Source organism: Myxine glutinosa, chromosome 8 (genome assembly GCF_964187855.1).
Source record: "Myxine glutinosa chromosome 8, kmMyxGlut1.1, whole genome shotgun sequence".
Taxonomy (NCBI): Eukaryota; Metazoa; Chordata; class Myxini; order Myxiniformes; family Myxinidae; genus Myxine; species Myxine glutinosa.
This window is the reverse complement of record NC_136268.1, coordinates 167,515,765-167,587,853: the sequence shown is the minus strand read 5'-3', so window position 1 is coordinate 167,587,853 and position 72,089 is coordinate 167,515,765.

The following is a 72,089-nucleotide window of genomic DNA, read 5'->3' as shown; positions in this document are numbered from 1 at the left end:
TTGAATTGGTATCATTGAATTGGTATCATTGAATTGGGATCATTGAATTGGTATCATTGAATTGGTATCATCGAATTGGTATCATTGAATTGGGATCATTGAATTGGTATCATTGAATTGGTATCATTGAATTGGGATCATTGAATTGGTATCATCGAATTGGTGTCATTGAATTGGTATCATTGAATTGGTATCATTGAATTGGGATCATTGAATTGGTATCATTGAATTGGTATCATCGAATTGGTATCATTGAATTGGGATCATTGAATTGGTATCATTGAATTGGTATCATTGAATTGGGATCATTGAATTGGGATCATTGAATTGGCATCATCGAATTGGTATCATCGAATTGGGATAATTGAATTGGGATAATTGCATTGGGATAATTGCATTGGGATCATTGAATTGGTATCATCGAATTGGTATCATCGAATTGGTATCATTGAATTGGGATAATTGAATTGGGATAATTGCATTGGGATCATTGAATTGGTATCATCGAATTGGTATCATCGAATTGGTATCATTGAATTGGGATAATTGCATTGGGATCATTGAATTGGTATCATCGAATTGGTATCATCGAATTGGTATCATTGAATTGGGATCATTGAATTGGTGTCATTGAATTGGGATCATTGAATAGGGATCATTGAATTGGAATCATTGAATTGGTATCATTGAATTGGTATCATTGAATTGGGATAATTGCATTGGGATCATTGAATTGGTGTCATTGAATTGGGATAATTGCATTGGTATCATCGAATTGGTATCATTGAATTGGGATCATTGAATAGGGATCATTGAATTGGAATCATTGAATTGGTATCATTGAATTGGTATCATTGAATTGGGATAATTGCATTGGGATCATTGAATTGGGATCATTGAATTGGGATAATTGCATTGGTATCATCGAATTGGTATCATTGAATTGGGATCATTGAATTGGTGTCATTGAATTGGGATCATTGAATAGGGATCATTGAATTGGGATCATTCAATTGGGATAATTGAATTGGTATCATTGAATTGGAATCATTGAATTGGGATCATTGAATTGGGATCATTGAATTGGGATCATTGAATAGGGATCATTGAATTGGGATAATTGAATTGGGATCATTGAATAGGGATCATTGAATTGGAATCATTGAATTGGGATCATTGAATTGGGATAATTGCATTGGGATCATTGAATTGGGATAATTGCATTGGGATCATTGAATTGGTATCATCGAATTGGTATCATTGAATTGGTGTCATTGAATTGGGATCATTGAATTGGGATCATTGAATTGGTATCATTGAATTGGGATCATTGAGTTGGGATCATTGAATAGGGATCATTGAATTGGAATCATTGAATTGGGATAATTGCATTGGGATCATTGAATTGGGATCATTGAATAGGGATCATTGAATTGGAATCATTGAATTGGGATCATTGAATTGGGATAATTGCATTGGGATCATTGAATTGGGATAATTGCATTGGGATCATTGAATTGGGATCATCGAATTGGTATCATTGAATTGGTGTCTTTGAATGGGGATCATTGAATTGGTGTCATTGAATTGGGATCATTGAATAGGGATCATTGAATTGGTATCATCGAATTGGTATCATTGAATTGGTGTCATTGAATAGGGATCATTGAATTGGTATCATCGAATTGGTATCATTGAATTGGTGTCATTGAATAGGGATCATTGAATTGGGATCATTGAATATGGATCATTGAATTGGTATCATCGAATTGGTATCATTGAATTGGTGTCATTGAATTGGGATCATTGAATTGGGATCTATGCATTGGGATCATTGAATTGGTATCATTGAATGGGGATCATTGAATTGGGATCATTGAATTGAGATCATTGAATTGGGATCATTGAATTGGGATCATTGAAGTTGTATCATTGAATTGGTATCATTGAATTGGGATCATTGAATTGGTATCATTGAATTGGGATCATTGAATTCGGATCATTGAAGTAGGATCATTGAATTGGTATCATTGAATTGGGATCATTGAATTGGGATCATTGAATTAGGATCATTTAATTGGTATCATTGAATTGGGATCATTGAATTAGGATCATTGAATTGGGATCATTGCATTGGGATCATTGAATTGGGATCAATGCAATGGGATCATTGAAGTGGGATAATTGCATTGGGATCATTTAATTGGTGTCATTGAATTGGTATCATTGAATTGGTGTCATTGAATTGGGATAATTGCATTGGGATCATTGAATAGGGATCATTGAATTGGGATCATTGAATGGGGATCATTGAATTGGGATCATTGAATGGGTATCATTGAATTGGTATCATTGAATTGGGATAATTGCATTGGGATCATTGAATAGGGATCATTGAATTGGGATCATTGAATGGGGATCATTGAATTGGGATAATTGCATTGGGATCATTGAATAGGGATCATTTCATTGGTAACATTGAATTGGGATCATTGAATTGGTATCATCGAATTGGGATCATTGAATTGGTATCATTGAATTGGTATCATTGAATTGGTATCATTGAATTGGTATCATTGAATTGGTATCATTGAATTGGTATCATTGAATTGGGATCATTGAATTGGTATCATTGAATTGGTATCATTGAATTGGTATCATTGAATTGGTATCATTGAATTGGTATCATCGAATTGGTATCATTGAATTGGGATCATTGAATTGGTATCATTGAATTGGTATCATTGAATTGGTATCATCGAATTGGTATCATTGAATTGGTATCATTGAATTGGTATCATCGAATTGGTATCATTGAATTGGTATCATTGAATTGGTATCATTGAATTGGGATCATTGAATTGGTATCATTGAATTGGTATCATCGAATTGGTATCATTGAATTGGTATCATCGAATTGGTATCATTGAATTGGGATCATTGAATTGGTATCATTGAATTGGTATCATTGAATTGGGATCATTGAATTGGTATCATCGAATTGGTATCATTGAATTGGTATCATTGAATTGGTATCATTGAATTGGTATCATTGAATTGGTATCATCGAATTGGTATCATTGAATTGGGATCATTGAATTGGTATCATTGAATTGGTATCATTGAATTGGTATCATCGAATTGGTATCATTGAATTGGTGTCATTGAATTGGTATCATCGAATTGGTATCATTGAATTGGTATCATTGAATTGGCATCATTGAATTGGGATCATTGAATTGGTATCATTGAATTGGTATCATTGAATTGGTATCATTGAATTGGTATCATTGAATTGGTATCATCGAATTGGTATCATTGAATTGGGATCATTGAATTGGTATCATTGAATTGGTGTCATTGAATTGGTATCATTGAATTGGTATCATTGAATTGGGATCATTGAATTGGTATCATTGAATTGGTATCATCGAATTGGTATCATTGAATTGGGATCATTGAATTGGTATCATTGAATTGGTATCATTGAATTGGGATCATTGAATTGGTATCATCGAATTGGTATCATTGAATTGGTATCATCGAATTGGTATCATTGAATTGGTATCATCGAATTGGTATCATTGAATTGGGATCATTGAATTGGTATCATTGAATTGGTATCATTGAATTGGGATCATTGAATTGGTATCATTGAATTGGTATCATTGAATTGGTATCATTGAATTGGTATCATTGAATTGGGATCATTGAATTGGTGTCATTGAATTGGGATCATTGAATTGGTATCATTGAATTGGGATCATTGAATTGGGATCATTGAATTGGTGTCATTGAATTGGGATCATTGAATTGGGATCATTGAATTGGTATCATTGAATTGGGATCATTGAATTGGGATCATTGAATTGGTGTCATTGAATTGGGATCATTGAATTGGTATCATTGAATTGGGATCATTGAATTGGTATCATTGAATTGGTATCATTGAATTGGGATCATTGAATTGGGATCATTGAATTGGTGTCATTGAATTGGGATCATTGAATTGGTATCATTGAATTGGGATCATTGAATTGGTGTCATTGAATTGGAATCATTGAATTGGGATCATTGAATTGGGATCATTGAATTGGTGTCATTGAATTGGTATCATTGAATTGGGATCATTGAATTGGGATCATTGAATTGGTGTCATTGAATTGGTATCATTGAATTGGGATCATTGAATTGGGATCATTGAATTGCTATCATTGAATTGGGATCATTGAATTGCTGTCATTGAATTGGGATCATTGAATTGGTATCATTGAATTGGGATCATTGAATTGGGATCATTGAATTGGTATCATTGAATTGGTGTCATTGAATTGGGATCTATGCATTGGGATCATTGAATAGGGATCATTGAATTGGGATCATTGAATGGGGATCATTGAATTGGTATCATTGAATTGGTATCATTGAATTGGTATCATTGAATTCGGATCATTGAAGTAGGATCATTGAATTGGTATCATTGAATTCGGATCATTGAAGTAGGATCATTGAATTGGTATCATTGAATTCGGTTCATTGAAGTAGGATCATTGAATCGGGATCATTGAATTGGGATCATTGAATTGGTGTCATTGAATTGGGATCATTGAATTGGTATCATTGAATTGGGATCATTGAATTGGTATCATTGAATTGGGATCATTGAATTGGTGTCATTGAATTGGGATCATTGAATTGGTATCATTGAATTGGGATCATTGAATTGGTGTCATTGAATTGGGATCATTGAATTGGGATCATTGAATTGGGATCATTGAATTGGGATCATTGAATTGGGATCATTGAATTGGGATCATTGAATTGGTGTCATTGAATTGGGATCATTGAATTGGTATCATTGAATTGGGATCATTGAATTGGTGTCATTGAATTGGGATTATTGAATTGGGATCATTGAATTGGGATCATTGAATTGGGATCATTGAATTGGGATCATTGAAGTGGTGTCATTGAATTGGGATCATTGAATTGGTATCATTGAATTGGTGTCATTGAATTGGTATCATTGAATTGGGATCATTGAATTGGTGTCATTGAATTGGGATCATTGAATTGGTATCATTGAATTGGGATCATTGAATTGGTATCATTGAATTGGGATCATTGAATTGGTATCATTGAATTGGTATCATCGAATTGGTATCATTGAATTGGGATCATTGAATTGGTATCATTGAATTGGTATCATTGAATTGGTATCATTGAATTGGGATCATTGAATTGCTATCATTGAATTGGGATCATTGAATTTGTGTCATTGAATTGGGATCATTGAATTGGGATCATTGAATTGGTGTCATTGAATAGGGATCATTGAATTGGGATCATTGAATGGGGATCATTGAATTGGTATCATTGAATTGGTATCATTGAATTGGTATCATTGAATAGGGATCATTGAATTGGGATCATTGAATAGGGATCATTGAATTGGGATCATTGAATGGGGATCATTGAATTGGTATCATTGAATTGGTATCATTGAATTGGTATCATTGAAGTAGGATCATTGAATTGGTATCATTGAATTCGGATCATTGAAGTAGGATCATTGAATTGGTATCATTGAATTCGGATCATTGAAGTAGGATCATTGAATTGGGATCATTGAAGTAGGATCATTGAATTGGTATCATTGAATTGGGATCATTGAAGTAGGATCATTGAATCGGGATCATTGAAGTAGGATCATTGAATTGGTATCATTGAAGTAGGATCATTGAATTGGTATCATTGAATTCGGATCATTGAAGTAGGATCATTGAATTGGTATCATTGAATTCGGATCATTGAAGTAGGATCATTGAATTGGGATCATTGAAGTAGGATCATTGAATTGGGATCATTGAAGTAGGATCATTGAATCGGGATCATTGAAGTAGGATCATTGAATTGGTATCATTGAATTGGGATCATTGAAGTAGGATCATTGAATTGGTATCATTGAATTGGTATCATTGAATTCGGATCATTGAAGTAGGATCATTGAATTGGTATCATTGAATTCGGATCATTGAAGTAGGATCATTGAATTGGTATCATTGAATTGGGATCATTGAAGTAGGATCATTGAATCGGGATCATTGAATTGGGAGCATTGTATTGGGATCATTTAATTGGTATCATTGAATTGGGATCATTGAATTGAGATCATTGAATTGGGATCATTGAATTGGGATCATTGAATTTGTATCATTGAATTGGTATCATTGAATTGGGATCATTGAATGGGGATCATTGCATTGGGATGATTGCACTGGGATCATTGAATGGGGATCATTGAATTGGGATCATTGAATTGGGATCATTGAATTGAGATCATTGAATTGGGATCATTGAATTGGTATCATTGAATTGGGATCATTGAATTGGTATCATTGAATTGGGATCATTGAATTGAGATCATTGAATTGGGATCATTGAATTGGGATCATTGAATTTGTATCATTGAATTGGTATCATTGAATTGGTATCATTGAATTGGGATCATTGAATTGAGATCATTGAATTGGGATCATTGCATTAGGCTCATTGAATTGGGATCATTGCATTGGGATCATTTAATTGAGATCATTGAATGGGGATCATTGAATTGAGATAATTGCATTGGGATCATTGAATTGGGATCATTGCATTGGGATCATTGAATTGGTATCATTGAATTGGTATCATTGAATTGGGATCATTGAATTGGGATCATTGAATTGAGATCATTGAATTGGGATCATTGAATTTGTATCATTGAATTGGTATCATTGAATTGGGATCATTGAATTGGGATCATTGAATTGGGATCATTGATTTGGGATCATTGAATTGGGATCATTGAATTTGTATCATTGAATTGGGATCATTGAATTGGGATCATTGAATTGAGATCATTGAATTGGGATCATTGAATTGGTATCATTGAATTGGGATCATTGAATTGAGATCATTGAATTGGGATCATTGAATTGGGATCATTGAATTGTTATCATTGAATTGGGATCATTGAATTGGGATCATTGAATTTGTATCATTGAATTGGGATCATTGAATTGAGATCATTGAATTGGGATCAATGAATTGGGATCATTGAATTTGTATCATTGAATTGGTATCATTGAATTGGGATCATTGAATTGTTATCATTGAATTGGGATCATTGAATTGGGATCATTGAATGGGGATCATTGAATTGGTATCATTGAATTGGGATCATTGAATTGGGATCATTGAATGGGGATCATTGAATTGCTATCATTGAATGGGGATCATTGAATGGGGATCATTGAATTGGGATCATTGAATTGGTATCATTGAATGGGGATCATTGAATTGGTATCATTGAATTGGGATCATTGAATGGGGATCATTGAATGGGGATCATTGAATGGGGATCATTGAATTTGGATCATTGAATCGGGATCATTGCATTAGGATCATTGCATTGGGATCATTACATTGGGATCATTGAATTGGGATCATTGGATTGGGATCACTGAATTGGGATCACTGAATTGGGATCACTGAATTGGGATCACTGAATTGGGATCATTGAATTGGGATCACTGAATTGGGAACATTGAATTTGTATCATTGAATTGGTATCATTGAATTGGGATCATTGAATTGGGATCATTGAATTTGTATCATTGAATTGGTATCATTGAATTGGGATCATTGAATTGGGATCATTGAATTGGGATCTTTGAATTGGGATCATTGAATTGGTATCATCGAATTGGGATCATTGAATTGGTATCATTGAATTGGTATCATTGAATTGGTATCATTGAATTGGTATCATTGAATTGGTATCATTGAATTGGTATCATTGAATTGGGATCATTGAATTGGTATCATTGAATTGGTATCATTGAATTGGTATCATTGAATTGGTATCATTGAATTGGTATCATCGAATTGGTATCATTGAATTTGGATCATTGAATTGGTATCATTGAATTGGTATCATTGAATTGGTATCATCGAATTGGTATCATTGAATTGGTATCATTGAATTGGTATCATCGAATTGGTATCATTGAATTGGTATCATTGAATTGGTATCATTGAATTGGGATCATTGAATTGGTATCATTGAATTGGTATCATCGAATTGGTATCATTGAATTGGTATCATCGAATTGGTATCATTGAATTGGGATCATTGAATTGGTATCATCGAATTGGTATCATTGAATTGGTATCATTGAATTGGTATCATTGAATTGGTATCATCGAATTGGTATCATTGAATTGGTGTCATTGAATTGGTATCATCGAATTGGTATCATTGAATTGGTATCATTGAATTGGCATCATTGAATTGGGATCATTGAATTGGTATCATCGAATTGGTATCATTGAATTGGTGTCATTGAATTGGGATCATTGAATTGGGATCTATGCATTGGGATCATTGAATTGGTATCATTGAATGGGGATCATTGAATTGGGATCATTGAATTGAGATCATTGAATTGGGATCATTGAATTGGGATCATTGAAGTTGTATCATTGAATTGGTATCATTGAATTGGGATCATTGAATTGGTATCATTGAATTGGGATCATTGAATTCGGATCATTGAAGTAGGATCATTGAATTGGTATCATTGAATTGGGATCATTGAATTGGGATCATTGAATTAGGATCATTTAATTGGTATCATTGAATTGGGATCATTGAATTAGGATCATTGAATTGGGATCATTGCATTGGGATCATTGAATTGGGATCAATGCAATGGGATCATTGAAGTGGGATAATTGCATTGGGATCATTTAATTGGTGTCATTGAATTGGTATCATTGAATTGGTGTCATTGAATTGGGATAATTGCATTGGGATCATTGAATAGGGATCATTGAATTGGGATCATTGAATGGGGATCATTGAATTGGGATCATTGAATGGGTATCATTGAATTGGTATCATTGAATTGGGATAATTGCATTGGGATCATTGAATAGGGATCATTGAATTGGGATCATTGAATGGGGATCATTGAATTGGGATAATTGCATTGGGATCATTGAATAGGGATCATTTCATTGGTAACATTGAATTGGGATCATTGAATTGGTATCATCGAATTGGGATCATTGAATTGGTATCATTGAATTGGTATCATTGAATTGGTATCATTGAATTGGTATCATTGAATTGGTATCATTGAATTGGTATCATTGAATTGGGATCATTGAATTGGTATCATTGAATTGGTATCATTGAATTGGTATCATTGAATTGGTATCATTGAATTGGTATCATCGAATTGGTATCATTGAATTGGGATCATTGAATTGGTATCATTGAATTGGTATCATTGAATTGGTATCATCGAATTGGTATCATTGAATTGGTATCATTGAATTGGTATCATCGAATTGGTATCATTGAATTGGTATCATTGAATTGGTATCATTGAATTGGGATCATTGAATTGGTATCATTGAATTGGTATCATCGAATTGGTATCATTGAATTGGTATCATCGAATTGGTATCATTGAATTGGGATCATTGAATTGGTATCATTGAATTGGTATCATTGAATTGGGATCATTGAATTGGTATCATCGAATTGGTATCATTGAATTGGTATCATTGAATTGGTATCATTGAATTGGTATCATTGAATTGGTATCATCGAATTGGTATCATTGAATTGGGATCATTGAATTGGTATCATTGAATTGGTATCATTGAATTGGTATCATCGAATTGGTATCATTGAATTGGTGTCATTGAATTGGTATCATCGAATTGGTATCATTGAATTGGTATCATTGAATTGGCATCATTGAATTGGGATCATTGAATTGGTATCATTGAATTGGTATCATTGAATTGGTATCATTGAATTGGTATCATTGAATTGGTATCATCGAATTGGTATCATTGAATTGGGATCATTGAATTGGTATCATTGAATTGGTGTCATTGAATTGGTATCATTGAATTGGTATCATTGAATTGGGATCATTGAATTGGTATCATTGAATTGGTATCATCGAATTGGTATCATTGAATTGGGATCATTGAATTGGTATCATTGAATTGGTATCATTGAATTGGGATCATTGAATTGGTATCATCGAATTGGTATCATTGAATTGGTATCATCGAATTGGTATCATTGAATTGGTATCATCGAATTGGTATCATTGAATTGGGATCATTGAATTGGTATCATTGAATTGGTATCATTGAATTGGGATCATTGAATTGGTATCATTGAATTGGTATCATTGAATTGGTATCATTGAATTGGTATCATTGAATTGGGATCATTGAATTGGTGTCATTGAATTGGGATCATTGAATTGGTATCATTGAATTGGGATCATTGAATTGGGATCATTGAATTGGTGTCATTGAATTGGGATCATTGAATTGGGATCATTGAATTGGTATCATTGAATTGGGATCATTGAATTGGGATCATTGAATTGGTGTCATTGAATTGGGATCATTGAATTGGTATCATTGAATTGGGATCATTGAATTGGTATCATTGAATTGGTATCATTGAATTGGGATCATTGAATTGGGATCATTGAATTGGTGTCATTGAATTGGGATCATTGAATTGGTATCATTGAATTGGGATCATTGAATTGGTGTCATTGAATTGGAATCATTGAATTGGGATCATTGAATTGGGATCATTGAATTGGTGTCATTGAATTGGTATCATTGAATTGGGATCATTGAATTGGGATCATTGAATTGGTGTCATTGAATTGGTATCATTGAATTGGGATCATTGAATTGGGATCATTGAATTGCTATCATTGAATTGGGATCATTGAATTGCTGTCATTGAATTGGGATCATTGAATTGGTATCATTGAATTGGGATCATTGAATTGGGATCATTGAATTGGTATCATTGAATTGGTGTCATTGAATTGGGATCTATGCATTGGGATCATTGAATAGGGATCATTGAATTGGGATCATTGAATGGGGATCATTGAATTGGTATCATTGAATTGGTATCATTGAATTGGTATCATTGAATTCGGATCATTGAAGTAGGATCATTGAATTGGTATCATTGAATTCGGATCATTGAAGTAGGATCATTGAATTTGTATCATTGAATTCGGTTCATTGAAGTAGGATCATTGAATCGGGATCATTGAATTGGGATCATTGAATTGGTGTCATTGAATTGGGATCATTGAATTGGTATCATTGAATTGGGATCATTGAATTGGTATCATTGAATTGGGATCATTGAATTGGTGTCATTGAATTGGGATCATTGAATTGGTATCATTGAATTGGGATCATTGAATTGGTGTCATTGAATTGGGATCATTGAATTGGGATCATTGAATTGGGATCATTGAATTGGGATCATTGAATTGGGATCATTGAATTGGGATCATTGAATTGGTGTCATTGAATTGGGATCATTGAATTGGTATCATTGAATTGGGATCATTGAATTGGTGTCATTGAATTGGGATTATTGAATTGGGATCATTGAATTGGGATCATTGAATTGGGATCATTGAATTGGGATCATTGAAGTGGTGTCATTGAATTGGGATCATTGAATTGGTATCATTGAATTGGTGTCATTGAATTGGTATCATTGAATTGGGATCATTGAATTGGTGTCATTGAATTGGGATCATTGAATTGGTATCATTGAATTGGGATCATTGAATTGGTATCATTGAATTGGGATCATTGAATTGGTATCATTGAATTGGTATCATCGAATTGGTATCATTGAATTGGGATCATTGAATTGGTATCATTGAATTGGTATCATTGAATTGGTATCATTGAATTGGGATCATTGAATTGCTATCATTGAATTGGGATCATTGAATTTGTGTCATTGAATTGGGATCATTGAATTGGGATCATTGAATTGGTGTCATTGAATAGGGATCATTGAATTGGGATCATTGAATGGGGATCATTGAATTGGTATCATTGAATTGGTATCATTGAATTGGTATCATTGAATAGGGATCATTGAATTGGGATCATTGAATAGGGATCATTGAATTGGGATCATTGAATGGGGATCATTGAATTGGTATCATTGAATTGGTATCATTGAATTGGTATCATTGAAGTAGGATCATTGAATTGGTATCATTGAATTCGGATCATTGAAGTAGGATCATTGAATTGGTATCATTGAATTCGGATCATTGAAGTAGGATCATTGAATTGGGATCATTGAAGTAGGATCATTGAATTGGTATCATTGAATTGGGATCATTGAAGTAGGATCATTGAATCGGGATCATTGAAGTAGGATCATTGAATTGGTATCATTGAAGTAGGATCATTGAATTGGTATCATTGAATTCGGATCATTGAAGTAGGATCATTGAATTGGTATCATTGAATTCGGATCATTGAAGTAGGATCATTGAATTGGGATCATTGAAGTAGGATCATTGAATTGGGATCATTGAAGTAGGATCATTGAATCGGGATCATTGAAGTAGGATCATTGAATTGGTATCATTGAATTGGGATCATTGAAGTAGGATCATTGAATTGGTATCATTGAATTGGTATCATTGAATTCGGATCATTGAAGTAGGATCATTGAATTGGTATCATTGAATTCGGATCATTGAAGTAGGATCATTGAATTGGTATCATTGAATTGGGATCATTGAAGTAGGATCATTGAATCGGGATCATTGAATTGGGAGCATTGTATTGGGATCATTTAATTGGTATCATTGAATTGGGATCATTGAATTGAGATCATTGAATTGGGATCATTGAATTGGGATCATTGAATTTGTATCATTGAATTGGTATCATTGAATTGGGATCATTGAATGGGGATCATTGCATTGGGATGATTGCACTGGGATCATTGAATGGGGATCATTGAATTGGGATCATTGAATTGGGATCATTGAATTGAGATCATTGAATTGGGATCATTGAATTGGTATCATTGAATTGGGATCATTGAATTGGTATCATTGAATTGGGATCATTGAATTGAGATCATTGAATTGGGATCATTGAATTGGGATCATTGAATTTGTATCATTGAATTGGTATCATTGAATTGGTATCATTGAATTGGGATCATTGAATTGAGATCATTGAATTGGGATCATTGCATTAGGCTCATTGAATTGGGATCATTGCATTGGGATCATTTAATTGAGATCATTGAATGGGGATCATTGAATTGAGATAATTGCATTGGGATCATTGAATTGGGATCATTGCATTGGGATCATTGAATTGGTATCATTGAATTGGTATCATTGAATTGGGATCATTGAATTGGGATCATTGAATTGAGATCATTGAATTGGGATCATTGAATTTGTATCATTGAATTGGTATCATTGAATTGGGATCATTGAATTGGGATCATTGAATTGGGATCATTGATTTGGGATCATTGAATTGGGATCATTGAATTTGTATCATTGAATTGGGATCATTGAATTGGGATCATTGAATTGAGATCATTGAATTGGGATCATTGAATTGGTATCATTGAATTGGGATCATTGAATTGAGATCATTGAATTGGGATCATTGAATTGGGATCATTGAATTGTTATCATTGAATTGGGATCATTGAATTGGGATCATTGAATTTGTATCATTGAATTGGGATCATTGAATTGAGATCATTGAATTGGGATCAATGAATTGGGATCATTGAATTTGTATCATTGAATTGGTATCATTGAATTGGGATCATTGAATTGTTATCATTGAATTGGGATCATTGAATTGGGATCATTGAATGGGGATCATTGAATTGGTATCATTGAATTGGGATCATTGAATTGGGATCATTGAATGGGGATCATTGAATTGCTATCATTGAATGGGGATCATTGAATGGGGATCATTGAATTGGGATCATTGAATTGGTATCATTGAATGGGGATCATTGAATTGGTATCATTGAATTGGGATCATTGAATGGGGATCATTGAATGGGGATCATTGAATGGGGATCATTGAATTTGGATCATTGAATCGGGATCATTGCATTAGGATCATTGCATTGGGATCATTACATTGGGATCATTGAATTGGGATCATTGGATTGGGATCACTGAATTGGGATCACTGAATTGGGATCACTGAATTGGGATCACTGAATTGGGATCATTGAATTGGGATCACTGAATTGGGAACATTGAATTTGTATCATTGAATTGGTATCATTGAATTGGGATCATTGAATTGGGATCATTGAATTTGTATCATTGAATTGGTATCATTGAATTGGGATCATTGAATTGGGATCATTGAATTGGGATCTTTGAATTGGGATCATTGAATTGGTATCATCGAATTGGGATCATTGAATTGGTATCATTGAATTGGTATCATTGAATTGGTATCATTGAATTGGTATCATTGAATTGGTATCATTGAATTGGTATCATTGAATTGGGATCATTGAATTGGTATCATTGAATTGGTATCATTGAATTGGTATCATTGAATTGGTATCATTGAATTGGTATCATCGAATTGGTATCATTGAATTTGGATCATTGAATTGGTATCATTGAATTGGTATCATTGAATTGGTATCATCGAATTGGTATCATTGAATTGGTATCATTGAATTGGTATCATCGAATTGGTATCATTGAATTGGTATCATTGAATTGGTATCATTGAATTGGGATCATTGAATTGGTATCATTGAATTGGTATCATCGAATTGGTATCATTGAATTGGTATCATCGAATTGGTATCATTGAATTGGGATCATTGAATTGGTATCATCGAATTGGTATCATTGAATTGGTATCATTGAATTGGTATCATTGAATTGGTATCATCGAATTGGTATCATTGAATTGGTGTCATTGAATTGGTATCATCGAATTGGTATCATTGAATTGGTATCATTGAATTGGCATCATTGAATTGGGATCATTGAATTGGTATCATTGAATTGGTATCATTGAATTGGTATCATTGAATTGGTATCATTGAATTGGTATCATCGAATTGGTATCATTGAATTGGGATCATTGAATTGGTATCATTGAATTGGTATCATTGAATTGGTATCATCGAATTGGTGTCATTGAATTGGTATCATTGAATTGGTATCATTGAATTGGGATCATTGAATTGGTATCATTGAATTGGTATCATCGAATTGGTATCATTGAATTGGGATCATTGAATTGGTATCATTGAATTGGTATCATTGAATTGGGATCATTGAATTGGTATCATCGAATTGGTATCATTGAATTGGTATCATCGAATTGGTATCATTGAATTGGTATCATCGAATTGGTATCATTGAATTGGGATCATTGAATTGGTATCATTGAATTGGTATCATTGAATTGGGATCATTGAATTGGTATCATTGAATTGGTATCATTGAATTGGTATCATTGAATTGGTATCATTGAATTGGGATCATTGAATTGGTGTCATTGAATTGGGATCATTGAATTGGTATCATTGAATTGGGATCATTGAATTGGGATCATTGAATTGGTGTCATTGAATTGGGATCATTGAATTGGGATCATTGAATTGGTATCATTGAATTGGGATCATTGAATTGGGATCATTGAATTGGTGTCATTGAATTGGGATCATTGAATTGGTATCATTGAATTGGGATCATTGAATTGGTATCATTGAATTGGTATCATTGAATTGGGATCATTGAATTGGGATCATTGAATTGGTGTCATTGAATTGGGATCATTGAATTGGTATCATTGAATTGGGATCATTGAATTGGTGTCATTGAATTGGAATCATTGAATTGGTGTCATTGAATTGGTATCATTGAATTGGGATCATTGAATTGGGATCATTGAATTGGTGTCATTGAATTGGTATCATTGAATTGGGATCATTTTATTGGGATCTTTGAATTGCTATCATTGAATTGGGATCATTGAATTGCTGTCATTGAATTGGGATCATTGAATTGGTATCATTGAATTGGGATCATTGAATTGGGATCATTGAATTGGTATCATTGAATTGGTGTCATTGAATTGGGATCTATGCATTGGGATCATTGAATAGGGATCATTGAATTGGGATCATTGAATGGGGATCATTGAATTGGTATCATTGAATTGGTATCATTGAATTGGTATCATTGAATTCGGATCATTGAAGTAGGATCATTGAATTGGTATCATTGAATTCGGATCATTGAAGTAGGATCATTGAATTGGTATCATTGAATTCGGTTCATTGAAGTAGGATCATTGAATTGGTGTCATTGAATTGGGATCATTGAATTGGTATCATTGAATTGGTATCATTGAATTGGGATCATTGAATTGGTATCATCGAATTGGTGTCATTGAATTGGTATCATTGAATTGGTATCATTGAATTGGGATCATTGAATTGGTATCATTGAATTGGTATCATCGAATTGGTATCATTGAATTGGGATCATTGAATTGGTATCATTGAATTGGTATCATTGAATTGGGATCATTGAATTGGGATCATTGAATTGGCATCATCGAATTGGTATCATCGAATTGGGATAATTGAATTGGGATAATTGCATTGGGATAATTGCATTGGGATCATTGAATTGGTATCATCGAATTGGTATCATCGAATTGGTATCATTGAATTGGGATAATTGAATTGGGATAATTGCATTGGGATCATTCAATTGGTATCATCGAATTGGTATCATCGAATTGGTATCATTGAATTGGGATAATTGCATTGGGATCATTGAATTGGTATCATCGAATTGGTATCATTGAATTGGGATCATTGAATTGGTGTCATTGAATTGGGATCATTGAATAGGGATCATTGAATTGGAATCATTGAATTGGTATCATTGAATTGGTATCATTGAATTGGGATAATTGCATTGGGATCATTGAATTGGTGTCATTGAATTGGGATAATTGCATTGGTATCATCGAATTGGTATCATTGAATTGGGATCATTGAATAGGGATCATTGAATTGGAATCATTGAATTGGTATCATTGAATTGGTATCATTGAATTGGGATAATTGCATTGGGATCATTGAATTGGGATCATTGAATTGGGATAATTGCATTGGTATCATCGAATTGGTATCATTGAATTGGGATCATTGAATTGGTGTCATTGAATTGGGATCATTGAATAGGGATCATTGAATTGGGATCATTGAATTGGGATAATTGAATTGGTATCATTGAATTGGAATCATTGAATTGGGATCATTGAATTGGGATCATTGAATTGGGATCATTGAATAGGGATCATTGAATTGGGATAATTGAATTGGGATCATTGAATAGGGATCATTGAATTGGAATCATTGAATTGGGATCATTGAATTGGGATAATTGCATTGGGATCATTGAATTGGGATAATTGCATTGGGATCATTGAATTGGTATCATCGAGTTGGTATCATTGAATTGGTGTCATTGAATTGGGATCATTGAATTGGGATCATTGAATTGGTATCATTGAATTGGGATCATTGAATTGGGATCATTGAATAGGGATCATTGAATTGGAATCATTGAATTGGGATAATTGCATTGGGATCATTGAATTGGGATCATTGAATAGGGATCATTGAATTGGAATCATTGAATTGGGATCATTGAATTGGGATAATTGCATTGGGATCATTGAATTGGGATAATTGCATTGGGATCATTGAATTGGGATCATCGAATTGGTATCATTGAATTGGTGTCTTTGAATGGGGATCATTGAATTGGTGTCATTGAATTGGGATCATTGAATAGGGATCATTGAATTGGTATCATCGAATTGGTATCATTGAATTGGTGTCATTGAATAGGGATCATTGAATTGGTATCATCGAATTGGTATCATTGAATTGGTGTCATTGAATAGGGATCATTGAATTGGGATCATTGAATATGGATCATTGAATTGGTATCATCGAATTGGTATCATTGAATTGGTGTCATTGAATTGGGATCATTGAATTGGGATCTATGCATTGGGATCATTGAATTGGTATCATTGAATGGGGATCATTGAATTGGGATCATTGAATTGAGATCATTGAATTGGGATCATTGAATTGGGATCATTGAAGTTGTATCATTGAATTGGTATCATTGAATTGGGATCATTGAATTGGTATCATTGAATTGGGATCATTGAATTCGGATCATTGAAGTAGGATCATTGAATTGGTATCATTGAATTGGGATCATTGAATTGGGATCATTGAATTAGGATCATTTAATTGGTATCATTGAATTGGGATCATTGAATTAGGATCATTGAATTGGGATCATTGCATTGGGATCATTGAATTGGGATCAATGCAATGGGATCATTGAAGTGGGATAATTGCATTGGGATCATTTAATTGGTGTCATTGAATTGGTATCATTGAATTGGTGTCATTGAATTGGGATAATTGCATTGGGATCATTGAATAGGGATCATTGAATTGGGATCATTGAATGGGGATCATTGAATTGGGATCATTGAATGGGTATCATTGAATTGGTATCATTGAATTGGGATAATTGCATTGGGATCATTGAATAGGGATCATTGAATTGGGATCATTGAATGGGGATCATTGAATTGGGATAATTGCATTGGGATCATTGAATAGGGATCATTTCATTGGTAACATTGAATTGGGATCATTGAATTGGTATCATCGAATTGGGATCATTGAATTGGTATCATTGAATTGGTATCATTGAATTGGTATCATTGAATTGGTATCATTGAATTGGTATCATTGAATTGGTATCATTGAATTGGGATCATTGAATTGGTATCATTGAATTGGTATCATTGAATTGGTATCATTGAATTGGTATCATTGAATTGGTATCATCGAATTGGTATCATTGAATTGGGATCATTGAATTGGTATCATTGAATTGGTATCATTGAATTGGTATCATCGAATTGGTATCATTGAATTGGTATCATTGAATTGGTATCATCGAATTGGTATCATTGAATTGGTATCATTGAATTGGTATCATTGAATTGGGATCATTGAATTGGTATCATTGAATTGGTATCATCGAATTGGTATCATTGAATTGGTATCATCGAATTGGTATCATTGAATTGGGATCATTGAATTGGTATCATTGAATTGGTATCATTGAATTGGGATCATTGAATTGGTATCATCGAATTGGTATCATTGAATTGGTATCATTGAATTGGTATCATTGAATTGGTATCATTGAATTGGTATCATCGAATTGGTATCATTGAATTGGGATCATTGAATTGGTATCATTGAATTGGTATCATTGAATTGGTATCATCGAATTGGTATCATTGAATTGGTGTCATTGAATTGGTATCATCGAATTGGTATCATTGAATTGGTATCATTGAATTGGCATCATTGAATTGGGATCATTGAATTGGTATCATTGAATTGGTATCATTGAATTGGTATCATTGAATTGGTATCATTGAATTGGTATCATCGAATTGGTATCATTGAATTGGGATCATTGAATTGGTATCATTGAATTGGTATCATTGAATTGGTATCATCGAATTGGTGTCATTGAATTGGTATCATTGAATTGGTATCATTGAATTGGGATCATTGAATTGGTATCATTGAATTGGTATCATCGAATTGGTATCATTGAATTGGGATCATTGAATTGGTATCATTGAATTGGTATCATTGAATTGGGATCATTGAATTGGTATCATCGAATTGGTATCATTGAATTGGTATCATCGAATTGGTATCATTGAATTGGTATCATCGAATTGGTATCATTGAATTGGGATCATTGAATTGGTATCATTGAATTGGTATCATTGAATTGGGATCATTGAATTGGTATCATTGAATTGGTATCATTGAATTGGTATCATTGAATTGGTATCATTGAATTGGGATCATTGAATTGGTGTCATTGAATTGGGATCATTGAATTGGTATCATTGAATTGGGATCATTGAATTGGGATCATTGAATTGGTGTCATTGAATTGGGATCATTGAATTGGGATCATTGAATTGGTATCATTGAATTGGGATCATTGAATTGGGATCATTGAATTGGTGTCATTGAATTGGGATCATTGAATTGGTATCATTGAATTGGGATCATTGAATTGGTATCATTGAATTGGTATCATTGAATTGGGATCATTGAATTGGGATCATTGAATTGGTGTCATTGAATTGGGATCATTGAATTGGTATCATTGAATTGGGATCATTGAATTGGTGTCATTGAATTGGAATCATTGAATTGGGATCATTGAATTGGGATCATTGAATTGGTGTCATTGAATTGGTATCATTGAATTGGGATCATTGAATTGGGATCATTGAATTGGTGTCATTGAATTGGTATCATTGAATTGGGATCATTGAATTGGGATCATTGAATTGCTATCATTGAATTGGGATCATTGAATTGCTGTCATTGAATTGGGATCATTGAATTGGTATCATTGAATTGGGATCATTGAATTGGGATCATTGAATTGGGATCATTGAATTGGTATCATTGAATTGGTGTCATTGAATTGGGATCTATGCATTGGGATCATTGAATAGGGATCATTGAATTGGGATCATTGAATGGGGATCATTGAATTGGTATCATTGAATTGGTATCATTGAATTGGTATCATTGAATTCGGATCATTGAAGTAGGATCATTGAATTGGTATCATTGAATTCGGATCATTGAAGTAGGATCATTGAATTGGTATCATTGAATTCGGTTCATTGAAGTAGGATCATTGAATCGGGATCATTGAATTGGGATCATTGAATTGGTGTCATTGAATTGGGATCATTGAATTGGTATCATTGAATTGGGATCATTGAATTGGTATCATTGAATTGGGATCATTGAATTGGTGTCATTGAATTGGGATCATTGAATTGGTATCATTGAATTGGGATCATTGAATTGGTGTCATTGAATTGGGATCATTGAATTGAGATCATTGAATTGGGATCATTGCATTAGGCTCATTGAATTGGGATCATTGCATTGGGATCATTTAATTGAGATCATTGAATGGGGATCATTGAATTGAGATAATTGCATTGGGATCATTGAATTGGGATCATTGCATTGGGATCATTGAATTGGTATCATTGAATTGGTATCATTGAATTGGGATCATTGAATTGGGATCATTGAATTGAGATCATTGAATTGGGATCATTGAATTTGTATCATTGAATTGGTATCATTGAATTGGGATCATTGAATTGGGATCATTGAATTGGGATCATTGATTTGGGATCATTGAATTGGGATCATTGAATTTGTATCATTGAATTGGGATCATTGAATTGGGATCATTGAATTGAGATCATTGAATTGGGATCATTGAATTGGTATCATTGAATTGGGATCATTGAATTGAGATCATTGAATTGGGATCATTGAATTGGGATCATTGAATTGTTATCATTGAATTGGGATCATTGAATTGGGATCATTGAATTTGTATCATTGAATTGGGATCATTGAATTGAGATCATTGAATTGGGATCAATGAATTGGGATCATTGAATTTGTATCATTGAATTGGTATCATTGAATTGGGATCATTGAATTGTTATCATTGAATTGGGATCATTGAATTGGGATCATTGAATGGGGATCATTGAATTGGTATCATTGAATTGGGATCATTGAATTGGGATCATTGAATGGGGATCATTGAATTGCTATCATTGAATGGGGATCATTGAATGGGGATCATTGAATTGGGATCATTGAATTGGTATCATTGAATGGGGATCATTGAATTGGTATCATTGAATTGGGATCATTGAATGGGGATCATTGAATGGGGATCATTGAATGGGGATCATTGAATTTGGATCATTGAATCGGGATCATTGCATTAGGATCATTGCATTGGGATCATTACATTGGGATCATTGAATTGGGATCATTGGATTGGGATCACTGAATTGGGATCACTGAATTGGGATCACTGAATTGGGATCACTGAATTGGGATCATTGAATTGGGATCACTGAATTGGGAACATTGAATTTGTATCATTGAATTGGTATCATTGAATTGGGATCATTGAATTGGGATCATTGAATTTGTATCATTGAATTGGTATCATTGAATTGGGATCATTGAATTGGGATCATTGAATTGGGATCTTTGAATTGGGATCATTGAATTGGTATCATCGAATTGGGATCATTGAATTGGTATCATTGAATTGGTATCATTGAATTGGTATCATTGAATTGGTATCATTGAATTGGTATCATTGAATTGGTATCATTGAATTGGGATCATTGAATTGGTATCATTGAATTGGTATCATTGAATTGGTATCATTGAATTGGTATCATTGAATTGGTATCATCGAATTGGTATCATTGAATTTGGATCATTGAATTGGTATCATTGAATTGGTATCATTGAATTGGTATCATCGAATTGGTATCATTGAATTGGTATCATTGAATTGGTATCATCGAATTGGTATCATTGAATTGGTATCATTGAATTGGTATCATTGAATTGGGATCATTGAATTGGTATCATTGAATTGGTATCATCGAATTGGTATCATTGAATTGGTATCATCGAATTGGTATCATTGAATTGGGATCATTGAATTGGTATCATCGAATTGGTATCATTGAATTGGTATCATTGAATTGGTATCATTGAATTGGTATCATCGAATTGGTATCATTGAATTGGTGTCATTGAATTGGTATCATCGAATTGGTATCATTGAATTGGTATCATTGAATTGGCATCATTGAATTGGGATCATTGAATTGGTATCATTGAATTGGTATCATTGAATTGGTATCATTGAATTGGTATCATCGAATTGGTATCATTGAATTGGGATCATTGAATTGGTATCATTGAATTGGTATCATTGAATTGGTATCATCGAATTGGTGTCATTGAATTGGTATCATTGAATTGGTATCATTGAATTGGGATCATTGAATTGGTATCATTGAATTGGTATCATCGAATTGGTATCATTGAATTGGGATCATTGAATTGGTATCATTGAATTGGTATCATTGAATTGGGATCATTGAATTGGTATCATCGAATTGGTATCATTGAATTGGTATCATCGAATTGGTATCATTGAATTGGTATCATCGAATTGGTATCATTGAATTGGGATCATTGAATTGGTATCATTGAATTGGTATCATTGAATTGGGATCATTGAATTGGTATCATTGAATTGGTATCATTGAATTGGTATCATTGAATTGGTATCATTGAATTGGGATCATTGAATTGGTGTCATTGAATTGGGATCATTGAATTGGTATCATTGAATTGGGATCATTGAATTGGGATCATTGAATTGGTGTCATTGAATTGGGATCATTGAATTGGGATCATTGAATTGGTATCATTGAATTGGGATCATTGAATTGGGATCATTGAATTGGTGTCATTGAATTGGGATCATTGAATTGGTATCATTGAATTGGGATCATTGAATTGGTATCATTGAATTGGTATCATTGAATTGGGATCATTGAATTGGGATCATTGAATTGGTGTCATTGAATTGGGATCATTGAATTGGTATCATTGAATTGGGATCATTGAATTGGTGTCATTGAATTGGAATCATTGAATTGGTGTCATTGAATTGGTATCATTGAATTGGGATCATTGAATTGGGATCATTGAATTGGTGTCATTGAATTGGTATCATTGAATTGGGATCATTTTATTGGGATCTTTGAATTGCTATCATTGAATTGGGATCATTGAATTGCTGTCATTGAATTGGGATCATTGAATTGGTATCATTGAATTGGGATCATTGAATTGGGATCATTGAATTGGTATCATTGAATTGGTGTCATTGAATTGGGATCTATGCATTGGGATCATTGAATAGGGATCATTGAATTGGGATCATTGAATGGGGATCATTGAATTGGTATCATTGAATTGGTATCATTGAATTGGTATCATTGAATTCGGATCATTGAAGTAGGATCATTGAATTGGTATCATTGAATTCGGATCATTGAAGTAGGATCATTGAATTGGTATCATTGAATTCGGTTCATTGAAGTAGGATCATTGAATTGGTGTCATTGAATTGGGATCATTGAATTGGTATCATTGAATTGGTATCATTGAATTGGGATCATTGAATTGGTATCATCGAATTGGTGTCATTGAATTGGTATCATTGAATTGGTATCATTGAATTGGGATCATTGAATTGGTATCATTGAATTGGTATCATCGAATTGGTATCATTGAATTGGGATCATTGAATTGGTATCATTGAATTGGTATCATTGAATTGGGATCATTGAATTGGGATCATTGAATTGGCATCATCGAATTGGTATCATCGAATTGGGATAATTGAATTGGGATAATTGCATTGGGATAATTGCATTGGGATCATTGAATTGGTATCATCGAATTGGTATCATCGAATTGGTATCATTGAATTGGGATAATTGAATTGGGATAATTGCATTGGGATCATTCAATTGGTATCATCGAATTGGTATCATCGAATTGGTATCATTGAATTGGGATAATTGCATTGGGATCATTGAATTGGTATCATCGAATTGGTATCATTGAATTGGGATCATTGAATTGGTGTCATTGAATTGGGATCATTGAATAGGGATCATTGAATTGGAATCATTGAATTGGTATCATTGAATTGGTATCATTGAATTGGGATAATTGCATTGGGATCATTGAATTGGTGTCATTGAATTGGGATAATTGCATTGGTATCATCGAATTGGTATCATTGAATTGGGATCATTGAATAGGGATCATTGAATTGGAATCATTGAATTGGTATCATTGAATTGGTATCATTGAATTGGGATAATTGCATTGGGATCATTGAATTGGGATCATTGAATTGGGATAATTGCATTGGTATCATCGAATTGGTATCATTGAATTGGGATCATTGAATTGGTGTCATTGAATTGGGATCATTGAATAGGGATCATTGAATTGGGATCATTGAATTGGGATCATTGAATTGGGATCATTGAATTGGGATCATTGAATAGGGATCATTGAATTGGGATAATTGAATTGGGATCATTGAATAGGGATCATTGAATTGGAATCATTGAATTGGGATCATTGAATTGGGATAATTGCATTGGGATCATTGAATTGGGATAATTGCATTGGGATCATTGAATTGGTATCATCGAATTGGTATCATTGAATTGGTGTCATTGAATTGGGATCATTGAATTGGGATCATTGAATTGGTATCATTGAATTGGGATCATTGAATTGGGATCATTGAATAGGGATCATTGAATTGGAATCATTGAATTGGGATAATTGCATTGGGATCATTGAATTGGGATCATTGAATAGGGATCATTGAATTGGAATCATTGAATTGGGATCATTGAATTGGGATAATTGCATTGGGATCATTGAATTGGGATAATTGCATTGGGATCATTGAATTGGGATCATCGAATTGGTATCATTGAATTGGTGTCTTTGAATGGGGATCATTGAATTGGTGTCATTGAATTGGGATCATTGAATAGGGATCATTGAATTGGTATCATCGAATTGGTATCATTGAATTGGTGTCATTGAATAGGGATCATTGAATTGGTATCATCGAATTGGTATCATTGAATTGGTGTCATTGAATAGGGATCATTGAATTGGGATCATTGAATATGGATCATTGAATTGGTATCATCGAATTGGTATCATTGAATTGGTGTCATTGAATTGGGATCATTGAATTGGGATCTATGCATTGGGATCATTGAATTGGTATCATTGAATGGGGATCATTGAATTGGGATCATTGAATTGAGATCATTGAATTGGGATCATTGAATTGGGATCATTGAAGTTGTATCATTGAATTGGTATCATTGAATTGGGATCATTGAATTGGTATCATTGAATTGGGATCATTGAATTCGGATCATTGAAGTAGGATCATTGAATTGGTATCATTGAATTGGGATCATTGAATTGGGATCATTGAATTAGGATCATTTAATTGGTATCATTGAATTGGGATCATTGAATTAGGATCATTGCATTGGGATCATTGAATTGGGATCAATGCAATGGGATCATTGAAGTGGGATAATTGCATCGGGATCATTTAATTGGTGTCATTGAATTGGTATCATTGAATTGGTGTCATTGAATTGGGATAATTGCATTGGGATCATTGAATAGGGATCATTGAATTGGGATCATTGAATGGGGATCATTGAATTGGGATCATTGAATGGGTATCATTGAATTGGTATCATTGAATTGGGATAATTGCATTGGGATCATTGAATAGGGATCATTGAATTGGGATCATTGAATGGGGATCATTGAATTGGGATAATTGCATTGGGATCATTGAATAGGGATCATTTCATTGGTAACATTGAATTGGGATCATTGAATTGGTATCATCGAATTGGGATCATTGAATTGGTATCATTGAATTGGTATCATTGAATTGGTATCATTGAATTGGTATCATTGAATTGGTATCATTGAATTGGTATCATTGAATTGGGATCATTGAATTGGTATCATTGAATTGGTATCATTGAATTGGTATCATTGAATTGGTATCATTGAATTGGTATCATCGAATTGGTATCATTGAATTGGGATCATTGAATTGGTATCATTGAATTGGTATCATTGAATTGGTATCATCGAATTGGTATCATTGAATTGGTATCATTGAATTGGTATCATCGAATTGGTATCATTGAATTGGTATCATTGAATTGGTATCATTGAATTGGGATCATTGAATTGGTATCATTGAATTGGTATCATCGAATTGGTATCATTGAATTGGTATCATCGAATTGGTATCATTGAATTGGGATCATTGAATTGGTATCATTGAATTGGTATCATTGAATTGGGATCATTGAATTGGTATCATCGAATTGGTATCATTGAATTGGTATCATTGAATTGGTATCATTGAATTGGTATCATTGAATTGGTATCATCGAATTGGTATCATTGAATTGGGATCATTGAATTGGTATCATTGAATTGGTATCATTGAATTGGTATCATCGAATTGGTATCATTGAATTGGTGTCATTGAATTGGTATCATCGAATTGGTATCATTGAATTGGTATCATTGAATTGGCATCATTGAATTGGGATCATTGAATTGGTATCATTGAATTGGTATCATTGAATTGGTATCATTGAATTGGTATCATTGAATTGGTATCATCGAATTGGTATCATTGAATTGGGATCATTGAATTGGTATCATTGAATTGGTATCATTGAATTGGTATCATCGAATTGGTGTCATTGAATTGGTATCATTGAATTGGTATCATTGAATTGGGATCATTGAATTGGTATCATTGAATTGGTATCATCGAATTGGTATCATTGAATTGGGATCATTGAATTGGTATCATTGAATTGGTATCATTGAATTGGGATCATTGAATTGGTATCATCGAATTGGTATCATTGAATTGGTATCATCGAATTGGTATCATTGAATTGGTATCATCGAATTGGTATCATTGAATTGGGATCATTGAATTGGTATCATTGAATTGGTATCATTGAATTGGGATCATTGAATTGGTATCATTGAATTGGTATCATTGAATTGGTATCATTGAATTGGTATCATTGAATTGGGATCATTGAATTGGTGTCATTGAATTGGGATCATTGAATTGGTATCATTGAATTGGGATCATTGAATTGGGATCATTGAATTGGTGTCATTGAATTGGGATCATTGAATTGGGATCATTGAATTGGTATCATTGAATTGGGATCATTGAATTGGGATCATTGAATTGGTGTCATTGAATTGGGATCATTGAATTGGTATCATTGAATTGGGATCATTGAATTGGTATCATTGAATTGGTATCATTGAATTGGGATCATTGAATTGGGATCATTGAATTGGTGTCATTGAATTGGGATCATTGAATTGGTATCATTGAATTGGGATCATTGAATTGGTGTCATTGAATTGGAATCATTGAATTGGGATCATTGAATTGGGATCATTGAATTGGTGTCATTGAATTGGTATCATTGAATTGGGATCATTGAATTGGGATCATTGAATTGGTGTCATTGAATTGGTATCATTGAATTGGGATCATTGAATTGGGATCATTGAATTGCTATCATTGAATTGGGATCATTGAATTGCTGTCATTGAATTGGGATCATTGAATTGGTATCATTGAATTGGGATCATTGAATTGGGATCATTGAATTGGGATCATTGAATTGGTATCATTGAATTGGTGTCATTGAATTGGGATCTATGCATTGGGATCATTGAATAGGGATCATTGAATTGGGATCATTGAATGGGGATCATTGAATTGGTATCATTGAATTGGTATCATTGAATTGGTATCATTGAATTCGGATCATTGAAGTAGGATCATTGAATTGGTATCATTGAATTCGGATCATTGAAGTAGGATCATTGAATTGGTATCATTGAATTCGGTTCATTGAAGTAGGATCATTGAATCGGGATCATTGAATTGGGATCATTGAATTGGTGTCATTGAATTGGGATCATTGAATTGGTATCATTGAATTGGGATCATTGAATTGGTATCATTGAATTGGGATCATTGAATTGGTGTCATTGAATTGGGATCATTGAATTGGTATCATTGAATTGGGATCATTGAATTGGTGTCATTGAATTGGGATCATTGAATTGGGATCATTGAATTGGGATCATTGAATTGGGATCATTGAATTGGGATCATTGAATTGGGATCATTGAATTGGTGTCATTGAATTGGGATCATTGAATTGGTATCATTGAATTGGGATCATTGAATTGGTGTCATTGAATTGGGATTATTGAATTGGGATCATTGAATTGGGATCATTGAATTGGGATCATTGAATTGGGATCATTGAAGTGGTGTCATTGAATTGGGATCATTGAATTGGTATCATTGAATTGGTGTCATTGAATTGGTATCATTGAATTGGGATCATTGAATTGGTGTCATTGAATTGGGATCATTGAATTGGTATCATTGAATTGGGATCATTGAATTGGTATCATTGAATTGGGATCATTGAATTGGTATCATTGAATTGGTATCATCGAATTGGTATCATTGAATTGGGATCATTGAATTGGTATCATTGAATTGGTATCATTGAATTGGTATCATTGAATTGGGATCATTGAATTGCTATCATTGAATTGGGATCATTGAATTTGTGTCATTGAATTGGGATCATTGAATTGGGATCATTGAATTGGTGTCATTGAATAGGGATCATTGAATTGGGATCATTGAATGGGGATCATTGAATTGGTATCATTGAATTGGTATCATTGAATTGGTATCATTGAATAGGGATCATTGAATTGGGATCATTGAATAGGGATCATTGAATTGGGATCATTGAATGGGGATCATTGAATTGGTATCATTGAATTGGTATCATTGAATTGGTATCATTGAAGTAGGATCATTGAATTGGTATCATTGAATTCGGATCATTGAAGTAGGATCATTGAATTGGTATCATTGAATTCGGATCATTGAAGTAGGATCATTGAATTGGGATCATTGAAGTAGGATCATTGAATTGGTATCATTGAATTGGGATCATTGAAGTAGGATCATTGAATCGGGATCATTGAAGTAGGATCATTGAATTGGTATCATTGAAGTAGGATCATTGAATTGGTATCATTGAATTCGGATCATTGAAGTAGGATCATTGAATTGGTATCATTGAATTCGGATCATTGAAGTAGGATCATTGAATTGGGATCATTGAAGTAGGATCATTGAATTGGGATCATTGAAGTAGGATCATTGAATCGGGATCATTGAAGTAGGATCATTGAATTGGTATCATTGAATTGGGATCATTGAAGTAGGATCATTGAATTGGTATCATTGAATTGGTATCATTGAATTCGGATCATTGAAGTAGGATCATTGAATTGGTATCATTGAATTCGGATCATTGAAGTAGGATCATTGAATTGGTATCATTGAATTGGGATCATTGAAGTAGGATCATTGAATCGGGATCATTGAATTGGGAGCATTGTATTGGGATCATTTAATTGGTATCATTGAATTGGGATCATTGAATTGAGATCATTGAATTGGGATCATTGAATTGGGATCATTGAATTTGTATCATTGAATTGGTATCATTGAATTGGGATCATTGAATGGGGATCATTGCATTGGGATGATTGCACTGGGATCATTGAATTGGGATCATTGAAGTAGGATCATTGAATCGGGATCATTGAATTGGGAGCATTGTATTGGGATCATTTAATTGGTATCATTGAATTGGGATCATTGAATTGAGATCATTGAATTGGGATCATTGAATTGGGATCATTGAATTTGTATCATTGAATTGGTATCATTGAATTGGGATCATTGAATTGGGATCATTGAATTGAGATCATTGAATTGGGATCATTGAATTGGTATCATTGAATTGGGATCATTGAATTGGTATCATTGAATTGGGATCATTGAATTGAGATCATTGAATTGGGATCATTGAATTGGGATCATTGAATTTGTATCATTGAATTGGTATCATTGAATTGGTATCATTGAATTGGGATCATTGAATTGAGATCATTGAATTGGGATCATTGCATTAGGCTCATTGAATTGGGATCATTGCATTGGGATCATTTAATTGAGATCATTGAATGGGGATCATTGAATTGAGATAATTGCATTGGGATCATTGAATTGGGATCATTGCATTGGGATCATTGAATTGGTATCATTGAATTGGTATCATTGAATTGGGATCATTGAATTGGGATCATTGAATTGAGATCATTGAATTGGGATCATTGAATTTGTATCATTGAATTGGTATCATTGAATTGGGATCATTGAATTGGGATCATTGAATTGGGATCATTGATTTGGGATCATTGAATTGGGATCATTGAATTTGTATCATTGAATTGGGATCATTGAATTGGGATCATTGAATTGAGATCATTGAATTGGGATCATTGAATTGGTATCATTGAATTGGGATCATTGAATTGAGATCATTGAATTGGGATCATTGAATTGGGATCATTGAATTGTTATCATTGAATTGGGATCATTGAATTGGGATCATTGAATTTGTATCATTGAATTGGGATCATTGAATTGAGATCATTGAATTGGGATCAATGAATTGGGATCATTGAATTTGTATCATTGAATTGGTATCATTGAATTGGGATCATTGAATTGTTATCATTGAATTGGGATCATTGAATTGGGATCATTGAATGGGGATCATTGAATTGGTATCATTGAATTGGGATCATTGAATTGGGATCATTGAATGGGGATCATTGAATTGCTATCATTGAATGGGGATCATTGAATGGGGATCATTGAATTGGGATCATTGAATTGGTATCATTGAATGGGGATCATTGAATTGGTATCATTGAATTGGGATCATTGAATGGGGATCATTGAATGGGGATCATTGAATGGGGATCATTGAATTTGGATCATTGAATCGGGATCATTGCATTAGGATCATTGCATTGGGATCATTACATTGGGATCATTGAATTGGGATCATTGAATTGGGATCACTGAATTGGGATCACTGAATTGGGATCACTGAATTGGGATCACTGAATTGGGATCATTGAATTGGGATCACTGAATTGGGAACATTGAATTTGTATCATTGAATTGGTATCATTGAATTGGGATCATTGAATTGGGATCATTGAATTTGTATCATTGAATTGGTATCATTGAATTGGGATCATTGAATTGGGATCATTGAATTGGGATCTTTGAATTGGGATCATTGAATTGGTATCATCGAATTGGGATCATTGAATTGGTATCATTGAATTGGTATCATTGAATTGGTATCATTGAATTGGTATCATTGAATTGGTATCATTGAATTGGGATCATTGAATTGGTATCATTGAATTGGTATCATTGAATTGGTATCATTGAATTGGTATCATCGAATTGGTATCATTGAATTTGGATCATTGAATTGGTATCATTGAATTGGTATCATTGAATTGGTATCATCGAATTGGTATCATTGAATTGGTATCATTGAATTGGTATCATCGAATTGGTATCATTGAATTGGTATCATTGAATTGGTATCATTGAATTGGGATCATTGAATTGGTATCATTGAATTGGTATCATCGAATTGGTATCATTGAATTGGTATCATCGAATTGGTATCATTGAATTGGGATCATTGAATTGGTATCATCGAATTGGTATCATTGAATTGGTATCATTGAATTGGTATCATTGAATTGGTATCATCGAATTGGTATCATTGAATTGGTGTCATTGAATTGGTATCATCGAATTGGTATCATTGAATTGGTATCATTGAATTGGCATCATTGAATTGGGATCATTGAATTGGTATCATTGAATTGGTATCATTGAATTGGTATCATTGAATTGGTATCATCGAATTGGTATCATTGAATTGGGATCATTGAATTGGTATCATTGAATTGGTATCATTGAATTGGTATCATCGAATTGGTGTCATTGAATTGGTATCATTGAATTGGTATCATTGAATTGGGATCATTGAATTGGTATCATTGAATTGGTATCATTGAATTGGTATCATCGAATTGGTGTCATTGAATTGGGATCATTGAATTGGTATCATTGAATTGGTATCATCGAATTGGTATCATTGAATTGGGATCATTGAATTGGTATCATTGAATTGGTATCATTGAATTGGGATCATTGAATTGGTATCATCGAATTGGTATCATTGAATTGGTATCATCGAATTGGTATCATTGAATTGGTATCATCGAATTGGTATCATTGAATTGGGATCATTGAATTGGTATCATTGAATTGGTATCATTGAATTGGGATCATTGAATTGGTATCATTGAATTGGTATCATTGAATTGGTATCATTGAATTGGTATCATTGAATTGGGATCATTGAATTGGTGTCATTGAATTGGGATCATTGAATTGGTATCATTGAATTGGGATCATTGAATTGGGATCATTGAATTGGTGTCATTGAATTGGGATCATTGAATTGGGATCATTGAATTGGTATCATTGAATTGGGATCATTGAATTGGGATCATTGAATTGGTGTCATTGAATTGGGATCATTGAATTGGTATCATTGAATTGGGATCATTGAATTGGTATCATTGAATTGGTATCATTGAATTGGGATCATTGAATTGGGATCATTGAATTGGTGTCATTGAATTGGGATCATTGAATTGGTATCATTGAATTGGGATCATTGAATTGGTGTCATTGAATTGGAATCATTGAATTGGGATCATTGAATTGGGATCATTGAATTGGTGTCATTGAATTGGTATCAATGAATTGGGATCATTGAATTGGGATCATTGAATTGGTGTCATTGAATTGGTATCATTGAATTGGGATCATTGAATTGGGATCATTGAATTGCTATCATTGAATTGGGATCATTGAATTGCTGTCATTGAATTGGGATCATTGAATTGGTATCATTGAATTGGGATCATTGAATTGGGATCATTGAATTGGTATCATTGAATTGGTGTCATTGAATTGGGATCTATGCATTGGGATCATTGAATAGGGATCATTGAATTGGGATCATTGAATGGGGATCATTGAATTGGTATCATTGAATTGGTATCATTGAATTGGTATCATTGAATTCGGATCATTGAAGTAGGATCATTGAATTGGTATCATTGAATTCGGATCATTGAAGTAGGATCATTGAATTGGTATCATTGAATTCGGTTCATTGAAGTAGGATCATTGAATCGGGATCATTGAATTGGGATCATTGAATTGGTGTCATTGAATTGGGATCATTGAATTGGTATCATTGAATTGGGATCATTGAATTGGTATCATTGAATTGGGATCATTGAATTGGTGTCATTGAATTGGGATCATTGAATTGGTATCATTGAATTGGGATCATTGAATTGGTGTCATTGAATTGGGATCATTGAATTGGGATCATTGAATTGGGATCATTGAATTGGGATCATTGAATTGGGATCATTGAATTGGGATCATTGAATTGGTGTCATTGAATTGGGATCATTGAATTGGTATCATTGAATTGGGATCATTGAATTGGTGTCATTGAATTGGGATTATTGAATTGGGATCATTGAATTGGGATCATTGAATTGGGATCATTGAATTGGGATCATTGAAGTGGTGTCATTGAATTGGGATCATTGAATTGTTATCATTGAATTGGTGTCATTGAATTGGTATCATTGAATTGGGATCATTGAATTGGTGTCATTGAATTGGGATCATTGAATTGGTATCATTGAATTGGGATCATTGAATTGGTATCATTGAATTGGGATCATTGAATTGGTATCATTGAATTGGTATCATTGAATTGGTATCATCGAATTGGTATCATTGAATTGGGATCATTGAATTGGTATCATTGAATTGGTATCATTGAATTGGTATCATTGAATTGGTATCATTGAATTGGGATCATTGAATTGTTATCATTGAATTGGTGTCATTGAATTGGTATCATTGAATTGGGATCATTGAATTGGTGTCATTGAATTGGGATCATTGAATTGGTATCATTGAATTGGGATCATTGAATTGGTATCATCGAATTGGTATCATTGAATTGGGATCATTGAATTGGTATCATTGAATTGGTATCATTGAATTGGTATCATTGAATTGGGATCATTGAATTGCTATCATTGAATTGGGATCATTGAATTTGTGTCATTGAATTGGGATCATTGAATTGGGATCATTGAATTGGTGTCATTGAATAGGGATCATTGAATTGGGATCATTGAATGGGGATCATTGAATTGGTATCATTGAATTGGTATCATTGAATTGGTATCATTGAATAGGGATCATTGAATTGGGATCATTGAATAGGGATCATTGAATTGGGATCATTGAATGGGGATCATTGAATTGGTATCATTGAATTGGTATCATTGAATTGGTATCATTGAAGTAGGATCATTGAATTGGTATCATTGAATTCGGATCATTGAAGTAGGATCATTGAATTGGTATCATTGAATTCGGATCATTGAAGTAGGATCATTGAATTGGGATCATTGAAGTAGGATCATTGAATTGGTATCATTGAATTGGGATCATTGAAGTAGGATCATTGAATCGGGATCATTGAAGTAGGATCATTGAATTGGTATCATTGAAGTAGGATCATTGAATTGGTATCATTGAATTCGGATCATTGAAGTAGGATCATTGAATTGGTATCATTGAATTCGGATCATTGAAGTAGGATCATTGAATTGGGATCATTGAAGTAGGATCATTGAATTGGGATCATTGAAGTAGGATCATTGAATCGGGATCATTGAAGTAGGATCATTGAATTGGTATCATTGAATTGGGATCATTGAAGTAGGATCATTGAATTGGTATCATTGAATTGGTATCATTGAATTCGGATCATTGAAGTAGGATCATTGAATTGGTATCATTGAATTCGGATCATTGAAGTAGGATCATTGAATTGGTATCATTGAATTGGGATCATTGAAGTAGGATCATTGAATCGGGATCATTGAATTGGGAGCATTGTATTGGGATCATTTAATTGGTATCATTGAATTGGGATCATTGAATTGAGATCATTGAATTGGGATCATTGAATTGGGATCATTGAATTTGTATCATTGAATTGGTATCATTGAATTGGGATCATTGAATGGGGATCATTGCATTGGGATGATTGCACTGGGATCATTGAATGGGGATCATTGAATTGGGATCATTGAATTGGGATCATTGAATTGAGATCATTGAATTGGGATCATTGAATTGGTATCATTGAATTGGGATCATTGAATTGGTATCATTGAATTGGGATCATTGAATTGAGATCATTGAATTGGGATCATTGAATTGGGATCATTGAATTTGTATCATTGAATTGGTATCATTGAATTGGTATCATTGAATTGGGATCATTGAATTGAGATCATTGAATTGGGATCATTGCATTAGGCTCATTGAATTGGGATCATTGCATTGGGATCATTTAATTGAGATCATTGAATGGGGATCATTGAATTGAGATAATTGCATTGGGATCATTGAATTGGGATCATTGCATTGGGATCATTGAATTGGTATCATTGAATTGGTATCATTGAATTGGGATCATTGAATTGGGATCATTGAATTGAGATCATTGAATTGGGATCATTGAATTTGTATCATTGAATTGGTATCATTGAATTGGGATCATTGAATTGGGATCATTGAATTGGGATCATTGATTTGGGATCATTGAATTGGGATCATTGAATTTGTATCATTGAATTGGGATCATTGAATTGGGATCATTGAATTGAGATCATTGAATTGGGATCATTGAATTGGTATCATTGAATTGGGATCATTGAATTGAGATCATTGAATTGGGATCATTGAATTGGGATCATTGAATTGTTATCATTGAATTGGGATCATTGAATTGGGATCATTGAATTTGTATCATTGAATTGGTATCATTGAATTGGTATCATTGAATTGGGATCATTGAATTGAGATCATTGAATTGGGATCATTGCATTAGGCTCATTGAATTGGGATCATTGCATTGGGATCATTTAATTGAGATCATTGAATGGGGATCATTGAATTGAGATAATTGCATTGGGATCATTGAATTGGGATCATTGCATTGGGATCATTGAATTGGTATCATTGAATTGGTATCATTGAATTGGGATCATTGAATTGGGATCATTGAATTGAGATCATTGAATTGGGATCATTGAATTTGTATCATTGAATTGGTATCATTGAATTGGGATCATTGAATTGGGATCATTGAATTGGGATCATTGATTTGGGATCATTGAATTGGGATCATTGAATTTGTATCATTGAATTGGGATCATTGAATTGGGATCATTGAATTGAGATCATTGAATTGGGATCATTGAATTGGTATCATTGAATTGGGATCATTGAATTGAGATCATTGAATTGGGATCATTGAATTGGGATCATTGAATTGTTATCATTGAATTGGGATCATTGAATTGGGATCATTGAATTTGTATCATTGAATTGGGATCATTGAATTTGTATCATTGAATTGGTATCATTGAATTGGGATCATTGAATTGTTATCATTGAATTGGGATCATTGAATTGGGATCATTGAATGGGGATCATTGAATTGGTATCATTGAATTGGGATCATTGAATTGGGATCATTGAATGGGGATCATTGAATTGCTATCATTGAATGGGGATCATTGAATGGGGATCATTGAATTGGGATCATTGAATTGGTATCATTGAATGGGGATCATTGAATTGGTATCATTGAATTGGGATCATTGAATGGGGATCATTGAATGGGGATCATTGAATGGGGATCACTGAATTTGGATCATTGAATCGGGATCATTGCATTAGGATCATTGCATTGGGATCATTACATTGGGATCATTGAATTGGGATCATTGAATTGGGATCACTGAATTGGGATCACTGAATTGGGATCACTGAATTGGGATCACTGAATTGGGATCATTGAATTGGGATCACTGAATTGGGAACATTGAATTTGTATCATTGAATTGGTATCATTGAATTGGGATCATTGAATTGGGATCATTGAATTTGTATCATTGAATTGGTATCATTGAATTGGGATCATTGAATTGGGATCATTGAATTGGGATCTTTGAATTGGGATCATTGAATTTGTATCATTGAATTGGGATCATTGAATTGGGATCATTGAATTGAGATCATTGAATTGGGATCATTGAATTGGTATCATTGAATTGGGATCATTGAATTGGGATCATTGAATTGGGATCATTGAATTGTTATCATTGAATTGGTATCATTGAATTCGGTTCATTGAAGTAGGATCATTGAATCGGGATCATTGAATTGGGATCATTGAATTGGTGTCATTGAATTGGGATCATTGAATTGGTATCATTGAATTGGGATCATTGAATTGGTATCATTGAATTGGGATCATTGAATTGGTGTCATTGAATTGGGATCATTGAATTGGTATCATTGAATTGGGATCATTGAATTGGTGTCATTGAATTGGGATCATTGAATTGGGATCATTGAATTGGGATCATTGAATTGGGATCATTGAATTGGGATCATTGAATTGGGATCATTGAATTGGTGTCATTGAATTGGGATCATTGAATTGGTATCATTGAATTGGGATCATTGAATTGGTGTCATTGAATTGGGATTATTGAATTGGGATCATTGAATTGGGATCATTGAATTGGGATCATTGAATTGGGATCATTGAAGTGGTGTCATTGAATTGGGATCATTGAATTGTTATCATTGAATTGGTGTCATTGAATTGGTATCATTGAATTGGGATCATTGAATTGGTGTCATTGAATTGGGATCATTGAATTGGTATCATTGAATTGGGATCATTGAATTGGTATCATTGAATTGGGATCATTGAATTGGTATCATTGAATTGGTATCATTGAATTGGTATCATCGAATTGGTATCATTGAATTGGGATCATTGAATTGGTATCATTGAATTGGTATCATTGAATTGGTATCATTGAATTGGTATCATTGAATTGGGATCATTGAATTGTTATCATTGAATTGGTGTCATTGAATTGGTATCATTGAATTGGGATCATTGAATTGGTGTCATTGAATTGGGATCATTGAATTGGTATCATTGAATTGGGATCATTGAATTGGTATCATCGAATTGGTATCATTGAATTGGGATCATTGAATTGGTATCATTGAATTGGTATCATTGAATTGGTATCATTGAATTGGGATCATTGAATTGCTATCATTGAATTGGGATCATTGAATTTGTGTCATTGAATTGGGATCATTGAATTGGGATCATTGAATTGGTGTCATTGAATAGGGATCATTGAATTGGGATCATTGAATGGGGATCATTGAATTGGTATCATTGAATTGGTATCATTGAATTGGTATCATTGAATAGGGATCATTGAATTGGGATCATTGAATAGGGATCATTGAATTGGGATCATTGAATGGGGATCATTGAATTGGTATCATTGAATTGGTATCATTGAATTGGTATCATTGAAGTAGGATCATTGAATTGGTATCATTGAATTCGGATCATTGAAGTAGGATCATTGAATTGGTATCATTGAATTCGGATCATTGAAGTAGGATCATTGAATTGGGATCATTGAAGTAGGATCATTGAATTGGTATCATTGAATTGGGATCATTGAAGTAGGATCATTGAATCGGGATCATTGAAGTAGGATCATTGAATTGGTATCATTGAAGTAGGATCATTGAATTGGTATCATTGAATTCGGATCATTGAAGTAGGATCATTGAATTGGTATCATTGAATTCGGATCATTGAAGTAGGATCATTGAATTGGGATCATTGAAGTAGGATCATTGAATTGGGATCATTGAAGTAGGATCATTGAATCGGGATCATTGAAGTAGGATCATTGAATTGGTATCATTGAATTGGGATCATTGAAGTAGGATCATTGAATTGGTATCATTGAATTGGTATCATTGAATTCGGATCATTGAAGTAGGATCATTGAATTGGTATCATTGAATTCGGATCATTGAAGTAGGATCATTGAATTGGTATCATTGAATTGGGATCATTGAAGTAGGATCATTGAATCGGGATCATTGAATTGGGAGCATTGTATTGGGATCATTTAATTGGTATCATTGAATTGGGATCATTGAATTGAGATCATTGAATTGGGATCATTGAATTGGGATCATTGAATTTGTATCATTGAATTGGTATCATTGAATTGGGATCATTGAATGGGGATCATTGCATTGGGATGATTGCACTGGGATCATTGAATGGGGATCATTGAATTGGGATCATTGAATTGGGATCATTGAATTGAGATCATTGAATTGGGATCATTGAATTGGTATCATTGAATTGGGATCATTGAATTGGTATCATTGAATTGGGATCATTGAATTGAGATCATTGAATTGGGATCATTGAATTGGGATCATTGAATTTGTATCATTGAATTGGTATCATTGAATTGGTATCATTGAATTGGGATCATTGAATTGAGATCATTGAATTGGGATCATTGCATTAGGCTCATTGAATTGGGATCATTGCATTGGGATCATTTAATTGAGATCATTGAATGGGGATCATTGAATTGAGATAATTGCATTGGGATCATTGAATTGGGATCATTGCATTGGGATCATTGAATTGGTATCATTGAATTGGTATCATTGAATTGGGATCATTGAATTGGGATCATTGAATTGAGATCATTGAATTGGGATCATTGAATTTGTATCATTGAATTGGTATCATTGAATTGGGATCATTGAATTGGGATCATTGAATTGGGATCATTGATTTGGGATCATTGAATTGGGATCATTGAATTTGTATCATTGAATTGGGATCATTGAATTGGGATCATTGAATTGAGATCATTGAATTGGGATCATTGAATTGGTATCATTGAATTGGGATCATTGAATTGAGATCATTGAATTGGGATCATTGAATTGGGATCATTGAATTGTTATCATTGAATTGGGATCATTGAATTGGGATCATTGAATTTGTATCATTGAATTGGTATCATTGAATTGGTATCATTGAATTGGGATCATTGAATTGAGATCATTGAATTGGGATCATTGCATTAGGCTCATTGAATTGGGATCATTGCATTGGGATCATTTAATTGAGATCATTGAATGGGGATCATTGAATTGAGATAATTGCATTGGGATCATTGAATTGGGATCATTGCATTGGGATCATTGAATTGGTATCATTGAATTGGTATCATTGAATTGGGATCATTGAATTGGGATCATTGAATTGAGATCATTGAATTGGGATCATTGAATTTGTATCATTGAATTGGTATCATTGAATTGGGATCATTGAATTGGGATCATTGAATTGGGATCATTGATTTGGGATCATTGAATTGGGATCATTGAATTTGTATCATTGAATTGGGATCATTGAATTGGGATCATTGAATTGAGATCATTGAATTGGGATCATTGAATTGGTATCATTGAATTGGGATCATTGAATTGAGATCATTGAATTGGGATCATTGAATTGGGATCATTGAATTGTTATCATTGAATTGGGATCATTGAATTGGGATCATTGAATTTGTATCATTGAATTGGGATCATTGAATTTGTATCATTGAATTGGTATCATTGAATTGGGATCATTGAATTGTTATCATTGAATTGGGATCATTGAATTGGGATCATTGAATGGGGATCATTGAATTGGTATCATTGAATTGGGATCATTGAATTGGGATCATTGAATGGGGATCATTGAATTGCTATCATTGAATGGGGATCATTGAATGGGGATCATTGAATTGGGATCATTGAATTGGTATCATTGAATGGGGATCATTGAATTGGTATCATTGAATTGGGATCATTGAATGGGGATCATTGAATGGGGATCATTGAATGGGGATCACTGAATTTGGATCATTGAATCGGGATCATTGCATTAGGATCATTGCATTGGGATCATTACATTGGGATCATTGAATTGGGATCATTGAATTGGGATCACTGAATTGGGATCACTGAATTGGGATCACTGAATTGGGATCACTGAATTGGGATCATTGAATTGGGATCACTGAATTGGGAACATTGAATTTGTATCATTGAATTGGTATCATTGAATTGGGATCATTGAATTGGGATCATTGAATTTGTATCATTGAATTGGTATCATTGAATTGGGATCATTGAATTGGGATCATTGAATTGGGATCTTTGAATTGGGATCATTGAATTTGTATCATTGAATTGGGATCATTGAATTGGGATCATTGAATTGAGATCATTGAATTGGGATCATTGAATTGGTATCATTGAATTGGGATCATTGAATTGGGATCATTGAATTGGGATCATTGAATTGTTATCATTGAATTGGGATCATTGAATTGGGATCATTGAATTTGTATCATTGAATTGGGATCATTGAATTGAGATCATTGAATTGGGATCAATGAATTGGGATCATTGAATTTGTATCATTGAATTGTTATCATTGAATTGGGATCATTGAATTGGGATCATTGAATTTGTATCATTGAATTGAGATCATTGAATTGGGATCATTGAATTGGGATCATTGAATTGTTATCATTGAATTGGGATCATTGAATTGGGATCATTGAATTTGTATCATTAAATTGGGATCATTGAATTGAGATCATTGAATTGGGATCAATGAATTGGGATCATTGAATTTGTATCATTGAATTGGTATCATTGAATTGGGATCATTGAATTGTTATCATTGAATTGGGATCATTGAATTGGTATCATTGAATGGGGATCATTGAATTGGTATCATTGAATTGGGATCATTGAATTGGGATCATTGAATGGGGATCATTGAATTGGTATCATTGAATTGGGATCATTGAATTGGGGTCATTGAATGGGGATCATTGAATGGGGATCATTGAATTGGTATCATTGAATGGGGATCATTGAATGGGGATCATTGAATTGGGATCATTGAATTGGTATCATTGAATGGGGATCATTGAATTGGTATCATTGAATTGGGATCATTGAATGGGGATCATTGAATGGGGATCATTGAATGGGGATCATTGAATTTGGATCATTGAATCGGGATCATTGCATTAGGATCATTGCATTGGGATCATTACATTGGGATCATTGAATTGGGATCATTTAATTGGGATCACTGAATTGGGATCACTGAATTGGGATCATTGAATTGGGATCACTGAATTGGGAACATTGAATTGGGATCATTGGATTGGGATCATTGAATTGGGATCACTGAATTGGGATCACTGAATTGGAATCATTGAATTTGGATCACTGAATTGGGATCATTGAATTGGGATCAATGAATTGGGATCATTGAATCGGGATCATTGCATTAGGATCATTGCATTGGGATCATTACATTGGGATCATTGAATTGGGATCATTGATTTGGGATCATTGCATTGGGATCACTGCATTGGGATCATTGCATTGAGATCATTGATTTGGGATCATTGAATTGGGATCATTGAATTGGGATCATTGAATTGGGATCATTGCATTGGGATCATTGAATTGGGGTCATTGAATCGGGATCATTGCATTAGGACCATTGCATTGGGATCATTGCATTGGGATCATTGAATTGGGATCATTGCATTGGGATCATTGAATTGGGGTCATTGAATTTGGATCATTGAATTAGGATCATTGCATTGGGATCATTGCATTGGGATCATTGAATTGGGGTCATTGAATCGGGATCATTGCATTAGGACCATTGCATTGGGATCATTGCATTGGGATCATTGAATTGGGATCATTGAACTGGGATCATTGCATTAAGATCACTGAATTGGGATCATTGCATTGGGATCATTGCATTGGGATCAATGCATTGGGATCACTGCATTGGGATCATTGCATTGAGATCATTGATTTGGGATCATTGAATTGGGATCATTGAATTGGGATCATTGAATTGGGATCATTGCATTGGGATCATTGAATTGGGGTCATTGAATCGGGATCATTGCATTAGGACCATTGCATTGGGATCATTGCATTGGGATCATTGAATTGGGATCATTGCATTGGGATCATTGCATTGGGATCATTGAATTGGGGTCATTGAATCGGGATCATTGCATTAGGACCATTGCATTGGGATCATTGCATTGGGATCATTGCATTGGGATCATTGAATTGGGATCATTGCATTGGGATCATTGAATTGGGGTCATTGAATTTGGATCATTGAATCGTGATCATTTTTCAGGATCATTGCATTGGGATCAATGCATTGGGATCATTGAATCGGGATCATTTTATAAGGATCATTGCATTGGGATCATTGCATTGGGATCATTGAATTGGGATCATTGCATTGGGATCATTGAATTGGGATCATTGCATTGGGATCATTGAATTGGGATCACTGAATTGGGATCATTGAATTGAGATCATTGCATTGGGATCATTGCATTGGGATCATTGAATTGGGATCATTGCATTGGGATCATTGAATTGGGATCATTGAACTGGGATCATTGCATTAAGATCACTGAATTGGGATCATTGAATTGGGATCATTGCATTGGGATCAATGCATTGGGATCATTGAATCGTGATCATTTTTCAGGATCATTGCATTGGGATCATTGCATTGGGATCATTGCATTGGGATCAATGCATTGGGATCATTGAATCGGGATCATTTTACAAGGATCATTGCATTGGGATCATTGCATTGGGATCATTGAATTGGGATCATTGCATTGGGATCATTGAATTGGGATCATTGCATTGGGATCATTGAATTGGGATCACTGAATTGGGATCATTGAATTGAGATCATTGCATTGGGATCATTGCATTGGGATCATTGCATTGGGAACATTGAATTGGGATCATTGAATTGGGATCAGTGAATTGGGATCATTGCATTGGGATCATTGCATTGGGAACATTGAATTGGGATCATTGAATTGGGATCATTGAATGGGGATCATTGCATTGGGATGATTGAATTGGGATCACTGAGTTGGGATCATTGCATTGGGATCATTGCATTGGGATCATTGAATGCGGATCATTGGAATGTGATCATTGCATTGGGATCATTGAATTGGGATCATTGACATGGGATCCTTGAATTTGGATCACTGAGTTGGGATCATTGCATTGGGATTATTGAATTGGGATCATTGAATGCGGATCATTGGAATGGGCTCATTGAATTGGGATCATTGAATTGGGATCATTGAATTGCGATCATTGCATTGGGATCATTGAATTGCGATCATTGCATTGGGATCATTGTATTGGGATCATTGAATGGGGATCATTGCATTGGGATGATTGCACTGGGATCTTTGAATTGGGATCATTGCATGAGGACCATTGAATTGGGATCATTGCATTGGGATCATTTAATTGAGATCATTGAATGGGGATCATTGAATTGAGATAATTGCATTGGGATCATTGAAGTGAGATAATTGCATTGGGATCATTGAATTGGGATCATTGAATTGGGATCATTGAATTGGGATCATTGAATTGAGATCATTGCATTGGGATCATTGCATAGTGCCTCATTGAATTGGGATCATTGAATTAGGATCATTGAATTGGGATCATTGTGTTGAGATCATTGATTTGGGATCATTGAATTGGGATCATAGCATTGGGATCATTGAATTGGGATCATTGCATTGGGATCATTGAATTGGGATCATTGCATTGTGATCATTGCATTGGGATCATTGAATTGGGATCATAGCATTGGGATCATTGAATTGGGATCATTGAATTGGGATCATTGCATTGGGATCATTGAATTGGGATCATTGCATTGGGATCATTGAATTGGGATCATTGATCGAGGACCATTGAATTGAGATCATTGAATTGTGATCATTGCATTGGGATCATTGAATTGGCATCATTGAATTGAGATCATTGCAGTGGGATCATTGCATTGGGATCATTGAATTGGGATCATTGCATTGGGATCATTGAATTTGCATCAATGAATGTGGATCATTGCATTGGGATCATTGACTCGGGATCTTTGCATTAGGATCATTGCATTGGGATCATTGCATTGGGATCATTGAATTGGGATCATTGCATTGGGATCATTGCATTGGGATCTTTGAATTGGGATCATTGCATTGGGATCATTGCATTGGGATCATTGCATTGGGATCATTGAATTGGGATCAATGCATTGTGATCTTTGGTTTGGGATCATTGAATGGGGATCATTGCATTGGGATCATTGAATTGGGATCATTGAATTGAGATCATTGCATTGGGATCATTGAATTGGGATCAATGCATTGGGATCTTTGGTTTGGGATCATTGAATGGGGATCATTGCATTGGGATCATTGAATCTGGATCATTGAATTGGGATCATTGAATTGGGATAATTGAATTCGTATCATTGAATTGGTATCATTGAATTGGTATCATTGAATTGGGATCATTGAATTGGGATCATTGAATTGGGATCATTGAATTGGTATCATTGAATTTGGATCATTGAATTGGTATCATTGAATTGGTATCATTGAATTGGTATCATTGAATTTGAATCATTGAATTGGGATCATTGAATTTGGATCATTGAATTTGGATCATTGAATTGGGATCATTGAATTGGGATCATTGAATTGGGATCATTGAATTTGTATCATTGAATTTGGATCAATGAATTGGTATCATTGAATTGGTATCATTGAATTTGGATCATTGAATTGGGATCATTGAATTAGAATCATTTAATTGGTATCATTGAATTGGTATGATTGAATTGGGATCATTGAATTGGTATCATTGAATTGGTATCATTGAATTGGGATCATTGAATTGGTGTCATTGAATTGGGATCATTGAATAGGGATCATTGAATTGGGATCATTGAATTGGCATCATTGAATTGGTATCATTGAATGGGGATCATTGAATTGGTATCATTGAATGGGGATCATTGAATTGGTATCATTGAATTGGGATCATTGAATTGGTATCATTGAATTGGTATCATTGAATTGGTATGATTGAATTGGGATCATTTAATTGGTATCATTGAATTGGTATGATTGAATTGGAATCATTGAATTGGTATCATTGAATTGGTATCATTGAATTGGTATCATTGAATGGGGATCATTGAATTGGTATCATTGAATTGGGATCATTGAATTGGGATCATTGAATTGGCATCATTGAATTGGTATCATTGAATGGGGATCATTGAATTGGTATCATTGAATTGGGATCATTGAATTGGTATCATTGAATTGGTATCATTGAATTGGTATGATTGAATTGGGATCATTTAATTGGTATCATTGAATTGGTATGATTGAATTGGGATCATTGAATTGGGATCATTGAATTGGTGTCATTGAATTGGGATCATTGAATTGGTATCATTGAATTGGCATCATTGAATTGGTATCATTGAATGGGGATCATTGAATTGGGATCATTGAATTGGGATCATTGAATTGGGATCATTGAATTGGTATCATTGAATTGGTGTCATTGAATTGGGATCATTGAATTGGTATCATTGAATTGGCATCATTGAATTGGTATCATTGAATGGGGATCATTGAATTGGGATCATTGAATTGGTATCATTGAATTGGGATCATTGAATAGGGATCATTGATTTGGGATCATTGAATTGGGATCATTGAATTGGGATCATTGAATTGGTATCATTTAATTGGTATCATTGAATGGGGATCATTGAATTGGGATCATTGAATTGGGATCATTGAATTGGGATCATCGAATTGGTATCATTGAATTGGTATCATTGAATTGGGCTCATTGAATGGGGATCATTGAATTGGGATCATTGAATGGGGATCATTGAATTGGGATCATTGAATGGGGATCATTGAATGGGGATCATTGAATTGGTATCATTGAATTCGGATCATTGAAGTAGGATCATTGAATTGGGATCATTGTATTGGGATCATTTAATTGGGATCATTGAATTAGGATCATTTAATTGGTATCAATGAATTGGTATCATTGAATTGGTATCATTGAATTGGTATCATTGAATTGGGATCATTGAATTGGGATCATCGAATTGGTATCATTGAATTGGGATCATTGAATTAGGATCATTTAATTGGTATGATTGAATTGGGATCATTGAATTGGTATCATTGAATTGGTATCATTGAATTGGGATCATTGAATTGGTGTCATTGAATTGGGATCATTGAATAGGGATCATTGAATTGGGATCATTGAATTGGCATCATTGAATTGGTATCATTGAATGGGGATCATTGAATTGGTATCATTGAATTGGGATCATTGAATTGGGATCATTGAATTGGCATCATTGAATTGGTATCATTGAATGGGGATCATTGAATTGGTATCATTGAATTGGGATCATTGAATTGGTATCATTGAATTGGTATCATTGAATTGGTATGATTGAATTGGGATCATTTAATTGGTATCATTGAATTGGTATGATTGAATTGGGATCATTGAATTGGGATCATTGAATTGGTGTCATTGAATTGGGATCATTGAATTGGTATCATTGAATTGGCATCATTGAATTGGTATCATTGAATGGGGATCATTGAATTGGGATCATTGAATTGGGATCATTGAATTGGGATCATTGAATTGGTATCATTGAATTGGTGTCATTGAATTGGGATCATTGAATTGGTATCATTGAATTGGCATCATTGAATTGGTATCATTGAATGGGGATCATTGAATTGGGATCATTGAATTGGTATCATTGAATTGGGATCATTGAATAGGGATCATTGATTTGGGATCATTGAATTGGGATCATTGAATTGGGATCATTGAATTGGTATCATTTAATTGGTATCATTGAATGGGGATCATTGAATTGGGATCATTGAATTGGGATCATTGAATTGGGATCATCGAATTGGTATCATTGAATTGGTATCATTGAATTGGGCTCATTGAATGGGGATCATTGAATTGGGATCATTGAATGGGGATCATTGAATTGGGATCATTGAATGGGGATCATTGAATGGGGATCATTGAATTGGTATCATTGAATTCGGATCATTGAAGTAGGATCATTGAATTGGGATCATTGTATTGGGATCATTTAATTGGGATCATTGAATTAGGATCATTTAATTGGTATCAATGAATTGGTATCATTGAATTGGTATCATTGAATTGGTATCATTGAATTGGGATCATTGAATTGGGATCATCGAATTGGTATCATTGAATTGGGATCATTGAATTAGGATCATTTAATTGGTATGATTGAATTGGGATCATTGAATTGGTATCATTGAATTGGTATCATTGAATTGGGATCATTGAATTGGTGTCATTGAATTGGGATCATTGAATAGGGATCATTGAATTGGGATCATTGAATTGGCATCATTGAATTGGTATCATTGAATGGGGATCATTGAATTGGTATCATTGAATGGGGATCATTGAATTGGGATCATTGAATTGGCATCATTGAATTGGTATCATTGAATGGGGATCATTGAATTGGGATCATTGAATTGGTATCATTGAATTGGTATCATTGAATTGGTATCATTGAATTGGGATCATTTAATTGGTATCATTGAATTGGTATGATTGAATTGGGATCATTGAATTGGTATCATTGAATTGGTATCATTGAATTGGGATCATTGAATTGGTGTCATTGAATTGGCATCATTGAATTGGTATCATTGAATTGGTATCATTGAATTGGTATCATTGAATTGGGATCATTGAATTGGGATCATTGAATTGGTATCATTGAATTGGTATCATTGAATTGGTATCATTGAATTGGGATCATTTAATTGGTATCATTGAATTGGTATGATTGAATTGGGATCATTGAATTGGTATCATTGAATTGGTATCATTGAATTGGGATCATTGAATTGGTGTCATTGAATTGGCATCATTGAATTGGTATCATTGAATGGGGATCATTGAATTGGGATCATTGAATAGGGATCATTGAATTGGTATCATTGAATGGGGATCATTGAATTGGTATCATTGAATTGGTATCATTGAATGGGGATCATTGAATTGGTATCATTGAATTGGGATCATTGAATTGGTATCATTGAATTGGGCTCATTGAATGGGGATCATTGAATTGGGATCATTGAATGGGGATCATTGAATTGGGATCATTGAATGGGGATCATTGAATGGGGATCATTGAATTGGTATCATTGAATTGGGATCATTGAATAGGGATCATTGAATTGGGATCATTGAATTGGGATCATTGAATTGGTATCATTGAATTGGGCTCATTGAATGGGGATCATTGAATTGGGATCATTGAATGGGGATCATTGAATTGGGATCATTGAATGGGGATCATTGAATGGGGATCATTGAATTGGTATCATTGAATGGGGATCATTGAATTGGGATCATTGAATAGGGATCATTGAATTGGTATCATTGAATGGGGATCATTGAATTGGTATCATTGAATTGGTATCATTGAATGGGGATCATTGAATTGGTATCATTGAATTGGGATCATTGAATTGGTATCATTGAATTGGGCTCATTGAATGGGGATCATTGAATTGGGATCATTGAATGGGGATCATTGAATTGGGATCATTGAATGGGGATCATTGAATGGGGATCATTGAATTGGTATCATTGAATTGGGATCATTGAATAGGGATCATTGAATTGGGATCATTGAATTGGGATCATTGAATTGGTATCATTGAATTGGGCTCATTGAATGGGGATCATTGAATTGGGATCATTGAATGGGGATCATTGAATTGGGATCATTGAATGGGGATCATTGAATGGGGATCATTGAATTGGTATCATTGAATTCGGATCATTGAAGTAGGATCATTGAATTGGGATCATTGTATTGGGATCATTTAATTGGGATCATTGAATTAGGATCATTTAATTGGTATGATTGAATTGGGATCATTGAATTGGTATCATTGAATTGGTATCATTGAATTGGGATCATTGAATTGGTGTCATTGAATTGGGATCATTGAATTGGTATCATTGAATTGGTATCATTGAATTAGGATCATTTAATTGGTATGATTGAATTGGGATCATTGAATTGGTATCATTGAATTGGTATCATTGAATTGGGATCATTGAATTGGTGTCATTGAATTGGGATCATTGAATAGGGATAATTGAATTGGGATCATTGAATTGGCATCATTGAATTGGTATCATTGAATGGGGATCATTGAATTGGTATCATTGAATGGGGATCATTGAATTGGTATCATTGAATGGGGATCATTGAATTGGTATCATTGAATGGGGATCATTGAATTGGGATCATTGAATTGGTATCATTGAATTGGTATCATTGAATTGGTATCATTGAATTGGGATCATTTAATTGGTATCATTGAATTGGTATGATTGAATTGGGATCATTGAATTGGTATCATTGAATTGGTATCATTGAATTGGGATCATTGAATTGGTGTCATTGAATTGGCATCATTGAATTGGTATCATTGAATTGGTATCATTGAATTGGTATCATTGAATTGGGATCATTGAATTGGGATCATTGAATTGGTATCATTGAATTGGTATCATTGAATTGGTATCATTGAATTGGGATCATTTAATTGGTATCATTGAATTGGTATGATTGAATTGGGATCATTGAATTGGTATCATTGAATTGGTATCATTGAATTGGGATCATTGAATTGGTGTCATTGAATTGGCATCATTGAATTGGTATCATTGAATGGGGATCATTGAATTGGGATCATTGAATAGGGATCATTGAATTGGTATCATTGAATGGGGATCATTGAATTGGTATCATTGAATTGGTATCATTGAATGGGGATCATTGAATTGGTATCATTGAATTGGGATCATTGAATTGGTATCATTGAATTGGGCTCATTGAATGGGGATCATTGAATTGGGATCATTGAATGGGGATCATTGAATTGGGATCATTGAATGGGGATCATTGAATGGGGATCATTGAATTGGTATCATTGAATTGGGATCATTGAATAGGGATCATTGAATTGGGATCATTGAATTGGGATCATTGAATTGGTATCATTGAATTGGGCTCATTGAATGGGGATCATTGAATTGGGATCATTGAATGGGGATCATTGAATTGGGATCATTGAATGGGGATCATTGAATGGGGATCATTGAATTGGTATCATTGAATTCGGATCATTGAAGTAGGATCATTGAATTGGGATCATTGTATTGGGATCATTTAATTGGGATCATTGAATTAGGATCATTTAATTGGTATCAATGAATTGGTATCATTGAATTGGTATCATTGAATTGGTATCATTGAATTGGGATCATTGAATTGGGATCATCGAATTGGTATCATTGAATTGGGATCATTGAATAGGGATCATTGAATTGGGATCATTGAATTGGTATCATTGAATTGGTATCATTGAATTCGCATCATTGAAGTAGGATCATTGAATTGGGATCATTGTATTGGGATCATTTAATTGGGATCATTGAATTAGGATCATTTAATTGGTATGATTGAATTGGGATCATTGAATTGGTATCATTGAATTGGTATCATTGAATTGGGATCATTGAATTGGTGTCATTGAATTGGGATCATTGAATAGGGATCATTGAATTGGGATCATTGAATTGGCATCATTGAATTGGTATCATTGAATGGGGATCATTGAATTGGTATCATTGAATGGGGATCATTGAATTGGGATCATTGAATTGGCATCATTGAATTGGTATCATTGAATGGGGATCATTGAATTGGGATCATTGAATTGGTATCATTGAATTGGTATCATTGAATTGGTATCATTGAATTGGGATCATTTAATTGGTATCATTGAATTGGTATGATTGAATTGGGATCATTGAATTGGTATCATTGAATTGGTATCATTGAATTGGGATCATTGAATTGGTGTCATTGAATTGGCATCATTGAATTGGTATCATTGAATTGGTATCATTGAATTGGGATCATTGAATTGGGATCATTGAATTGGTATCATTGAATTGGTATCATTGAATTGGTATCATTGAATTGGGATCATTTAATTGGTATCATTGAATTGGTATGATTGAATTGGGATCATTGAATTGGTATCATTGAATTGGTATCATTGAATTGGGATCATTGAATTGGTGTCATTGAATTGGCATCATTGAATTGGTATCATTGAATGGGGATCATTGAATTGGGATCATTGAATAGGGATCATTGAATTGGTATCATTGAATGGGGATCATTGAATTGGTATCATTGAATTGGTATCATTGAATGGGGATCATTGAATTGGTATCATTGAATTGGGATCATTGAATTGGTATCATTGAATTGGTATCATTGAATGGGGATCATTGAATTGGTATCATTGAATTGGTATCATTGAATGGGGATCATTTAATTGGTATCATTGAATTGGTATCATTGAATGGGGATCATTGAATTGGTATCATTGAATTGGGATCATTGAATTGGTATCATTGAATTGGTATCATTGAATGGGGATCATTGAATTGGTATCATTGAATGGGGATCATTGAATTGGTATCATTGAATTGGGATCATTGAATTGGTGTCATTGAATTGGGATCATTGAATAGGGATCATTGAATTGGAATCATTGAATGGGGATCATTGAATTGGGATCATTGAAGTAGGATCATTGAATTGGGATCATTGTATTGGGATCATTGAATTGGGATCATTGAATTGGGATCATTGAATTCGGATCATTGAAGTAGGGTCATTGAATTGGGATCATTGAATTGGTGTCATTGTATTGGGATCATTGAATTGGGATCATTGAATTGGGATCATTGAATTGGTATCATTGAAGTAGGGTCATTGAATTGGGATCATTGTATTGGGATCATTGAATTGGGATCATTGAATTAGGATCATTGAATTGGGATCATTGAATTGGTATCATTGAAGTAGGGTCATTGAATTGGGATCATTGTATTGGGATCATTGAATAGGGATCATTGAATGGGGATCATTGAATTGGGATCATTGAATTGGTATCATTGAAGTAGGGTCATTGAATTGGGATCATTGTATTGGGATCATTGAATTGGGATCATTGAATTGGGATCATTGAATTGGTATCATTGAAGTAGGGTCATTGAATTGGGATCATTGTATTGGTATCATTGAATATGGATCATTGAATGGGGATCATTGAATTGGGATCATTGAATTGGTATCATTGAAGTAGGGTCATTGAATTGGGATCATTGTATTGGGATCATTGAATTGGGATCATTGAATTAGGATCATTTAATTGGTATCATTGAATTGGTATGATTGAATTGGGATCATTGAATTGGTATCATTGAATAGGGATCATTGAATGGGGATCATTGAATTGGGATCATTGAATAGGGATCATTGAATTAGGATCATTTAATTGGTATCATTGAATTGGTATGATTGAATTGGGATCATTGAATTGGTATCATTGAATTGGTATGATTGAATTGGGATCATTGAATTGGTATCATTGAATAGGGATCATTGAATGGGGATCATTGAATTGGTATCATTGAATTAGGATCATTTAATTGGTATCATTGAATTGGTATGATTGAATTGGGATCATTGAATTGGTATCATTGAATAGGGATCATTGAATGGGGATCATTGAATTGGGATCATTGAATTAGGATCATTTAATTGGTATCATTGAATTGGTATGATTGAATTGGGATCATTGAATTGGTATCATTGAATAGGGATCATTGAATGGGGATCATTGAATTGGTATCATTGAATAGGGATCATTGAATGGGGATCATTGAATTGGGATCATTGAATTGGTATCATTGAATTGGTGTCATTGTATTGGGATCATTGAATTGGGATCATTGAATTAGGATCATTTAATTGGTATCATTGAATTGGTGTCATTGTATTGGGATCATTGAATTGGGATCATTGAATTAGGATCATTTAATTGGTATCATTGAATTGGTATGATTGAATTGGGATCATTGAATTGGGATCATTGAATAGGGATCATTGAATTGGGATCATTGAATGGGGATCATTGAATTGGGATCATTGAATTGGGATCATTGAATTGGTATCATTGAATTGGTATCATTGAATTGGTATCATTGAATTGGGATCATTGAATTGGTATCATTGAATTGGTATCATTGAATTGGTATCATTGAATTGGTATCATCGAATTGGTATCATTGAATTGGGATCATTGAATTGGTATCATTGAATTGGGATCATTGAATTGGGATCATTGAATTGGTATCATTGAATTGGTATCATCGAATTGGTATCATTGAATTGGTATCATCGAATTGGTATCATCGAATTGGTATCATTGAATTGGTATCATCGAATTGGTATCATTGAATTGGTATCATTGAATTGGTATCATCGAATTGGTATCATTGAATTGGTATCATTGAATTGGTATCATTGAATTGGGATCATTGAATTGGTATCATTGAATTGGTATCATCGAATTGGTATCATTGAATTGGTATCATCGAATTGGTATCATTGAATTGGGATCATTGAATTGGTATCATTGAATTGGTATCATTGAATTGGGATCATTGAATTGGTATCATCGAATTGGTATCATTGAATTGGTATCATTGAATTGGTATCATTGAATTGGTATCATTGAATTGGTATCATCGAATTGGTATCATTGAATTGGGATCATTGAATTGGTATCATTGAATTGGTATCATTGAATTGGTATCATCGAATTGGTATCATTGAATTGGTGTCATTGAATTGGTATCATCGAATTGGTATCATTGAATTGGTATCATTGAATTGGCATCATTGAATTGGGATCATTGAATTGGTATCATTGAATTGGTATCATTGAATTGGTATCATTGAATTGGTATCATTGAATTGGTATCATCGAATTGGTATCATTGAATTGGGATCATTGAATTGGTATCATTGAATTGGTATCATTGAATTGGTATCATCGAATTGGTGTCATTGAATTGGGATCATTGAATTGGTGTCATTGAATTGGGATCATTGAATTGGTATCATTGAATTGGGATCATTGAATTGGTGTCATTGAATTGGGATCATTGAATTGGGATCATTGAATTGGGATCATTGAATTGGGATCATTGAATTGGGATCATTGAATTGGGATCATTGAATTGGTGTCATTGAATTGGGATCATTGAATTGGTATCATTGAATTGGGATCATTGAATTGGTGTCATTGAATTGGGATTATTGAATTGGGATCATTGAATTGGGATCATTGAATTGGGATCATTGAATTGGGATCATTGAAGTGGTGTCATTGAATTGGGATCATTGAATTGGTATCATTGAATTGGTGTCATTGAATTGGTATCATTGAATTGGGATCATTGAATTGGTGTCATTGAATTGGGATCATTGAATTGGTATCATTGAATTGGGATCATTGAATTGGTATCATTGAATTGGGATCATTGAATTGGTATCATTGAATTGGTATCATCGAATTGGTATCATTGAATTGGGATCATTGAATTGGTATCATTGAATTGGTATCATTGAATTGGTATCATTGAATTGGGATCATTGAATTGCTATCATTGAATTGGGATCATTGAATTTGTGTCATTGAATTGGGATCATTGAATTGGGATCATTGAATTGGTGTCATTGAATAGGGATCATTGAATTGGGATCATTGAATGGGGATCATTGAATTGGTATCATTGAGTTGGTATCATTGAATTGGTATCATTGAATAGGGATCATTGAATTGGGATCATTGAATAGGGATCATTGAATTGGGATCATTGAATGGGGATCATTGAATTGGTATCATTGAATTGGTATCATTGAATTGGTATCATTGAAGTAGGATCATTGAATTGGTATCATTGAATTCGGATCATTGAAGTAGGATCATTGAATTGGTATCATTGAATTCGGATCATTGAAGTAGGATCATTGAATTGGGATCATTGAAGTAGGATCATTGAATTGGTATCATTGAATTGGGATCATTGAAGTAGGATCATTGAATCGGGATCATTGAAGTAGGATCATTGAATTGGTATCATTGAAGTAGGATCATTGAATTGGTATCATTTAATTCGGATCATTGAAGTAGGATCATTGAATTGGTATCATTGAATTCGGATCATTGAAGTAGGATCATTGAATTGGGATCATTGAAGTAGGATCATTGAATTGGGATCATTGAAGTAGGATCATTGAATCGGGATCATTGAAGTAGGATCATTGAATTGGTATCATTGAATTGGGATCATTGAAGTAGGATCATTGAATTGGTATCATTGAATTGGTATCATTGAATTCGGATCATTGAAGTAGGATCATTGAATTGGTATCATTGAATTCGGATCATTGAAGTAGGATCATTGAATTGGTATCATTGAATTGGGATCATTGAAGTAGGATCATTGAATCGGGATCATTGAATTGGGAGCATTGTATTGGGATCATTTAATTGGTATCATTGAATTGGGATCATTGAATTGAGATCATTGAATTGGGATCATTGAATTGGGATCATTGAATTTGTATCATTGAATTGGTATCATTGCATTGGGATGATTGCACTGGGATCATTGAATGGGGATCATTGAATTGGGATCATTGAATTGGGATCATTGAATTGAGATCATTGAATTGGGATCATTGAATTGGTATCATTGAATTGGGATCATTGAATTGGTATCATTGAATTGGGATCATTGAATTGAGATCATTGAATTGGGATCATTGAATTGGGATCATTGAATTTGTATCATTGAATTGGTATCATTGAATTGGTATCATTGAATTGGGATCATTGAATTGAGATCATTGAATTGGGATCATTGCATTAGGCTCATTGAATTGGGATCATTGCATTGGGATCATTTAATTGAGATCATTGAATGGGGATCATTGAATTGAGATAATTGCATTGGGATCATTGAATTGGGATCATTGCATTGGGATCATTGAATTGGTATCATTGAATTGGTATCATTGAATTGGGATCATTGAATTGGGATCATTGAATTGAGATCATTGAATTGGGATCATTGAATTTGTATCATTGAATTGGTATCATTGAATTGGGATCATTGAATTGGGATCATTGAATTGGGATCATTGATTTGGGATCATTGAATTGGGATCATTGAATTTGTATCATTGAATTGGGATCATTGAATTGGGATCATTGAATTGAGATCATTGAATTGGGATCATTGAATTGGTATCATTGAATTGGGATCATTGAATTGAGATCATTGAATTGGGATCATTGAATTGGGATCATTGAATTGTTATCATTGAATTGGGATCATTGAATTGGGATCATTGAATTTGTATCATTGAATTGGGATCATTGAATTGAGATCATTGAATTGGGATCAATGAATTGGGATCATTGAATTTGTATCATTGAATTGGTATCATTGAATTGGGATCATTGAATTGTTATCATTGAATTGGGATCATTGAATTGGGATCATTGAATGGGGATCATTGAATTGGTATCATTGAATTGGGATCATTGAATTGGGATCATTGAATGGGGATCATTGAATTGGTATCATTGAATTGGGATCATTGAATTGGGATCATTGAATTGGGATCATTGAATTGGGGTCATTGAATGGGGATCATTGAATGGGGATCATTGAATTGGTATCATTGAATGGGGATCATTGAATGGGGATCATTGAATTGGGATCATTGAATTGGTATCATTGAATGGGGATCATTGAATTGGTATCATTGAATTGGGATCATTGAATGGGGATCATTGAATGGGGATCATTGAATGGGGATCATTGAATTTGGATCATTGAATCGGGATCATTGCATTAGGATCATTGCATTGGGATCATTACATTGGGATCATTGAATTGGGATCATTGAATTGGGATCACTGAATTGGGATCACTGAATTGGGATCACTGAATTGGGATCACTGAATTGGGATCATTGAATTGGGATCACTGAATTGGGAACATTGAATTTGTATCATTGAATTGGTATCATTGAATTGGGATCATTGAATTGGGATCATTGAATTGGGATCATTGAATTGGGATCATTGAATTTGTATCATTGAATTGGGATCATTGAATTGGGATCATTGAATTGGGATCACTGAATTGGGATCATTGAATTGGGATCATTGAATTTGTATCATTGAATTGGGATCATTGAATTGGGATCACTGAATTGGGATCACTGAATTGGGATCATTGAATTGGGATCACTGAATTGGGATCATTGAATTTGTATCATTGAATTGGTATCATTGAATTGGGATCATTGAATTGGGATCATTGAATTGGGATCATTGAATTGGGATCATTGAATTTGTATCATTGAATTGGGATCATTGAATTGGGATCATTGAATTGAGATCATTGAATTGGGATCATTGAATTGGTATCATTGAATTGGGATCATTGAATTGGGATCATTGAATTGGGATCATTGAATTGTTATCATTGAATTGGGATCATTGAATTGGGATCATTGAATTTGTATCATTGAATTGGGATCATTGAATTGAGATCATTGAATTGGGATCAATGAATTGGGATCATTGAATTTGTATCATTGAATTGTTATCATTGAATTGGGATCATTGAATTGGGATCATTGAATTTGTATCATTGAATTGAGATCATTGAATTGGGATCATTGAATTGGGATCATTGAATTGTTATCATTGAATTGGGATCATTGAATTGGGATCATTGAATTTGTATCATTAAATTGGGATCATTGAATTGAGATCATTGAATTGGGATCAATGAATTGGGATCATTGAATTTGTATCATTGAATTGGTATCATTGAATTGGGATCATTGAATTGTTATCATTGAATTGGGATCATTGAATTGGTATCATTGAATGGGGATCATTGAATTGGTATCATTGAATTGGGATCATTGAATTGGGATCATTGAATGGGGATCATTGAATTGGTATCATTGAATTGGGATCATTGAATTGGGGTCATTGAATGGGGATCATTGAATGGGGATCATTGAATTGGTATCATTGAATGGGGATCATTGAATGGGGATCATTGAATTGGGATCATTGAATTGGTATCATTGAATGGGGATCATTGAATTGGTATCATTGAATTGGGATCATTGAATGGGGATCATTGAATGGGGATCATTGAATGGGGATCATTGAATTTGGATCATTGAATCGGGATCATTGCATTAGGATCATTGCATTGGGATCATTACATTGGGATCATTGAATTGGGATCATTTAATTGGGATCACTGAATTGGGATCACTGAATTGGGATCATTGAATTGGGATCACTGAATTGGGAACATTGAATTGGGATCATTGGATTGGGATCATTGAATTGGGATCACTGAATTGGGATCACTGAATTGGAATCATTGAATTTGGATCACTGAATTGGGATCATTGAATTGGGATCAATGAATTGGGATCATTGAATCGGGATCATTGCATTAGGATCATTGCATTGGGATCATTACATTGGGATCATTGAATTGGGATCATTGATTTGGGATCATTGCATTGGGATCACTGCATTGGGATAATTGCATTGAGATCATTGATTTGGGATCATTGAATTGGGATCATTGAATTGGGATCATTGAATTGGGATCATTGCATTGGGATCATTGAATTGGGGTCATTGAATCGGGATCATTGCATTAGGACCATTGCATTGGGATCATTGCATTGGGATCATTGAATTGGGATCATTGCATTGGGATCATTGAATTGGGGTCATTGAATTTGGATCATTGAATTAGGATCATTGCATTGGGATCATTGCATTGGGATCATTGAATTGGGGTCATTGAATCGGGATCATTGCATTAGGACCATTGCATTGGGATCATTGCATTGGGATCATTGAATTGGGATCATTGAACTGGGATCATTGCATTAAGATCACTGAATTGGGATCATTGCATTGGGATCATTGCATTGGGATCAATGCATTGGGATCATTGAATCGTGATCATTTTTCAGGATCATTGCATTGGGATCATTGCATTGGGATCATTGCATAGGGATCAATGCATTGGGATCATTGAATCGGGATCATTTTATAAAGATCATTGCATTGGGATCATTGCATTGGGATCATTGAATTGGGATCATTGCATTGGGATCATTGAATTGGGATCATTGCATTGGGATCATTGAATTGGGATCACTGAATTGGGATCATTGAATTGAGATCATTGCATTGGGATCATTGCATTGGGACCATTGAATTGGGATCATTGCATTGGGATCATTGAATTGGGATCATTGAACTGGGATCATTGCATTAAGATCACTGAATTGGGATCATTGAATTGGGATCATTGCATTGGGATCAATGCATTGGGATCATTGAATCGTGATCATTTTTCAGGATCATTGCATTGGGATCATTGCATTGGGATCATTGCATTGGGATCAATGCATTGGGATCATTGAATCGGGATCATTTTACAAGGATCATTGCATTGGGATCATTGCATTGGGATCATTGAATTGGGATCATTGCATTGGGATCATTGAATTGGGATCATTGCATTGGGATCATTGAATTGGGATCACTGAATTGGGATCATTGAATTGGTATCATTGAATTCGGATCATTGAAGTAGGATCATTGAATTGGTATCATTGAATTCGGATCATTGAAGTAGGATCATTGAATTGGGATCATTGAATTGGTATCATTGAATTGGTATCATTGAAGTAGGATCATTGAATTGGTATCATTGAATTCGGATCATTGAAGTAGGATCATTGAATTGGTATCATTGAATTCGGATCATTGAAGTAGGATCATTGAATTGGGATCATTGAAGTAGGATCATTGAATTGGTATCATTGAATTGGGATCATTGAAGTAGGATCATTGAATCGGGATCATTGAAGTAGGATCATTGAATTGGTATCATTGAAGTAGGATCATTGAATTGGTATCATTGAATTCGGATCATTGAAGTAGGATCATTGAATTGGTATCATTGAATTCGGATCATTGAAGTAGGATCATTGAATTGGGATCATTGAAGTAGGATCATTGAATTGGGATCATTGAAGTAGGATCATTGAATCGGGATCATTGAAGTAGGATCATTGAATTGGTATCATTGAATTGGGATCATTGAAGTAGGATCATTGAATTGGTATCATTGAATTGGTATCATTGAATTCGGATCATTGAAGTAGGATCATTGAATTGGTATCATTGAATTCGGATCATTGAAGTAGGATCATTGAATTGGTATCATTGAATTGGGATCATTGAAGTAGGATCATTGAATCGGGATCATTGAATTGGGAGCATTGTATTGGGATCATTTAATTGGTATCATTGAATTGGGATCATTGAATTGAGATCATTGAATTGGGATCATTGAATTGGGATCATTGAATTTGTATCATTGAATTGGTATCATTGCATTGGGATGATTGCACTGGGATCATTGAATGGGGATCATTGAATTGGGATCATTGAATTGGGATCATTGAATTGAGATCATTGAATTGGGATCATTGAATTGGTATCATTGAATTGGGATCATTGAATTGGTATCATTGAATTGGGATCATTGAATTGAGATCATTGAATTGGGATCATTGAATTGGGATCATTGAATTTGTATCATTGAATTGGTATCATTGAATTGGTATCATTGAATTGGGATCATTGAATTGAGATCATTGAATTGGGATCATTGCATTAGGCTCATTGAATTGGGATCATTGCATTGGGATCATTTAATTGAGATCATTGAATGGGGATCATTGAATTGAGATAATTGCATTGGGATCATTGAATTGGGATCATTGCATTGGGATCATTGAATTGGTATCATTGAATTGGTATCATTGAATTGGGATCATTGAATTGGGATCATTGAATTGAGATCATTGAATTGGGATCATTGAATTTGTATCATTGAATTGGTATCATTGAATTGGGATCATTGAATTGGGATCATTGAATTGGGATCATTGATTTGGGATCATTGAATTGGGATCATTGAATTTGTATCATTGAATTGGGATCATTGAATTGGGATCATTGAATTGAGATCATTGAATTGGGATCATTGAATTGGTATCATTGAATTGGGATCATTGAATTGAGATCATTGAATTGGGATCATTGAATTGGGATCATTGAATTGTTATCATTGAATTGGGATCATTGAATTGGGATCATTGAATTTGTATCATTGAATTGGGATCATTGAATTGAGATCATTGAATTGGGATCAATGAATTGGGATCATTGAATTTGTATCATTGAATTGGTATCATTGAATTGGGATCATTGAATTGTTATCATTGAATTGGGATCATTGAATTGGGATCATTGAATGGGGATCATTGAATTGGTATCATTGAATTGGGATCATTGAATTGGGATCATTGAATGGGGATCATTGAATTGGTATCATTGAATTGGGATCATTGAATTGGGATCATTGAATTGGGATCATTGAATTGGGGTCATTGAATGGGGATCATTGAATGGGGATCATTGAATTGGTATCATTGAATGGGGATCATTGAATGGGGATCATTGAATTGGGATCATTGAATTGGTATCATTGAATGGGGATCATTGAATTGGTATCATTGAATTGGGATCATTGAATGGGGATCATTGAATGGGGATCATTGAATGGGGATCATTGAATTTGGATCATTGAATCGGGATCATTGCATTAGGATCATTGCATTGGGATCATTACATTGGGATCATTGAATTGGGATCATTGAATTGGGATCACTGAATTGGGATCACTGAATTGGGATCACTGAATTGGGATCACTGAATTGGGATCATTGAATTGGGATCACTGAATTGGGAACATTGAATTTGTATCATTGAATTGGTATCATTGAATTGGGATCATTGAATTGGGATCATTGAATTGGGATCATTGAATTGGGATCATTGAATTTGTATCATTGAATTGGGATCATTGAATTGGGATCATTGAATTGAGATCATTGCATTGGGATCATTGCATTGGGACCATTGAATTGGGATCATTGCATTGGGATCATTGAATTGGGATCATTGAACTGGGATCATTGCATTAAGATCACTGAATTGGGATCATTGAATTGGGATCATTGCATTGGGATCAATGCATTGGGATCATTGAATCGTGATCATTTTTCAGGATCATTGCATTGGGATCATTGCATTGGGATCATTGCATTGGGATCAATGCATTGGGATCATTGAATCGGGATCATTTTACAAGGATCATTGCATTGGGATCATTGCATTGGGATCATTGAATTGGGATCATTGCATTGGGATCATTGAATTGGGATCATTGCATTGGGATCATTGAATTGGGATCACTGAATTGGGATCATTGAATTGGTATCATTGAATTCGGATCATTGAAGTAGGATCATTGAATTGGTATCATTGAATTCGGATCATTGAAGTAGGATCATTGAATTGGGATCATTGAATTGGTATCATTGAATTGGTATCATTGAAGTAGGATCATTGAATTGGTATCATTGAATTCGGATCATTGAAGTAGGATCATTGAATTGGTATCATTGAATTCGGATCATTGAAGTAGGATCATTGAATTGGGATCATTGAAGTAGGATCATTGAATTGGTATCATTGAATTGGGATCATTGAAGTAGGATCATTGAATCGGGATCATTGAAGTAGGATCATTGAATTGGTATCATTGAAGTAGGATCATTGAATTGGTATCATTGAATTCGGATCATTGAAGTAGGATCATTGAATTGGTATCATTGAATTCGGATCATTGAAGTAGGATCATTGAATTGGGATCATTGAAGTAGGATCATTGAATTGGGATCATTGAAGTAGGATCATTGAATCGGGATCATTGAAGTAGGATCATTGAATTGGTATCATTGAATTGGGATCATTGAAGTAGGATCATTGAATTGGTATCATTGAATTGGTATCATTGAATTCGGATCATTGAAGTAGGATCATTGAATTGGTATCATTGAATTCGGATCATTGAAGTAGGATCATTGAATTGGTATCATTGAATTGGGATCATTGAAGTAGGATCATTGAATCGGGATCATTGAATTGGGAGCATTGTATTGGGATCATTTAATTGGTATCATTGAATTGGGATCATTGAATTGAGATCATTGAATTGGGATCATTGAATTGGGATCATTGAATTTGTATCATTGAATTGGTATCATTGCATTGGGATGATTGCACTGGGATCATTGAATGGGGATCATTGAATTGGGATCATTGAATTGGGATCATTGAATTGAGATCATTGAATTGGGATCATTGAATTGGTATCATTGAATTGGGATCATTGAATTGGTATCATTGAATTGGGATCATTGAATTGAGATCATTGAATTGGGATCATTGAATTGGGATCATTGAATTTGTATCATTGAATTGGTATCATTGAATTGGTATCATTGAATTGGGATCATTGAATTGAGATCATTGAATTGGGATCATTGCATTAGGCTCATTGAATTGGGATCATTGCATTGGGATCATTTAATTGAGATCATTGAATGGGGATCATTGAATTGAGATAATTGCATTGGGATCATTGAATTGGGATCATTGCATTGGGATCATTGAATTGGTATCATTGAATTGGTATCATTGAATTGGGATCATTGAATTGGGATCATTGAATTGAGATCATTGAATTGGGATCATTGAATTTGTATCATTGAATTGGTATCATTGAATTGGGATCATTGAATTGGGATCATTGAATTGGGATCATTGATTTGGGATCATTGAATTGGGATCATTGAATTTGTATCATTGAATTGGGATCATTGAATTGGGATCATTGAATTGAGATCATTGAATTGGGATCATTGAATTGGTATCATTGAATTGGGATCATTGAATTGAGATCATTGAATTGGGATCATTGAATTGGGATCATTGAATTGTTATCATTGAATTGGGATCATTGAATTGGGATCATTGAATTTGTATCATTGAATTGGGATCATTGAATTGAGATCATTGAATTGGGATCAATGAATTGGGATCATTGAATTTGTATCATTGAATTGGTATCATTGAATTGGGATCATTGAATTGTTATCATTGAATTGGGATCATTGAATTGGGATCATTGAATGGGGATCATTGAATTGGTATCATTGAATTGGGATCATTGAATTGGGATCATTGAATGGGGATCATTGAATTGGTATCATTGAATTGGGATCATTGAATTGGGATCATTGAATTGGGATCATTGAATTGGGGTCATTGAATGGGGATCATTGAATGGGGATCATTGAATTGGTATCATTGAATGGGGATCATTGAATGGGGATCATTGAATTGGGATCATTGAATTGGTATCATTGAATGGGGATCATTGAATTGGTATCATTGAATTGGGATCATTGAATGGGGATCATTGAATGGGGATCATTGAATGGGGATCATTGAATTTGGATCATTGAATCGGGATCATTGCATTAGGATCATTGCATTGGGATCATTACATTGGGATCATTGAATTGGGATCATTGAATTGGGATCACTGAATTGGGATCACTGAATTGGGATCACTGAATTGGGATCACTGAATTGGGATCATTGAATTGGGATCACTGAATTGGGAACATTGAATTTGTATCATTGAATTGGTATCATTGAATTGGGATCATTGAATTGGGATCATTGAATTGGGATCATTGAATTGGGATCATTGAATTTGTATCATTGAATTGGGATCATTGAATTGGGATCATTGAATTGGGATCACTGAATTGGGATCATTGAATTGGGATCATTGAATTTGTATCATTGAATTGGGATCATTGAATTGGGATCACTGAATTGGGATCACTGAATTGGGATCATTGAATTGGGATCACTGAATTGGGATCATTGAATTTGTATCATTGAATTGGTATCATTGAATTGGGATCATTGAATTGGGATCATTGAATTGGGATCATTGAATTGGGATCATTGAATTTGTATCATTGAATTGGGATCATTGAATTGGGATCATTGAATTGAGATCATTGAATTGGGATCATTGAATTGGTATCATTGAATTGGGATCATTGAATTGGGATCATTGAATTGGGATCATTGAATTGTTATCATTGAATTGGGATCATTGAATTGGGATCATTGAATTTGTATCATTGAATTGGGATCATTGAATTGAGATCATTGAATTGGGATCAATGAATTGGGATCATTGAATTTGTATCATTGAATTGTTATCATTGAATTGGGATCATTGAATTGGGATCATTGAATTTGTATCATTGAATTGAGATCATTGAATTGGGATCATTGAATTGGGATCATTGAATTGTTATCATTGAATTGGGATCATTGAATTGGGATCATTGAATTTGTATCATTAAATTGGGATCATTGAATTGAGATCATTGAATTGGGATCAATGAATTGGGATCATTGAATTTGTATCATTGAATTGGTATCATTGAATTGGGATCATTGAATTGTTATCATTGAATTGGGATCATTGAATTGGTATCATTGAATGGGGATCATTGAATTGGTATCATTGAATTGGGATCATTGAATTGGGATCATTGAATGGGGATCATTGAATTGGTATCATTGAATTGGGATCATTGAATTGGGGTCATTGAATGGGGATCATTGAATGGGGATCATTGAATTGGTATCATTGAATGGGGATCATTGAATGGGGATCATTGAATTGGGATCATTGAATTGGTATCATTGAATGGGGATCATTGAATTGGTATCATTGAATTGGGATCATTGAATGGGGATCATTGAATGGGGATCATTGAATGGGGATCATTGAATTTGGATCATTGAATCGGGATCATTGCATTAGGATCATTGCATTGGGATCATTACATTGGGATCATTGAATTGGGATCATTTAATTGGGATCACTGAATTGGGATCACTGAATTGGGATCATTGAATTGGGATCACTGAATTGGGAACATTGAATTGGGATCATTGGATTGGGATCATTGAATTGGGATCACTGAATTGGGATCACTGAATTGGAATCATTGAATTTGGATCACTGAATTGGGATCATTGAATTGGGATCAATGAATTGGGATCATTGAATCGGGATCATTGCATTAGGATCATTGCATTGGGATCATTACATTGGGATCATTGAATTGGGATCATTGATTTGGGATCATTGCATTGGGATCACTGCATTGGGATAATTGCATTGAGATCATTGATTTGGGATCATTGAATTGGGATCATTGAATTGGGATCATTGAATTGGGATCATTGCATTGGGATCATTGAATTGGGGTCATTGAATCGGGATCATTGCATTAGGACCATTGCATTGGGATCATTGCATTGGGATCATTGAATTGGGATCATTGCATTGGGATCATTGAATTGGGGTCATTGAATTTGGATCATTGAATTAGGATCATTGCATTGGGATCATTGCATTGGGATCATTGAATTGGGGTCATTGAATCGGGATCATTGCATTAGGACCATTGCATTGGGATCATTGCATTGGGATCATTGAATTGGGATCATTGAACTGGGATCATTGCATTAAGATCACTGAATTGGGATCATTGCATTGGGATCATTGCATTGGGATCAATGCATTGGGATCATTGAATCGTGATCATTTTTCAGGATCATTGCATTGGGATCATTGCATTGGGATCATTGCATAGGGATCAATGCATTGGGATCATTGAATCGGGATCATTTTATAAGGATCATTGCATTGGGATCATTGCATTGGGATCATTGAATTGGGATCATTGCATTGGGATCATTGAATTGGGATCATTGCATTGGGATCATTGAATTGGGATCACTGAATTGGGATCATTGAATTGAGATCATTGCATTGGGATCATTGCATTGGGACCATTGAATTGGGATCATTGCATTGGGATCATTGAATTGGGATCATTGAACTGGGATCATTGCATTAAGATCACTGAATTGGGATCATTGAATTGGGATCATTGCATTGGGATCAATGCATTGGGATCATTGAATCGTGATCATTTTTCAGGATCATTGCATTGGGATCATTGCATTGGGATCATTGCATTGGGATCAATGCATTGGGATCATTGAATCGGGATCATTTTACAAGGATCATTGCATTGGGATCATTGCATTGGGATCATTGAATTGGGATCATTGCATTGGGATCATTGAATTGGGATCATTGCATTGGGATCATTGAATTGGGATCACTGAATTGGGATCATTGAATTGAGATCATTGCATTGGGATCATTGCATTGGGATCATTGCATTGGGAACATTGAATTGGGATCATTGAATTGGGATCAGTGAATTGGGATCATTGCATTGGGATCATTGCATTGGGAACATTGAATTGGGATCATTGAATTGGGATCATTGAATGGGGATCATTGCATTGGGATGATTGAATTGGGATCACTGAGTTGGGATCATTGCATTGGGATCATTGCATTGGGATCAGTGAATGCGGATCATTGGAATGTGATCATTGCATTGGGATCATTGAAATGGGATCATTGACATGGGATCCTTGAATTTGGATCACTGAGTTGGGATCATTGCATTGGGATTATTGAATTGGGATCATTGAATGCGGATCATTGGAATGGGCTCATTGAATTGGGATCATTGAATTGGGATCATTGAATTGCGATCATTGCATTGGGATCATTGAATTGCGATCATTGCATTGGGGTCATTGTATTGGGATCATTGAATGGGGATCATTGCATTGGGATGATTGCACTGGGATCTTTGAATTGGGATCATTGCATGAGGACCATTGAATTGGGATCATTGCATTGGGATCATTTAATTGAGATCATTGAATGGGGATCATTGAATTGAGATAATTGCATTGGGATCATTGAAGTGAGATAATTGCATTGGGATCATTGAATTGGGATCATTGAATTGGGATCATTGAATTGGGATCATTGAATTGAGATCATTGCATTGGGATCATTGCATAGTGCCTCATTGAATTGGGATCATTGAATTAGGATCATTGAATTGGGATCATTGTGTTGAGATCATTGATTTGGGATCATTGAATTGGGATCATAGCATTGGGATCATTGAATTGGGATCATTGCATTGGGATCATTGAATTGGGATCATTGCATTGTGATCATTGCATTGGGATCATTGAATTGGGATCATAGCATTGGGATCATTGAATTGGGATCATTGAATTGGGATCATTGCATTGGGATCATTGAATTGGGATCATTGCATTGGGATCATTGAATTGGGATCATTGATCGAGGACCATTGAATTGAGATCATTGAATTGTGATCATTGCATTGGGATCATTGAATTGGCGTCATTGAATTGAGATCATTGCAGTGGGATCATTGCATTGGGATCATTGAATTGGGATCATTGCATTGGGATCATTGAATTTGCATCAATGAATGTGGATCATTGCATTGGGATCATTGACTCGGGATCTTTGCATTAGGATCATTGCATTGGGATCATTGCATTGGGATCATTGAATTGGGATCATTGCATTGGGATCATTGCATTGGGATCTTTGAATTGGGATCATTGCATTGGGATCATTGCATTGGGATCATTGCATTGGGATCATTGAATTGGGATCAATGCATTGTGATCTTTGGTTTGGGATCATTGAATGGGGATCATTGCATTGGGATCATTGAATTGGGATCATTGAATTGAGATCATTGCATTGGGATCATTGAATTGGGATCAATGCATTGGGATCTTTGGTTTGGGATCATTGAATGGGGATCATTGCATTGGGATCATTGAATCTGGATCATTGAATTGGGATCATTGAATTGGGATCATTGAATTGGTATCATTGAATTGGTATCATTGAATTGGTATCATTGAATTGGGATCATTGAATTGGGATCATTGAATTGGGATCATTGAATTGGTATCATTGAATTTGGATCATTGAATTGGGATCATTGAATTGGGATCATTGAATTGGTATCATTGAATTGGTATCATTGAATTGGTATCATTGAATTGGTATCATTGAATTGGTATCATTGAATTTGAATCATTGAATTGGGATCATTGAATTTGGATCATTGAATTTGGATCATTGAATTGGGATCATTGAATTGGGATCATTGAATTGGGATCATTGAATTTGTATCATTGAATTTGGATCATTGAATTGGTATCATTGAATTGGTATCATTGAATTTGGATCATTGAATTGGGATCATTGAATTAGAATCATTTAATTGGTATCATTGAATTGGTATGATTGAATTGGGATCATTGAATTGGTATCATTGAATTGGTATCATTGAATTGGGATCATTGAATTGGTGTCATTGAATGGGGATCATTGAATTGGTATCATTTAATGGGGATCATTGAATTGGTATCATTGAATTGGGATCATTGAATTGGTATCATTGAATTGGTATCATTGAATTGGTATGATTGAATTGGGATCATTTAATTGGTATCATTGAATTGGTATGATTGAATTGGAATCATTGAATTGGTATCATTGAATTGGTATCATTGAATTGGTATCATTGAATGGGGATCATTGAATTGGTATCATTGAATTGGGATCATTGAATTGGGATCATTGAATTGGCATCATTGAATTGGTATCATTGAATGGGGATCATTGAATTGGTATCATTGAATTGGGATCATTGAATTGGTATCATTGAATTGGTATCATTGAATTGGTATGATTGAATTGGGATCATTTAATTGGTATCATTGAATTGGTATGATTGAATTGGGATCATTGAATTGGGATCATTGAATTGGTGTCATTGAATTGGGATCATTGTATTGGTATCATTGAATTGGCATCATTGAATTGGTATCATTGAATGGGGATCATTGAATTGGGATCATTGAATTGGGATCATTGAATTGGGATCATTGAATTGGTATCATTGAATTGGTGTCATTGAATTGGGATCATTGAATTGGTATCATTGAATTGGCATCATTGAATTGGTATCATTGAATGGGGATCATTGAATTGGGATCATTGAATTGGTATCATTGAATTGGGATCATTGAATAGGGATCATTGATTTGGGATCATTGAATTGGGATCATTGAATTGGGATCATTGAATTGGTATCATTTAATTGGTATCATTGAATGGGGATCATTGAATTGGGATCATTGAATTGGGATCATTGAATTGGGATCATCGAATTGGTATGATTGAATTGGGATCATTGAATAGGGATCATTGAATTGGGATCATTGAATTGGTATCATTGAATTG